Source organism: Coturnix japonica, chromosome 29, assembly GCF_054131305.1.
Source record: "Coturnix japonica strain WE chromosome 29, WE-NBRP24, whole genome shotgun sequence".
NCBI lineage: Eukaryota > Metazoa > Chordata > Aves > Galliformes > Phasianidae > Coturnix > Coturnix japonica.
This window is the reverse complement of record NC_140691.1, coordinates 7700759-7772043: the sequence shown is the minus strand read 5'-3', so window position 1 is coordinate 7772043 and position 71285 is coordinate 7700759. Positions and strand designations below refer to the sequence as shown.

Below are 71285 nucleotides of genomic sequence, written 5' to 3'. Positions count from 1 at the left end.
TTCCATCAGACTTTGGGGAGATGGAACAAATTCCAGTAATCCCCCTGAAAGTCAGAAATCAGACAGATAATTGGGAGATATCTGACTGAACAAAGAGCAAGGGATGGAGAAATCTGGAGGGCAGTGGGAGTAGTGTGTGCCCAAATGGCCTGCTGAAAACATGCCCTTAACCATGGCCATTTATTTAGGAGAGCTGAAAAAACTTGGAGGATGAGGCACATCAAATAGGCAGCAGGGAAGAGTAGTGCTGGGCACCGGGCAATAGTCACAGGGCATTGGCACTGGCACCGCTGTCTGTGTCTCTGAACCTGAAGGCATTTGTGTCCAGCGAACACAGTTCTGGAAAACATTGTAGTTTCAGTAAAAGAAAAAAAAAGTAAGAAAGAAAAAAAAAAGACATCAAATCACCTCAAAGATTCATATATACAACTTAAAATGGAACAAGACTCATGAGAATTTCCCATGTTGAGAAGGGTTAACACATTTTCATTGATTTCCATCTTTGTCTTCAATTATTTGTTTCAGTTTTATTGACATTTATGATCAACTATTAAGCTTACAGCCTCAAAATAAATAAATAAATTAAAAGAGATACATTTGCATCTTGCACATGGCCTGATGCCCCTTTGACCTTCACAGTTCCCACAAGTCCTTCCATGCCGGAGAGTATGAGATCCAGCAGAGCACCTCTCCTCTTTGGTTCCTCCATGGCTTGGTCAAGAAGCTGCCATCTGTGCTCTCCAGGGATCTGCTGGATGCCACATGCCCTGCTGTGCTGTCCCTGCCGCAGATAATGGAGTGACAAAGGCCACCAAATGGGACAAGGGACAGACAACATCAGATTCCCATCTGTCTGCAGAGGGCACCTTCCATTGACTGTCCCTGATCAGGAAGACAGGAAAAGACACTGATGGTCTCCTCTGTTGGCCATTTCCTGAGCTCTGACCTGTCTGCTCTTCCATCCCCAGGCAGAGCTCAGTGCACTCTCACAGAGGGCATTCACCCTTCTTTGTCTCCTTGCCCATCCATCCTAAAGACTCTGTATCCCCCTTGTGCTACAGTGCAGTTGTGGAAGCCATTAAACTGTGTCCCTGCGGTCCAAACAGGAGCTCAGGCCTGCAGCTCTACCAAGATTTCTAGCTTCTTGTGTGTTGGTGTTTGCATTAGTGCAAAAGCACAGAAGTAAACATCCTAATTGAAAAGCATCACTGGACATTGCCTGACTGGATAGCTCATCTATGGTATCAGTGTGCAGAAGGTGGCACACAGGCATTAGAGTGATTGTGGGTCTTGGAGGTGACGTAGCAGCACGGACACACCATGGGCATGGCTTTGCTGAAGGCCCTGTGCTGCACTTGCAGCTGCATGTGAATTCACCAGACAGCCGGTGCTATCCCCTCTCTGGCCCTCAGTTCATGCCCAGGAAGGAGCTGTCTATCTCAGGGATTTCCCACATGGTTTACAAGCTCTGGCACACATCAGGAGCAGCCCAGGCACCTTGGGCATCACCCAGTGTCTGTGTGTGAGCAGCTGCCTCCCTGCTGAAGGGCCGAGGACTCAGAGCAGGAGCTCACATGCAGGCAACTCCTTGTGCACTTCTGAGCTGAACCAGAGGTATCCCAGCTCCTGTGGGTGTGTAGGGAGCTGAATCCCATTTCAGCTCCAGGATTTCTGTCAACGGATGAGATTCCTGCACTGCCTCAGCTGGATCACTGTCCTGCACAGGGAAAGTCCAAACCTCCTGTCCTTGTCTGGGTGCCCTTATTGTTTCATCAAACAATAACTGGGAGCACTCCCCATATGTCTCCAATCAGTCACTGACCACTGGACATGTGGTGGTTAATTGAGCAAATTTCAACGCACAGTTATGATGCTGTTGTCTTTCAGGAGCTGTTGGCCATGAGGACACAGGGACATGTCAGGGGAGATGAGTGGGAAGGATAAAAATGACATCATCTGCTGCTTGCTTGTCAAGGCTCCTGGGACACAGGGAGCTCATACAAGTGGGCAGAGCTGCAGAGAGACAGCTGTGCCCAGGAGCAGCTCTTGTGCACAGCACAGCCTGCAGGTGACAGAAGGAGAGAAACTGGAGAGAGCTTGCAGGATGTGTGTGGTGTGAGCGGGCTGTGAGCTCACTGCAGGAGCATTGCTCACAGACCATGACAGGGTAAGTCTCACTGCAGACCATGAGCTGCTTTTCCTGGAGGGATCACCAAATCTGGGACATCCCATAGCAGATCTGGATGCAGGCACTGCATGTTTCTTTACTGTGGAAAAAGCCTTCTGCTCCAGCTGAGGGCTTCCATACTGCAGTGTCAGAGCACAGCCCTGAGGGCTGCGTGTCCCAGCACGGCTGCAGGCTGTGCAGCCGGGGCTGCAGGCGGGTGCCCAGGGCTGTCCTGCAGAGCAGGGTCCCTGCTGTGCCCCAGGGGCTGTGTGCCGGGTATGGGACTCTGCCGCCTGCCAGGCTCAGCACTCAGCCTGCCCGGGGAGCTGCCCAGGGCGCTGCGGGGAGACGTGTGGGGGAAAGGAGCCCCCCGGCAGGGCTTGTGCTGCCACAGCTGCTGCCTGGGGCAGGGGATCACAGCTCCACTGCACAACTGAATGTTGGTAAGGGTACTTTGCAAGAGGAGAGCGAAGGCAGGGATTTCCATTTCCTGTTCTGAGGCAAAGAGGTTTGGAGTCAGAAATCTAAAAGGGGCAATAAGAGTTCTGAGAATTTTTCGTCAATCAATTGCTTGTTTTGTGAACAGTCACACATGATGTGCTTTCAGTCTTCCCTTTCTCAAAGGATGGAATTATTATCATTTTCTGTAGGCATGAATAATTCACTTATCCTACAAAAAGGCAGCACTTTCTAACTGAAACTGAATGCCACAGAAGCTTTGGTAGGGGGCTCTAAGAGCACTTGGGGTAAAGATATGAGACATGAAACAGATGAAAATATTCAGGGAGAAGGCATAAGAAAAGAAGAGGAAGGTCAGAGCTCCATATGCTGCTTCTACTTTAGGAATGCTAAAATACATGAAATTAAATGCAAGTAATGGTGCTAAATGTACACTGTTGTAGGAGAATTAAAACATTTCATATTATAGCAGGAGGAGTGTCTCTGAGAATGGCCTGGACTTGTCATTATCTTCTGCACTCTGAACAGGACTCCAAGCCCAGGAACAGCAGATGCCCAACAGCAGCTCCATCAGTGAGTTCCTCCTGCTGCCGTTGGCAGACACGCGGCAGCTGCAGCTCCTGCACTTCTGGCTCTTCCTGGGCATCTACCTGGCTGCCCTCCTGGGCAACGGCCTCATCAGCACAGCCGTAGCCTGCGACCGCCGCCTGCACACCCCCATGTACTTCTTCCTCCTCAACCTGGCCCTCCTCGACCTGGGCTGCATCTCCACCACTCTCCCCAAAGCCATGGCCAACGCCCTCTGGGACACCAGGGCCATCTCCTATGCAGGATGTGCTGCACAGCTCTTTTTCTTCTCCTTCTTACTCTCAGCAGAGTATTCCCTTCTCACCATCATGTCCTATGACCGCTATGTTGCCATCTGCAAGCCCCTGCACTACAGGACCTTGATGGACAGCAGAGCTTGTGCCACCATGGCAGCAGCTGCCTGGGGCACTGGGGTTCTCTATTCCCTGCTGCACACTGCCAGTACGTTTTCACTGCCTCTCTGCCAAGGGAATTTTGTCAACCAGTTTTTCTGTGAAATCCCCCAGATCCTCAAGCTCTCCTGCTCAGAATCAAATCTCAGGGAAGTTGTGTTCCTCAATTTTAGTGCCAGTTTAGTTTTTGGATGCTTTGTTTTCATAGTGGTGTCCTATGTGCAAATCTTCATGGCCGTGCTGCGGATGCCCTCTGAGCAGGGAAGGCACAAAGCCTTCTCCACGTGCCTCCCTCACCTGGCTGTGGTCGCCCTACTTACCATCACTGGGTTTTATGCCTACCTGAAGCCACCCTCTGTCTCCTCTCCATCCGTGGACCTGATGGTGGCAGTTCTGTACTCAGCTGTGCCACCAGCAGTAAACCCCCTCATCTACAGCATGAGGAACAGGGAGGTGAAGGATGCTGTGAGGAAAGTGATTACCAGATGTTTTTCAAATGCAGTGAATTGCCTGTCTTTTGGAATTTATGACTTGTAATGCAGCTTTTTACAGAATCACTCTCTCTCTCATTGTTTGTTTGTTTCATGCCACTTAGTATGTGTAATTTATTCTGCTTATTATTATGTTTTAAATACTGTAATGTTTTTCACTAAAACTTCATTATTAAAACCAATTCTTATTCAGCGTTTACCTTTGTATTGTAGCCCAGATACACTGTGCATAATGAACCAGGCTCTCTGTGAACCTTAAAAGAATAAAGGACGTGCAGTGACTCTGTCTGTCCTCCTTCTTGTGAGACATTTCTGGAGCTGTCGGGGTCGGATGTTCTCAGAAACCCACAATCCAGCAGGAAGCGCACAGCTATTCATCAAATTGTGTGGTGACTTCAGCCTGCAACAGTTTCCAGCTGGTCCCTTGCCCAGTGTTCCCCATAACGCTGACAATGGAGTTTCAAAATATTCTTTTCTTATCTGATCTGACATCCTGCTTACCCAAGCCCCTCTGCAATAGTTGAGCCTTAGATTGTCCCCTTGTTCAAACTCTATCCCCCTTTTCTTAGACTTTGCAAATACTTTTGCTAGATTGCTACATTCTGGGAAAGGGAAGATTTCAAATAACTTCCGCTCTCCACTTTCTGTCTTAGCTTGTGCTTTTTCTATTCTTCACAGCTATTCCCACTGGTTTTACACTGCCGTAATGCACACCTCATTTCAACGTACATTAAAACAAGCAAGATGTCTGCAGTAATACAAAGCAACAAAGAGCTGCTTCAGCCATGCAAACTGTGGTAGCCAAGCAGTAAGTTTTTCCCACAATTTGGTAAATCCAAATAAAGTATCATCTATCGATACTTGATGAAATAGTTTAGTATGTTCCCATATTGCCTTTAGACCAGATTCTCTCTTTTGTTGTTTTAAGAGATGTAGTTAATCCAGTCCACATTGTTGTTAATTGTCACCCACCAGAACAGTGATTCAAACCCTGCAGCAATTGGATTTCTTGCCTTAAATTTATCACAGAAACCTCTGAGCATTCCCATCAAATCTATATCTATATACAGCATTATCAAATGAGAACCCTAAGCTCCATTTGTTCCTTCTGGGGGTGTGTGACATCCCCTTCGTGAATGCCAGGGTGAATGGTAGAGCTCGTTGAGCAAGCACACAGGTACCTCCCCAGTAAGATGGGAGAGTGGACTGTAAGATCTTCCCACAGGCCGCAACAGCACCAGAGATCTGCTCTACAGATTCCCATTCTCAAATAGTTTCCTGCTGAATCTTCCATGACATTCAAGGTCTCACTGCATAGGGAGAAATTCCCTGTAGTCCTGGTAGCTCTTTCACCCTGTCTTGAGAGGCAAACTGTATGGTTACCCGTGGCCATGGGGAATGCAGGAGGGGTTTTGGCATCCACCTCAGGCATTGGAGAGAGCAGTAAAGATAGCAATTTACAGGCTCTGTTTCCCTAAGTGGCTTTCTCCTGATACAGGAGACAAATGGTGGCAGATGAGCAGAAGGTGGATTGCCAAATGGTTTAAGACCCCATCACTTGTGCACGGAACCCACTCTATATTGTACTGGTCGGGACAACAGGGGGAGATGTCTGGGGGAGATGAGCTGTGCAAAAGGAGGTGAGCTTGAACATAGAGCTGCATCTCCCATGGGAATGGTTCCATGGCAGGCTGGGAGCAGGGTGCGGTGGGCGGCACATTGCTGAGTGGCTGCTGACAGAGTACTGCACTGAGATGGGGGCACCTGATGTCTCCTTTCTTGTCAGGAAGAACTAAAAACTCATTGGGGAATGCATTCTGTCCATCTGGCGTAATAGGAAAGTGCAGCATTGTCACATCCACAGGCAGCAGGACACCAGCATCCACAGTTTCTTTCTGACTGACAGCTGAGAATTTGACAGCCTCTACGACCTCATCACCCACCACCGGGAGACGCTGCTGTCATACAACAAACTTGAGATGAGGCTGACAGAGCCGGTGCCTCAGTCCAACCCTTGCAGCAACACAGTCTGGGTGCCATGGGATGGCACAAGAGGGACCATGCCAATTCCACTGATAATTTTGTAAGCAGTGTATACGGATATGGTACCAATGGATATAAGTTCTCCACTGTTCTGTTGATAGTCCTTGAATCTTGTAGTATCTAGTAGTTCCTGTACAGTTTTCTAACCAGGAGGATGGCTGCGTTGTATTTTTGATTAAACACTCCATCAAAAACCTGAGTTTCTGAAAATGATCAGTTATTGGCTGGATTGCTTTCCTGTCTTTGAACAGGCTTGTCCCATCTGGATCACCAAGCTGACTTCTGGAATCAAACTCTATAACCCAGGGTTAGGTTATAAAGCAGAGATGTGTTTATTCAGAGCAGGGTGCAAAGGGGAATCACTCTTCCTGTCTTGCACACTAGCATGCAGAATTGTTACATAATTCAAAGTCAATCTCATACATATTCAACAAATCTATATGAACTCATCTACATATTCATAGGAAGGAGCTACAAGTTTCTGCTACATGTCCTGCAGATGCTCCAAGCTCTGAACAGTTCCCACTGTCACTCCACCCCTCATAATGAGCTCTGCAGTCACTCCTGCTACAGGTTTTATAGCTGTTCCAAGTATTGTGATAAGGAAATGAAACAAATTTTTCCCAGGGAAGGTGCACTGTGCCAGGAAGTACAGCCCTGCGGTCGCTCCAACCCCTCCAATGAGTCCAGTGGCTGCTCCAACTTCAGCCACAGGTCCCGTGTTGATTCCAGCTCTGGCAATGAGCTCTGCAGTTGCTCCAACCCCTGTAACAGCCCGACAGCTGCTTCAGTTCCTACAGTAAACCCTGTGGCTTTTAAAACCCCTGCAACAATTCCTGGACTTGCAAGCAGATATGCAACATATTAGTATCTGTGCATATATGTTAGCAACTGCATATGTTGTATATTGTTGCAGAACAATGGGAGAAAAGCAAACGACCACACCTGTCATTGACATATGATCAGCTAATCCCGTTTATTCCTTGGCTGCATGTACCTTTATAATATGGATAATTAGCTCATACATATTGCAAAAGTGGAGCTCATCACTGGTTCCCAATTACATACCATCCCCAAGTATCTTAACAGCTTGTTGTTATCAACTGAAACCTACTCCCTTGCTGAGTTCCCAGAATCATGGCTAGTTTCTCACCATCCCAGGGCATCCTGTTGTTCTTGCTGTCCTTGTAGGTGTTATGGCTGCTTGCTTAGCTGCACCGTGTTTACGACCCTTCTCAGCTAACTAGCTGTAAAAAACACTCTCTACATTTCCCCCGTTTTCTTTTAGGCTGAAAAAGGGTTTGATTTAACGACCGATTAATCATATTTAACAAGCAGTTCAGTTCATTTGTTCAATCAGTGTCATGGTTTAATAATTTTGTAATTTTGCTATCAGTATTCCACATCATAACATCATATAAAGCATGAATAATTTTACTGAATCTGCAACTTACAGAAGAAGACTACATCTCCCAGAGAGCAACACGATAGGTCACGGGACCTGGACTCTATATTAACTGTCGCAGACTAGACTGACGTCTTTCGAGTTCTGGCGTTCAGGGGAGTGTGTGGGAGCCTTCAGTCGTTCGCCTAGATTCACAGTAGGCCTCTCGGTTACGGGACTCATTCTCTCTCCTATTTTGCTTGATTCGTTAGCTCAATTTTCAATTTTCAATTATATTGTATTATATTGTGTTATCCGGTATTTCGATATAGTATTTAGTAAATAAGTGTGCCTCCTTAGATCGTTGCCGCTGTTTTCTTTTCCTAATTAACTCTTTCCTTTCGGCCTGGGGTCCCTCCGGGGCCCACGGCCCCTGTCACAGACGCAGGTGGATTTTTTCGTTCAAACCGTGACAGATTTTGGTGGAGAATGCGGGCATATTGAGTTGCTGTTTTTCTGTGTTTTCTTCGGTTGCTCTTTTAGCTTTTAACAGAGCTACAAGTTTTTTTCACTGTTAAGGAGTTATCTTAGGTTTGCGATTCTGCACCTGCGAGCTTGACCTTGAAAAGTCCAGGCGGACTGCCAATACTCTGGTATATTTTATAAACATTGTTGAGCTTTGTTTTCTTTTACTTTTTTCTCTCTATTGAAGAAAAAAAAGGGAAAAAAAAAATGTTTTCTCTACTAAATTTGTTTTACCAGGAACTGTGTGCCATTGGTTCCTTTTTTGAGATGTTCCGAACATATTGGGTCATGTTTAAGCTAGCCACTTTTTCTTATGGAGCTATACAATTGTATAATGGATTGAAAGCATGGTTAGCAATGCTCACTTCGTATCTGTATACAGCTCCAGAGGGAGCAACTAATGCAACTAATTATACAGAAATGGTGATTTTTAAGCGTGCTCCTCTTTCTTTCTATGAATCCTTTATGCAGTTTTTGAATGATCAGTGGGCCACACTCTTAATCTCCCTGATCTTATTGTTGATTATTGTAATAATCTCACTCAGTATCTGGATTTATAACATCCGGAGGAAGTCTTCCCTAGAACCAGAGAATACTGAGTGGCAGGGAGTGTGGAGAGGCTTTGAAGAGATTCTCAAACGACAGACGTCTTCAGTGTTATGGAGCTTCACTCCTGAACACTTGAAGAATCCTGAGAGTTTGATTGCATATTTGAGGCAGGAATGTCGTGGCTCAGGCAGATCTCAGGAGGCACAAATGATTTTGGGCCTAGCTAATGCTTATTGGGCCTTATTCAATACCATTCCTGAGAGGGAAGTTTTTGAAGCTGAGAGAGAGAGTCTCAGGGCTGAGAAGGAGAGTCTTAGAGCTGAGGCAGAAAAACTTTGGACTGAGAAGGTAGAGAGAGAAAAAGCTTTTGAAGCTGAGAGAAAGATCTCCTGTACCAATGAGACTCAATCTGGTACGAGAAAGAGAATCTTAGAGCTGACGCAGAAAAACTTTGTGATGAGAAGGTAGAGAGAGAAAAAGCTATTGAAGCTGAGAGAAAAGATCTCCTATATCAAAGAGACACCTTGTGGTATGAGGGAGAGGCTCTCCAAAATGAGAAAAGCTCCCTGCAATCCCAACTCAACACTCTCCAGTCCGAGCACAGCGCCCTCCGGTCCTAGCACGACACTCTCCAGTCCGAGCACAGCGCCCTCCGGTCCGAGTACAACACTCTCCAGACTGAGCGCGATGCCCTCTGGACCGAGCACAATGCCCTCCAGACTGAGCACAACACTCTCCAGTCCAAGTATGACGCCCTCCAGTCTGAGAGCGGCACCCTCCAGGCCAAGCACGATGCCTTCCAACCCAACTGCGACACCCTCCAGACCGAGCACAACACTCTTCAGTCCGAGCATAATGCCGTCCAGTCCAAGCACAACACTCTCCAGACTGACCACAATGCCCTCCGGACCGAGCTCAACACTCTCCAGACTGAGCACACTGCCCTCCAGGCCGAGCATAACGTCCTCCGGTTCGGGTACAACACTCTCCAGTCCAACTACAACAGCCTCCAGACTGAGCTTGGTGCCGTCCAGTTTGAGCGGAACGCTCTCCGAGACCAGCTATGTGCCCTCCGGGGTGAGCTGAATGTATGTAACCAACTACCAGGGGCACATGTAGTCCAATTTGACCAGCCATTGGGGGCACATGTAGTCCAATTTGACCAGCCATTGGGGGCACATGTAGTCCAATTTGGCCAGCCACTGGGGGCGCATGTAGTTCAATCTGACCAGCCACCGGGGACACATGTAGTCCAATTGGACCAACTATCAGGGACACCAGGTACAATGTTGGTTGCCCCTGTAAGAGGGCGGAAGACAAAACGAGTTTCAACTCAGTTAGAGAAAATGCAGAAGGAGTTGGAAGAGCGGAGGGAGTTAGGAGAGCAGGACTCAGGAGAGCAGGGGACTCAGGAGAGCAGGGGGACTCAGAAGACCAGAGGAAGTTGGAGGAGCAGAGGATGTTAGAGGGGTACAAGAAGATGTTAGAGGAGCAGAAGAAGTTAGAGGAGCAGAGGAAGTTTGGAGAGAGGAAAAAGAAGGAGGGTTACCTGGAGGAAATAACACAAGCGTCAGGGTCAGGGTCAGAGTCAGAAGAGGAGCCAAAAGCCAGATTTTCTTTACGAGAATTTCTTGAGTCCAAACTTAGAGATGGGGCAGCCTCATCAACACAGTTGCCACCATCAACACCTGGGACTCTTGATAGAGCAAAAGGTGAGCAAAGTATAACGACCATTATTGATCGATCTTTTAAACTGAGTGAAATTCGAGATCTAAGGAAGGATTTTACACGTCAGCCAAAAAAAAATATGGTCACTTGGTTAATTTGCTGCTGGGACAATGGTGCCAATAGTGCGTGGCTCGATGGCAGTGAAGCTCGCCAACTGGGTAGCATTTCCAGGGACTCACGTGTGGACAGAGGTATTGGCACATGCCAAAATCAGTCCTACACCCTCTGGAAGCGGATGTTGATAGCGGTAAGAGATAGATTCCCCTTTAAACGGGACTTGGAGCCTGAGAAAAGGAAATGGACTGATATGGAGAAAGGTATCCAATTTTTGAGAGAAAATGCTCTGGTGGAAATGCTATACAGCCGCGAGTTCAATCGTAATGATCCAGACCAATTACATGATCCCGAAGCAGTCCGCGTTCCACGACAAATGTGGCGTGACTTTACAAAAGCAGCTCCAGAAAAGCATGCCAGTGCACTTGCATTAGTATATGGCAAAGGGGACAGGAAACCCTTTGTGAATGAACTAATTGGCAGACTTCAGGAACTTGAATTATTTATAAGCGCTACAGAAGTTAATCTGTATACTTCAGCCATTGTCAAAATAGTGGAAAGATTAAACAAAATGGAGCTGCTTTTGTCGTGGAACGCGGACTGCTTCAGGATCATGTAATTGGTTTGGAGCTGTGGTATATGGAGCCTGCTTTGGCAGAGGGGTTGGACTCGATGATCTCTAGAGGTCCCTTCTAGCCCCTACAATTCTGTGATTCTGTGATTCCAGGAGGGATGTGAAGCCGACCACTTCATGGCCCTGCAATTGCCAGCCCGAGCCAGGCACTGTATTGAGCAGCTACTGAAAGAGGCAGAAACACTTATCAAATATTTGTTTCACTTTTATTTACAACAAAGAGAAGCTAAATGCATCCAAAATACATTTCAATATGAAATCAAAAAGGCGGGATACTGGTAATGATTAAAGACACAGCTTCCTTAGTTCCCCTCTGGAATCCATGAAAGGGAAAGCATGGCCAGGCCTGAAAAACGCACCACGCAGTGTGTGTCCTTTGGTGCACCTGTGAGGACGCAATCCAGGCGATTCTGCTGTCCTTTGTGCCTTCCTGCTCAAGCCCTTATCGCTTCTTTTTGCTTTCCTTCTTGGCTTTCTTGCTCAGCTGAGCAGCACTTGCCTTGGGTTTCTTCATTGTCTCCCAAGTCTGATACTCAAAACCCTCCGAGTCCTGCAAGAATCAATTGGGAAACAGTCAGGGAGCTTTCAAACAACTGAAAGGGAAGAGAAACAAGAGAGGATGGGTGGGTGTCAATAAGGGAAAAGCTTAACAGGCAAGAATAAACCTATCCATGAGCTCCAGCACACACGCGTGACCACTGCCTTGATACTAACAGGAACGTTATTCTAGCCATTAAAGTTACCCATGTTCACGTACCTGGTTGTAGACGTGTTCGTGGCCTTGCTGCTGCTGTGCTCTACAACGCCAGCCACAGAAATAAAGAGTGCAGAAAGCTGATCTGTTGAAGACAGAGGAGTGAGCTGTGCTTAACCAACACTGCTTCAGTGCACGCTTACAGTAAGGCACACCTACCTTACAACGGCCATGCAGGAAGCTCCAGACACAGGTCCAGACTGTTTCCATGAAGCATTTCCCAATTGCATTTCACAGCCACTCACGCTCTGCTCCTCGACAATCTGCAACAGAAAAGTCAAAAGATGCAAATCCCATCCCTTGGAGATGTCAGCAGACCATTGCACTCATGGAGCAGCACTCATGGCATTGGGTGAGAAAGCAGACGTGTGCTTACCGAGTGAGTGCTGTTTGCTGCCAGCAGCTGGTAGGACCCCACCTAACTCTAAGTACGAACAGAAACCTATACCTAACTCTAAAACAGGAACAATCATCTACTCAGAACACTAACACGAACAATAACCTACTCCTAACTAGAAAACACTAACAATAACCTAATCCTAACACTACAACTAAACTTAACATGAAAAACACCAATAAAAACAGGGTTTAGATGGAACCGGGGGCCTGCAGAGGTCTCAGAGGAGGAGATGATGTTAAATGAAGCCGCCCGGCTAATGCCGGGGGTGGGGGCCGCTCAGACAGTACGGAGCCCAGCGCCTGGACCAGCGATGCTGCAGCTGAGGTGGTACTGCTGCAGGGCCTGGCACGGTGGTGTGGTGCCAGGCCAGCTGTGCATTGGGCGGATCCACCTCCATGGGCTCATCCTCAGGTGGATCCACCTCCATGGGTTCATCTGGAGGTGGATCCACCTCCATGGGTTCATCTGGAGGTGGATCCACCTCCATGGGCTCCACGGAGGTGATCACGCGCCTGGTCCAGGCGCGATGGCAATGGGCTCGCTTGCCTTTCTGCCGCCTGATGGTCCTGGCGGGCCCCCTCCTCCTCCTCCTCGACCCTGCAGTCCCCGGAACCATCTTCCCAGCTAAATGTTGGGTTTCCTCCAGCCTCGCTCTCTTAGGTCCCCACATGGCTGTTAATGGCCGGAGCACTAAGAGGCGAGTGCGTTGCGTGGGGCAGCAGTGACCAAGGTAACAGCTGTGGCCAGGGTTCTAACATGGCCCAGCAGGGTTCTAACTGCTGGCACTGCTGGCACTGGCGTTCCACATGGCATGAGGAGGGGGCTGGAGGACAGGGCACGGCACGGGAGCCAGAAGGCACTGCCCGTGCCCAGCGGGCAGCCCTTCTCTCCGGCAGCAAGAGGCTACAGACGAGCTGGCCCTGAGCAAAGGGCCCTCGGCCTCCTTCATCCTCCCCCTTCTTCCACAAGGGAATCTCTTGGCGCTGCCATACGCAGCACGCAGCACCACGTTGATCTGATGGGGCTCCTGAGCTCAGCGCCAACAACAGCAGGCTCCAAAGGGCACCTGACTACGCCTGCCTGCTGGGACACACCAGCTCTGCTCTCCGTGTTCCAATCCAGAGCCTCTCCTTGTAACACCTCCGACTCCATTTGCACCCACTCTCTCTGATTACGTTCCACATCCGCACACCGTGCTGGAACACACACGGGGCCACGCTGCCTCACCGACCCTCAGTGGGGACCCACAGCCGTACAGCACCATCAGCACAGCAGAACCGGGCCGTGCTCCTGATGCTGCCGCTTGTCCAACCTCCCTCTCGCTGCCCCCATTCTGCTCAGGCAGCCGGTCCCAGCAACAAACACCAGCACAGAACTGCAGCCCCGACTCGTCCCGCTCACTGACAGCCAGAGCAAGGACATGTTACACACCTTCCTTCAGCTCCACGCACTCGCTGGCACCGCACGCATCACCTCTGCATGCCGCAGCACCGCCAGCTCCTCCCCCGACATCCCTCCATGCCCCGCACCGCGGCCCGACCCCGTTGGCAGCGCACAGCCCGCTCCTCCCGGCCCCGATCACCTTCCCATGCCGCCATGGACCGGAACTGCTCCCGCCGGCACCAAGCGCTTCCTGCCCCTCCATCCCCCGCTCCTCCTTTCCCTTCACTTTCCATCTGCACTCAGGACGCAGATCTCAATGGAGGTGGCTGCAGAACATAATCAGTGCAGGCAATCAATGGCTCGTGCTGCGCTTCACTGCCTTGTGCTCCTCACTGACTGCTCTGCTGTGCCCTTTCCTAACCCCGCAGGATCATTTGCTTCTATCTTTAGTGAAAGGGCTCTCCCTCAGGAATCCCAGACCCTGGAGGTTAATGAGAGAGTCCGGGGAATGGGAGATTTCTCTTTAGTCGGGGAGGAGGTGGTCCGTGAGTGCCTAGGAAACATTAAGGTCGATAAATCCATGGGACCTGATGGGGTGCATCCGCGGGTGCTGAGAGAGCTGGCAGAGATCTTTGCTGAGCTGCTCTCTGTAATCTATCAGAGATCTTGGAGAACTGGGGAGGTGCCTGAAGACTGGAGGATGGCCAATATCACTTCAGTCTTTAAAAAGGGCAAGAAGGAAGACCCGGGTAATTATAGGCCGGTCAGCCTCACCTCTGTCCCAGGGAAGGTGATGGAACAGCTTGTTCTAGATGCCATCTCCAGACAACTGGGTGATATGGAGGCTATCAGGAGTACTCAGCATGGGTTCACCAAGGGGAGGTCGTGCTCGACCAACCTGGTCGCCTTTTATGAAGATGTCACTAGCTGGGTTGACAGGGGGAGAGCGGTAGATGTAGTCTACCTTGATTTCAGTAAGGCTTTTGATACTGTCCCCCATGACATCCTTATAAAGCTGAGGAAGTATGGGATAGATGAGTGGACGGTGAAGTGGGTTGAGAATTGGCTGACTGGCAGAGTGCAGAGGGTTGTCATTGCCGGTGCGGTGTCTGGCTGGAGGCGTGTAACTAGCAGCGTCCCCCTGGGGTCTGTACTGGGTCTGGTCTTGTTAAACATCATCAGCGACCTTGATGAGGGGATAGTGACCACCCTCAGCAAGTTTGCTGATGACACGAAGTTGGGAGGATTGGCTGACACGCCTGAAGGCTGTGCTGCCATTCAGCGAGACCTGGACAGGCTGGAGAGCTGGGCAGTAAGAAACCAGATGAGGTTTAGCAAAAGCAAGTGTAGAGTCTTGCACCTGGGTAGAAATAATTGCATGCACCAGTACAGGCTGGGGGAAGAGCTGCTGGAGAGGAGCTATGCATAGAGGGACATGGGCGTCCTGGTGGACGACAGATTGGCCATGAGCCAGCAGTGTGCCCTTGTAGCCAAGAAGGCCAATGGCATCCTGGGGTGTATTAAAAAGAGCGTGTCCAGCAGGTCGAAGGAGGTGATCCTCCCCCTCTACTATGCCCTGGTGAGGCCTCATCTGGAATATTGTGTCCAGTTCTGGGCTCCCCAGTACAAAAAAGACAGGGATCTCTTGGAAAGAGCCCAGTGGAGGGCCACAAAGATGGTGAAGGGCCTGGAGCATCTCCCCTATTAAGAAAGGAAATGCCTTGTCCAGAAGCAAGCAGTGGGCTGGAGAGGGCACCAAAACGAAACCCTGCTTGCACCTTTCCCTCTCCTCATTCCACATGCTGACATTTATTTTAAGAGCAAAAACAAGACTACAGTGAAGAAAGCTCCAGAACAACTCAGCTACTTTATTCACCCCCTTCTCTTTCCACTACAGAAGATTCTCAGAAAACCTCCAAGAGCCACGTTACTGCTCTCCTGACTCTTCTCTGGGATGCATGAGTGTGCTCAGAAATGACTGAGAGCAACACATGCACACAGACACACAGCAGATCCCTACACAACCACTTCTCCACTAGGAAACCGCATCAAAAAGCAGCTGGTGGGAAGAGTAGAAGTGGAAAGCGGGCATGGTGAGAGAAGTGCTTTGGGCAGCAAGGAAAGGCCATCTGAAGCTCCTGGGTTAAGTCCCTTCTGCAGAGGGTGTCGGTGATGCCGTCTCCTTTGCAAACTGTTCCTGCATGGGGAGAAGCATTGGTCTCCCTCATCCCTGGGCTATCCAGCATCCTGAAAGTCTCTCCTGCTGGGGGTTTTCCCATGAGAAATGAGGCACCAGCCCTGAGAGAAACTCTTCCTGCAGGAGATGCACTCCTAGTAGCTACCTGTCCTGTTGACTGCAATGTTTAATGACGACTGAGCTTTGCATGAAGTTCTTCTGGGAGTGTGAGGAGCTCTCTGCTCGGCACAAAGCCCTTCTCACACTCAAGGCTTCCTGCCATTTCAGCTCACTGGTGCAGACATTCTGGTAACACAGCAGATGGGATTCTCTGAAGGAGAGAAAAGACAAGTTCCCAGGCATCTCCCTGCATGCAGGCCTGGCCAAAATGTTCTAAAATGTCCAACAGAAGCTATGGTCTCTCTCCTGTGTGCATATGCTGGTGCAGCTTCAATTCAGAACTCCCTTTGAAGCTCTTACCACACTCAGGACACTCACAGGGTCTCTTTTTCCTGTGGATGCTCTGATGCAGTGTCAGCTCAGAACGCCTTTTAAAGCTCTTCCCACACTCAGGACACTTATAGGGTCGCTCTCCTGTGTGCATGCACTGGTGCATCTTCAATTCAGAACGCCTTTTGAAGCTCTTCCCACACTCAGGACACTTATAGGGTTTCTCTCCTGTGTGGACACGCTGGTGCATCTTCAGTTCAGAGCTGCTTCTGAAGCTCTTCCCACACTCAGAGCACTTGCAGGGTTTCTCTCCTGTGTGGATGTGCTGGTGGAGCTTCAAATCAGAACTGCTTATGAAGCTCTTCCCACACTCAGAGCACTTATATGGTCTCTCTCCTGTGTGGACACGCTGGTGCACCTTCAGTTCAGAGCTGCTTCTGAAGCTCTTCCCACACTCAGGACACTTATAGGGTTTCTCTCCTGTATGGATGCGCTGGTGGAGCTTCAAATTAGAACTGCTTATGAAGCTCTTTCCACACTCAGAGCACTTATATGGTCTCACTCCTGTGTGGACACGCTGGTGCACCTTCAGTTTAGAGCTGCTTCTGAAGCTCTTCCCACACTAAGAGCACTTGCAGGGTTTCTCTCCTGTGTGAATGTGATGGTGGAGCTTCAAATTAGAACTGCTTATGAAGCTCTTCTCACACTCAGAGCACTTATATGGTCTCTCTCCTGTGTGGACACGCTGGTGCACCTTCAGTTCAGAGCTGCTTTTGAAGTTCTTCCCACACTCCTTGCACTTGCAGGGTCTCTCTCCTGTGTGAATGTGATGGTGGACGGTGAGGCTGGAACTCTTTTTGAAGCTCTTCCCACAATCAGTGCACTTAAATGGTCTCTCTCCTGTGTGGATGCGATGGTGGATGGTGAGGTTGGAACTGTTTTTGAAGCTCTTCCCACACTCAAGGCACTTATATGGTCGCTCTCCTGTGTGGACACGTTGGTGTATTTTGAGTTTAGAACTATCCTTAAAGCTCTTCCCACACTCAGGGCACTTACATGGTTGCTCTCCTGTGTGGACACGTTGGTGTATTTTGAGTTTAGAAATACCTTTCAAGCTCTTCCCACACTCAAGGCACTTGTACAGTCTCTCTCTTCTGTGGATACACTGGTGGGAAGTGAGGCTCCCACTGTCCGTAAAAGTCTTTCCACAGTCAGAGCACTCAGAGGCTCTCTCTCCTGTGTACATGCACTGCTGGCCAGTGGGGTGGAGTCTCCATTTCATGCTCTCTGCAGAATCACAGAACTCGTAATGCCTCTTTGCTGAGTGCGTGCACTGGTGGCTAGTGATGCTGGAATCCAGTTTAAAGCTTTTCTCACACTCAGTGCGTGGATTCTGCTTTTTCATCTGGCACACATCCTTGCTCCTGGTTTCCTCAGGCTGCTTTGGACCTATGCTGAAGTCCACTGGGTTCCTCAGTGTCATTCCCAGATGCTTTCCCAGGGGCTTCTTGATGTGCTCACCCTGACCTTGCTGCAGGACTTCCTGGACATCCCTTCTGATTTCTTCCTCAGAGATGCAATTCCGCTGCATTTCCGCTACACAATTTCTCTGTGGAACCTCCTTTGTATTTCTGATCCCATCAGCTGCTGGATGACAGAGGAAATGCAGCAATAGCACACGGTGCCCAAAATAAAACACAGGCAGAGAAGGCTCTTACAGCCCCAACATTCCCCTTCCCTCCACCACCTCACCTGGGCTGAGGTCTCCTGGCATGGCCTCAGGGCTATGCACATCTGGGATCCAGGGGTCTCCCCCTCTTTCAAGCAGGGAGATCACCACGGGCTTGGGGGCTGGAAGTGGAGCTTCAGGGAGAGAAACAGGGAACAAGAGAGCATTTCCCTCATGCTGGCACAGTGCCTGTTCAGCAGTTCCACTCTGTGCCCCTCCCCAAGGAGAAACCACCATTTAGGTCTAAATGACACTGTGCCTACAGCTTCCCTTGGAGCAAAGAATGTTTTGACATCTCTGAACATTGTGAAGGGATATTTTTTCTTTCAAATTAACTTTACAACAGCTTATTTGTTTTCTTACAGTCTACCAGTGGTCAAGGCATCAAAATGCTGATGGCAATTGCATGGAAAATCCTCAATTCCATAGCAGTAACCAGGAAGTAATCTGTGAGCTGGAGCTGGTGGCACCAAGCAACACACAACACAAGGGCTGGTTTTCTCCCTCCTGGCTGATGCCTGCTTGCCAGCACTGACTCTGTGGCTTTGATCAGAGTGCCGTGCATACTAATCCCTTCTGAAACTCATGCTTTTCAGTATCTCCTTTCTTGCTGGCACTGTGGTGTAAGTCAATATGTAGCTGCATGCTGTTTATTCAAGGCCCGGCTTGCAGAGGCTCATTCTGCACAGCCAAAGGTGCCCTAACGAGGAGGAAAGGCAGACAAGCTCTCACCCAGCGAGGCCACACACTGGTATGTCTCCAACATCACGTCCCGGTAGAGCTCTCGTTGCACAGGGTCCAGCAGCTCCCACTCCTCCCTGCTGAAATACACGGCCACCTCCTCAAAGCTCACGGGCTCCTGCAAGCAAAGAGGCTCCTTGCTGGGAACAGCCAAGGCCCAGGCAAGCAGCTCGCACAGGACAGAACCTCACACCCCAGCTGCTTTTCTGTCCCCAGCACACACACGCTGGCTGAGGGCACCTCCCTCTACCCCTGCATTCACATCCCTGGCCCCTTGGCCTCTCCTGCCTGCTTCCCCAACCCCTACCTCAACTGGATGTGCTGCAGCCATTTGCTGCTCTCCTGCAGGCTGGGATGGTCATGGCTGGAAGGCAGAAGTTGAACTGGAGCCTGCAGAGAGAAGAGAAATGGCAGGGGAGCTGTGAGGGAATGCAGCAGTCCCAGTCCCAGCTCAGCCCTTCTGCAGGGCACTGCCTGGCCTTGCAGAGGAAGACAATGAGCTGCAGCACAGGAAACAATCTGTCTCAAAGAGATGAACCGTCACAAAGCTGTCTCATACTGGGAGGCTGAAACAACTGGTAGCTGACACTTAGTTCAACAGCTGAGACTGAGAGGGGACTTAAGACAAAGCACGGCAAGGAGGCAGTCATCTTACCCCAAAAGAGGGAGCAGCCCAAGTGCCCCTCCAGCTCTGCTGCACAGCAGCAGGCTGCACCACAGGACCTGCCCTCGAGCAGGGCTGTTTCTGCAGCTCACACCTGCACAGAGATCCCTTGCAGTTTGACATCAAGACTCCTTCTCAATACAGATCTTCTGTAAGACACCCGTGGTTACTTTGGACCTTTCATGTATTCTCTAAGGTTCTGTCTTAGAGGGACTGTGCACGTATGATTCCTTCCACACAAAGCCTTGACCAAGCTTGGGACTAGGAGAGGATCCAGCCACATCCTAGCTCCTTACCTCTGTGGTCTGAAGACATGAGAAAAAAAGGGGAACTACTCTGAGCCTCGTGACTCAATGGGAGGGCCTCCTGTAGGTGTGTGCGTAACCCTACCCTCCATGCAGTAAATAACCAAGTGTATCCAGCCACCTCCGATCCTGTTGTGTCACTGTTAAATCACTACAGCATATCCCTATTATATCAACCAATATAGTCCTGCTTCTCCCTTAGGAGTGTATGCTGTGTTTGGATCCACTTGTGACCAATGGGCAAAGTCTGCAGGATGGCAAGAAGGGAAACAAACCGATGACAAGAGACATGAAGCACATCCCAAATTCTTCTGTGAATGTTCTCGTGGCAACTGCTGTAGTTGAGCGGCAAGCAGAGGTCACTGGGGCAGTAATAGGATGCAAAATGGGAAAGGTGTTATCAGCATCGTGTCGGGTTTGGAAGTGACATATGAAGCAAAGGAGAACTGCACCGGTCCTCCCAGAATCAAAAGCGACTGATATACCACAATATTTCTGCTGCACTACGCAGTGCAAGTTGTGCAGGTAATGCTTATTCACACAATAAACGAAGACCTCCCCGAGTCGCCTACAATCCTTTACGCCACACATCCTCCACCTGTAGGGTTTGGCTCCAAACAGATGCAAAACTGCACCCATAGCACTAATTAAAGGCACTGCCTCTACACAGTTAAGGCAAACAGAGGCAGCAGAATGACGGCTTATTGCCTGCCCTAGCTGCAGTTAAGGAAACTGAAGAGTGATACAGGAGGAATGGGAAAGGGGAGTTTTATTGGAGGTCTGAGTGGTGAAGGAAGTTGAGGACATACAACAAGGACAGCCTGTGCCAACTGGGGGATCTTTTGATTGACTGCAAGCACGCCTAAAGGGGACGGCTACCCAGGAAAGAAATGCAGAAATACTGTTAGAAAATGGTATGGCCATCCAACCATCCAGCAGGAGGTGCAGAAAAGCACCTGGTTCATGGAAGAACACCGTGAATGCAGCCCCCAACACACAATCACAGCAAGCCTCAGCACAGATGGCAGCTGCCAGCAGAGCAGCCTGCTGGAGCACCACCTCCACAGATCCATGAGGGAACACCTGGTGGCAAATGGATTAAATCCTCTGGCAGATGTCCGTACATCCTCTCAGGAGTGGAAGTAGCCCTGGGCTTGCTGAAATCAAGCAAGCCCTCAGAAAAGGGTTGGGAAAAGTACTCTGTAAAGGTGACTGATGTAGTTCTCAAAACCACCTACTGCTGATGTTACCTAAAAGTGGTGATGGCTCACATTCCTCGGGTAAGGAAGTGCAAAATGGCGAGGAGTCAACTGGATGGTTCACACTTCTCAAATAAATAGGATGGCTTACTTAAACACAACAATAAATCAACAAAACATCCAACCACATGGAGATTATTTTTCCATCTCCTGAGAAGAGAGAGTATCTGACAGCACTGCAGCCAAACCAGCCTGTGACGGTCACAGCCACCACCAGCCGATGCAGTCAGCCCACAGGCTGCCAGCTTCTCATCGTCTGTTCCAGAGCCCAGTGCCGGAGCTGCTGCAGATGCTGAACGTGCTCAGGGCCCGCAGCTGTGTGCTCAAGGCATCTGCAGCTGCCGGGACAGCCTGAACAAAAGCCTTGCCAGGGGTTTGCACAACCCCAGCTGAGCCATCAGGCAAGCGCTCAGCAAACAAAAGGTAACGCCATTTCAAGGGTCGCCAGAGGCACATGTTGCCCGCAGGGTCCCCGAAGGGAAGCTGGGGGCTGCCGGGGACGAGGAGCAGGGCGAGTGCAAATTTCCACTTGGAGGCTTCACATTAAGACACTCCAAAGGAGGCATCGGGGGGGTTAAAGCTTCCATCAATCCACGCATGCACAGCTGCAGAGCGAGGCCGTCTCGTGTCTCCCGTGGCCCAGAGGAAGAACTGCAGCCCCAGCTGCGCTGTGTTACAGAGATCCAACCGGGCAGCAGAGCACGCTGACCTCCTCTGCTCCCTTCCTCACTGTCCCAGCTCCCAGCCCGTTCCCGTGCCCCTCGGAGCCCAGCCCGGGCTGCATGAACTGCTGCCCTGGTTGCAGCCCGTCTGGGCCAGCAAACCTGCTGCGCTGAGCGGGAGCTGGAGCCGGGACCAGGGTCCCGCCTGGGGTACGGCAGTGCGGGTTCCGCCCCGTCCGGGGCCGCTCCCCGCTCCTCTCCCGGTGCTGCTGGCAGGGGGCAGGAAGCGTGCGCTCCTCTGCACGAGCCACGAAGGGCACCTACCTTGGGTGCGGAGCAGGCTGCTCCCAGCTCTGGTGCAGGTAGCCGGGCTCCTCGGAGTCGCGTAGAGCAGAGGACGCCGAGTGCCCTCAGCCCGGAGCTGGCCGCAGGACGGCCTTGGTGCACCTCCTGCCACCGCGGTGCTGCCCGGATGGCTTCCAGCCAGGCTCTCGCCTCTTCCGCACAGGCTCAGGAAGGCAGGAATTCCCGCAGTGAGCACGCCCCGAGCCGGCTGCCAGGCGCTCGGCAGTTTCACAGCTCGTTCTCATGGCACATCTGCACCCGGGGGAGGGGGGGAGGGGGGAAGGGATGGGTGTTTGTGTTACGCTAATGAAGCATCGCTTTCTGCCGGCTCTCTTTGCTTCCTTCGCTGGGGACATTCGCACACCCCTGTGCTCAGGCATCCCTCCCTTGCTGTCCTGGCGTTCCTTTCACTCCTCTCCCCCACGAGTATGTCCCAGCAAGAGGCAATCTCCGGTACAGCACCAGAGGACATTGTGTGTTGAACAGAACTCTTGCAATGGAACCGAGCTGTGGGTAGGAGCTTTACCCAGAAGCTGCTGTAAGAATACGACTTTCCCCAGATCCTTGTCTAAGGGTCCTAATAAGTCTTCTGTGCAGTGATACCTTGTGGTTCTGTGTGGGTTTGTGGTCCGTATGGCTGGCCATACCTACCCTTGAGTTGCACCGGGCAATGTACTTGGGGGTGACCTCACTGGAAGGAAACCAGTGTGCAAACTGCAGTGGGAAATTGCATTTAGGAAAGCAGGATATTGAGGTTCGTTTTCTGGTGGATATGGGTGCTTCTTACTACCCATAGATGGTTTTGTAACAGTAGTAGGTGCTACTGCGCAACGAGAAATGTTTCCTTTTTTGGATTAATTAAACATAAGCTAAGAAAACAAGCAGGAATACAGAAATTCTTGTACCTGCCAGGTTACTCTGGCAAGAAATTGAATAAAACTGGAGCTAAGAGTGCAACGATATTGACTGATTAAAAACTGTAACTCTGGCTTTAACACAAACTGGGCAAAACAATGTTGTACCCCCAGGAGTTACAGCAATCTCAAATATGACACACTTGGTGGTGTGGGCATCAGGGCCAAAAATGAAGCCCTAAATAGAAGTTAAAAGCAAGAGTTTGCCTAGTCAGGGTAAAGCGGTGCCCTTTGAGGGTATGGGACTGTAGAAGGATAAAAGAAATAATAGGTAACTTTTTGGAGTTTGGATTCCAATTTTGATAGCAAGTGCTGTAGTTTGGTACAAGACTTGAGGGCAAGTACTAGAATAGTTGAATGGATACACTCAGTGGTGGCAAATCCATGCACTTTATTAACCAAGTTAAGGAACGAAAAGATGGAGTTTACCTTCTGGATTTGAGGGATGTCTCTTCTGCCTGGTTTGGCCAAAGGAAGCCCAAGGTTATTAGCCTTTGAATAGGAAAGCCCTGATATGGGGAGAAGAGTCTCAGTTAACCTGGACAGTGTTACCCAGGGTTGTGAGAACAGCTTAATGATGGTCAACTCATGAGCCTGAGATCTGGGATCCTCCATCCTAGGGTGGAACTTTACTGCAGCACGTGGCTGCCACAGCAACAAAAGGACTGTGTACAATAGACTGAGAGTTTGCTGAGTTTCTTGGTTTACAGAAAGCACAAATAACTCAACAGCAAGTGACATATTTGGGAAATGAGATTACAGCTGGACTTTGAACCTTAAGGACTGCCAGGAAAGAAGTCGTCTGCCAAACCCCTGAGCTGCAAATTGCCAAGGAAGTGAGTAAGGGATGGCCAGGGTGCCTGAGGGCGGTGGCTGCACTGGTGCTTGTGGGAATACAAGAAAAGCTGTTCAGAGCAGCAGCTGTGGAGCAAGATAAACGGCATGAGAACCAAGGACACCTCTGCAAGGAGAATGTCATGGTTTTGTAATTTTGTAATTTTGCTATCAGTATTCCACATCATAACATCATGTAAAGTATGGATACTTCTATTGAATGTGCAGTCCACAGAAGAAGACTACATATCCCAGAGAACAACAGGGGTAATAATAAGTCACGGGACCAGGACGTTGTATAATCTCGTTCCCAGGCTGGAGTGCCCTCCTTCTTCTCTCGAACTTCTCGGAGAGTGGGAAGCGTTCCAGCCGTGTCGCCTAGAGTTCACAGTAGGCCTCTCGGTTTTCAGGGACTCTCTCTCTCTCTCTGTTTGTTCGATTTGTTAGCCTTAATTATATTACATTGTGTTATCTTGTATTTCGATATCATATTTAGTAAAATAAGTTTTTCCTCCTTAGATTGCCGCTGTTTTTATCCCATTCCCCTTTTCCCCCTCCTTTCCGGGCCCCGAGGGGGGGGCCCACAGGGTGGCTTCCCCTGTCACGGGCATAGGTAAATCTAAGTAACCCGTGACAGGCAGCTATGGGGCACTTATGGGGCTGCTATGGGGCACTTATGGGGTAGCTATGGGACACTTATGGGGCACTTATGGGGCTGCTATGGGGCACTTATGGGGCAGCTATGGGGCACTTATGGGGCAGCTATGGAGCACTTATGGGGCAGCTATGGGGGAGCTATGGGGCACTTATGGGGCAGCTATGGGGCACTTATGAGGCAACTATGGGGCAATTATGGGGCAGCTATGAAGCATTTATAGGGCAGCTATGGGGCAGTAATGGGGCACTTATGAGGCTGCTATGGGGCACTTATGAGGCTGCTATGGGGCACTTATGGGGCAGCTATGGGACAGTAATGGGGCTGCTATGGGGCAGTAATGGGGCAGTAATGGGGCTGCTATGGGGCAGTAATGGGGCACCTATAGGGCACATATGGGGCACTTATGGGGCTGGTATGGGGCAGCTATGTGGCACTTATGAGGTTGCTATAGGGCAGCCATGGGGCACTTATGGGGCAGCTATGGGGCATCTATGGGGCACTTATGGGGCAGCTATGGGGCATTCATGTGGCAGCTATGAGGCATTTATGGGGCACTTAATGGGCTGCTATGGGGCACTTATTGGGCAGCTATGGGGCACTTATGTGGCTGCTATGTGGCAGCTTAGGGACAGCAATGGGGCAGTTATTGGGCTGCTATGGGGCACTTATTGGGCTGCTATGGGGCACTTATGGGGCATTTATGGGGCACTTATGGGGCATTTATGGGGCTGCTATGTGGCAGCTATGGGGCAGTTATTGGGCTGCTATGGGGTACTTATTGGGCTGCTATGGGGCACTTATGGGGCAGCTATGGGGCACTTATGAGGCACATATGGGGCACTTATGAGGCACATATGGGGCAGATATGGGTCTGCTATGGGGCAGCTATGGGGCCGGTATGGGGCACTTATAGGGCACTTATGGGGCTGCTATGGGGCACTTATGGGGCAGCTATGGAGCTTTTATGGGGTACTTATGGGGAAGCTGTGGGACTCTTTTGGTTCCGTTATGAGGCAGCTATGGGGCATCTATGGGGCAGCTATGAGGCACTTATAGGGCACTTATGGGCACATATGGGGAACTTATGGAGCAGCTATGGGGCACTTATGGGGCTGCTATTGGGCAGCAATGGGGCACTTATGGGTCACATATTGGGCAAGTATGGGGCAGCTATGGGGCACTTACAGGTCACATATTGGGCAAGTATGGGGCAGCTATGGGGCACTTATGGGGCACTTATTGGGCTGCTATGGGGCAGATATGGGGCACTTATGGGGCACTTATTGGGCTGCTATGGGGCAGCTATGGGGCACTTATGGGCCAGCTATGGGGCGGGTATGAAGCACTTATGGGGCAATTATCACTGAATCACAGAATTATCAAGGTTGGAAAAGACCTAGAAGATTATCTAGTCCAACAATTACCAATACTTCCTGGCTAAATCATATTCCTCAGCACCACATCCAAGCATTTCTTGAACACTCCCATGGTCGGTGACTCCACCACCTCCCTGGGCAGTGCATTCCAATGCCTGAGTACCCTTTCCAAAAAGTAATACTTCCTAATGTCCAGCCTGAATCTCCCCTGACGCAGCTTAAAACCATTCCCTCTAGTTCTATCACTGATTACACGAGAGAAGAGGCCAACCCCCAGCTCACTACAACCCCCCTTCAGGAAGTTATAGAGAGCTATAAGGTCTCCCCTGAGCCTCCTCTTCTCCAGGCTGAGCAATCCCAGCTCCCTCAGCTGCTCCTCATAAGGCCTGTGCTCCAGATCCCTCACCAGCTTCGTAGCCCTCCTCTGAACACGTTCCAGGGCCGCAGTGTCTTTCTTGCAGTGAGGGGCCCAAAACTGAACAGAGTACTCAAGGTACGGCCGCACCAATGCCGAGTACAGGGGGGCAATTACCTCCCTGTTTCTGCTAGTAACACTGTTTTTGATGCAAGCCAGTATGCCGTTGGCCTTCTTGGCCACCCGGGCACACTGACGGCTCATGTTCAGCCGAGCATCAATCAATACCCCCAGGTCTGTTTCCTCAACACAATCCTCTAGCCATTCTGCCCCAAGCCTGTAGCACTGCCCAGGGTTGTTGTGGCCAAAATGCAGAACCCGGCATTTGGTCTTGTTGAACCTCATCCTGTTGGCTTTGGCCCAGCTCTCCAGCCTATCCAGATCCCTCTGCAGGGCCTCTCTACCCTCAGGCAGATCGACACTCCCTGCCAATTTGGTGTCATCTGTGAACTTACTGAGGGTGCACTCAATGCCCCCATCCAAGTCATCAATAAAGATGTTGAAGAGGACAGGTCCCAGCACCAACCCCTAGGGAACACCACTCATGACTGGTCTCCAACTGGATTTAACTCCATTCACCACCACTCTCTGGGCCCGGCCCTCCAGCCAGCTCCTTACCCAGCCGAGAGTGTACTCATCCAAGCCACGGGCTGCCAGCTTTTGTAGGAGAACAGCATGGGAGACAGTGTCAAAGGCTTTGCTGAGGTCTAAGTAGAGCACATTGACAGCCTTTCCTTCATCTATTAGACGGGTCACGGGATCGTAGAAGGAGATCAGATTGGTCAAGCAGGACCTGCCCTTCACAATCCCATGCTGGCTAGGTCGGATCTCCTGGTCTTCCCACACCTGCCACATGATCTCCCTCAAGACTATCCGTTCCATTACCTTCCCTGGCACCGAGGTCAGGCTCACAGGCCTGTAGTTCCCTGGATCCTCCTTACAAACTTTCTTGTAAATGGGAGTCACGTTGGCAAGCCTCCAGTCTTCCGGGACCTCACCCGTTAACAGGGAGCACTGAAAGATAATGGAAAGCGGCTCAGCGATCACCTCCGTCAGCTCCTTTAGCACTCTTGGGTGAATCTCATCCGGACCCATGGACTTGTGGCAGTCCAGTTGGAGTAGTAATTCCCTGACCACTTCTTCAAGAATCACAGGGGGTTCATTCTGCTCCCCAGCCGAGACTACCAGGTCAGAGCGTGGGGAGCCCTGGGAATAACCGAGATGACTTTTAAAGACAGACATAAAGAAGGCATTCAGAACATCTGCCTTTTCCTTATCCTCTATGATCACATTCCCAGCCTCGTCCAGTAAAGAATGGAGATTCCCCTTTGTCCTCCTCTTACAGCTGATGTACTTGTAAAAGAGTTTCCTGTTTGTTTTTACCCCAGCAGCCAGCTTAGATTCAAGCTGGGCTTTTGCCTCTCTGATTTTCCCTCTACACAACTTAACAGCTTCTTTGTAGTCATTCTGAGTTGCTCTTCCCTCCTTCCACAGGTGGTAGATTCTCTTCTTCTTCTGCAACCTTAAGAACAGTTTCCTATTCATCCACGCCGGTCTTCTTCCCCGCCGGCTCATTTTGCGGCTCAGGGGGACTGCCTGCTCCTGCGCCCTTAAGACTTCCTTCTTGAATAGCAACCAGCTCTCTTGGACCCCTTTGTTTGCTAAGACTGAATGCCAGGGGACTGCCCCTACTAGTCTCTTGAACAATTCAAAGTCCGCCCTCCGGAAGTCCAAGGTAGCAGTTTTACTATTCCCCCTCCAAGTTTCACCATGAATTGAGAAATTTATCATTTCATGGTCACTCTGTCCAAGGCAGCCCCCAGCCTCCACATCTCCCACCAGACATTCCCTGTTTGCAAACAGCAGGTCTAGCAGGGCATTTCCTCTTGTGGGTTCTCTGACCAGCTGCATCAGGAAGGCATCCTCTATGCACTCCAGAAACCTCCTAGAGTGCTTCTTCTGTGCCGTGCTATACTCCCAGCATATGACAGGGAAGATGAAGTCCCCAATAAGGACAAGGGCTGACAACCGTGCAGCTCGTGCCAGCTGCTTGAAGAATACCCCATCTGTCTCTTCATCCTGGTTTGGCGGTCTATAAAAGACGCCCACCAGGATGTCTGCCTTGTCAGCCCTTCCTCTGATCTTTACCCATAGCGATTCAATGTTATCATCCCCAGTAACAATCTCGATAGCATAAAATAATTCCCTAACGTAGAGAGCCACACCATCACCCCTCCTTCCTTGCCTATCCTTCCTGAAGAGTTTGTAGCCATCCATTGCAGTGCTCCAGTCATGGGAGCAATCCCACCATGTTTCTGTTATGAAGTTCAGAGTTTCATTGGAACTGACTGCTTGTTCAGACTGGGCCCTTCTCTCAACCCACATCCTGCGATGATACACAGGGCCCATATGGGATATGAACTTCACACCGTCCTTGCACCCCATGCACAGCCTGGGATCTTCTGTCCCCATGTCTTTCATTAAACATCATACAGAACTCCATCCCACTGCCCCAGGAAGGGCCCTGAGCCAACATGAGAGACAGGATCTCCCTTCCAAGGGTCTGGGAATCAGGGCTTGTCCTGTTTGCTTCTTAAGACAAAGAAGGATTTTCTTAGCATCAGAGCCACCATGCCAGTGCCTTTGCCTGACTGGAGTCATGGCTTCCAATTATCTGCTCTAATTAGTGCCTTGGGAAGCTTACTTGGTAATGGCCCTCAGTGGGCCCATTAGTACTCCAAGAATCTTCACTGTTACTTTTGACTTTGTCTTGCTGAGTTCTTTGTGCAAACTTCTCTCTGCACTGGAGGTTGATGGACTCAGCACCAAATGTGCCCTGTGGCCCATTATTAACTAAAGAGCCTCTTGTGCCTTGTGCCTTCCTGTTATCTTCTTCAGGTTTTCAGAACTTGTTCAGCAAAATGGAGACAGCTTAAAGAGCAAGAATCCAAAATGCAGTTATTGTCTATTTGTTTATAGTTTGTTTTATACAGGAAGTAAAAGAAGCACTTTGCAACTGATGTCAATCCAGGATGTCCCCAGTGAGTTCTATTCTGTTTCTGTGTGGGCAAAGTTCCTCCTCAATCTCCCCACCTCGCTTCTACTCTCATTGGCCCCATGGGACTTGCATCACTTTTCCTCACATCACTCTTCTCTTCTGCCATCACCCGCTCAGTGTTAAACCTACTTTGTACCAACTCCCAATGGCTTTCCACAGAGAACCAGCTGCACATGGAAAAAGAAAGAATTATCTTTATTTATGGCCAACAAACAGAAGGAAAGGTGATGTAATTGAATGAACAGTAAAACACAGTGATCAACTGTATGCCATGTCCAAGCTGCTTCTATTGAGGTTTATCTTTCATAGGGAATATTTGCACAAGAAATGAGTTAGACACAGATAGGATGGGATAGACAGAATCACGGTAAAGGAGCTGACAACAGAATTTTGAGGAATGGAGCAAATTCCAGTAATCTCCCTGGGATAGATCAGCCAGGGAGTTGGGAGGTATCAACACTGAACAGGACTCATGAGTATTTCTCACTTTGAGATGGGTTAACACATTCTTCTTGATTTCTCTTTGTCTTCAACTATTTTTTTTTCTCTTTTACTGACATTAATGAACAACTTACAGAATTCATGCTTTCTTTGAAGCATGAAATATTAAAAGAGAGAAAGTGAAAGAAAAAAAGAAATAGAAATAGAAAAAGAAAAAGGAAAATGAAAAGGAAAAAAAAGGATATGGAAAGGGAAAGGGAAAAGGTAAAGGAAAGAAAAAGGAGAAGAAAACGACATAGAAAAAGAAAAAGTAAGAGAAAAAGAAAAGATAAGAAGGGATAGATAGAATCACAGTGAAGGAGTTGACAACACAGTCCATCAGACTTTGGCAAGATGGAGCAAATTTGAGTCATCCCCCTAAAAGTCACAAATCAGGCAGATAATTGGGAGGTATCTGGCTGAACAAAGAGCAAGGGGTGAGGAAATCTGGCAGGCTGTGGTAGGAGCATGTGTCTAAATGGCCTGCTGAAAACATGCCCTTAATGACAGCCATTTATTTAGGAGAGCTGGAGACACCTGGAGCATGAGGGACATCAAATAGACAGCAGGGAAGAGCAGCAGCGGGCGCCGGGCTATAGTCTCAGGGCATTGGCACTGGCACCGCTGTCTGTGTCCCTGAACCTGAAGGCATTTGTGTCCAGCAAACACAGTTCTGGAAAGCATCGTAGTTTCAGAAAAAGAAAAAAAAAAAAAAAAAAGAAAAAAAAAAGACATCAAATCACCTCAAAGATAAATATTTACAAGTTAAAATGGAACAAGACTCATGAGGTTTTCTCATGTTGAGAATGGTTAACAAATTTTCATTGATTTCAATTTTTGTCTTTAATTCTTTCTCTCAATTTTATTGACATTAATGAATATCTTTTAAGCTTACGGACTCAAATAAATAAATAAATAAATAAATAAATAAATAAATAAATAAATAAATAAATAAATAAATAAAACGAGATCCATTTGCTTCTTGTACATGGCCTGATGCCCCTTCGACCTTCAGAGATCCCACCAGACTTTTGTTGACGGAGAGTATGAGATCCAGCAGAGAGAAGCTCTCCACTTTGGTTCCTCCATGGCTTGGTCAAGAATCTCCCATCTGTGCTCTGCACGAATCTTCTGGATGGCACATGCCCTGCTGTGCTGTCCCTGCAGCAGATACTGGAGTGAAAAAGGCTCCCAAAAGGGCCAATGGCCTGACAACATGAGACTCCCATATGTCTGCAGAGGGCACCTTCCACTTGCTCTCCATGAAAAGAAGACAGGAACAGACACTGATGGTCTCCTCTGTTGGCCATTTCCATTAGATCTGACCTGTCTGCTCTTCCATCCTCAGGCAGATCTCAGTGCACTCTCACAGAGGGCAGTTGCCCTTCCTTGACTCCTCACCCAACCCTTGTTAAGACTCTGTACTCCCCTTGTGCTACAGTGAAGTTGTGGAAGCCATGTAACTGTGTCCCTGTGGTCCAAACAGGAGCTCAGGCCTGCAGATCATCTGTGGTATCAGTGTGCAGAACGTGAAACACAGACATTAGACAGATCGTGGGTCTTGGATTCGACGTAGCAACACAGACACTCCATGGGCATGGCTTTCCTGAAGGCCCTGTGCTGCTCTTGCAGATGAGTGTGAATACACCAGACAGCCGGTGCTATCCCCTCTCTGGCTCTCAGCTGATGCCCAGGAAGGAGGTGTCTATCTCAGGGATTTCCCACATGGTTTACAAGCATTTGCAAACATCAGGAGCAGCCCAGGCACCTTGGGCATCACCCAGTGTCTGTGTGTGAGCAGCTGCCTCCCAGCTGAAGGACCGAGGACTCAGAGCAGGAGCTCACATGCAGGCAACTCCTTGTGCTCTTCTGAACTGAATCAGAGGAATCCCAGCTCCTGTGGTTCTGTGGGGAGCTGAATCTCGTTTCAGCTCCAGGATTTCTGTCAATGGATGAGATTTCTGCACTGCCTCAGCTGGATCACTGTCCTGCACAGGGAAAGTCCAAACCTCCCTGTCCTTGCCTGGGTGCCCTTTGTGCTTCATCAAACGAACTCTAGTAGCAATCGCTATATGTCTCCATCAGTCACTGACCACTGGACATGTGGTGGTTAATTGAGCGGATTTCAAAACACAGTCATGATGCTGTTGTCTTTCAGGAGATGTTGACCTTGAGGACCCAGGGAAATGTCAGGGGAGATGAGTGGGAAGGATAAAAATGAGATCATCTGCTATTGAGCTGGGCCACGCTCCTGGGACACAGGGAGCTCATAAAAGTGGATGGTGCTGTAGAGAGACAGCTATGCCCAGGAGCGTCTCTTGTGCACAGAGAGACACCCATTTGCTGTGTGGATAAAGAGAGGCCAGAGTGGGTGGGGAACTAGTTCCCGCCCACACAACACAGAAGGTGTGAAAAGCTGTTCTGAGCACCTAGTTTGGAGGTAGTCAGTGTTTGAGGGCTGCCTGGACTACCCACTCAATAAGGCAGCAGTGGGAGTGGAGGCTGCATCATGTGTGAGCACGGGTCAGTGTTCTTGTCTTTTCTCAGGTAACTTGCTCTTCTGTTGACAGGACCTGATGCTAACACTTCAAACATGGTCCTCACCAGGAAACGGGCTTCCCGTGCAAAGACTGTGTCAACCCAAACAGAGGGTCTGCTCCAAGATGCGGCAGTTCAGGTCTCTGGCTGCCAGGAGTGCCTCAACCTGCTGCTGCCAGGAGAGGATGGGAAGGATGCAACTTGTGTGCGGTGTGAGCAGCTAGATGAGCTGCTCAGCCTTGTGGTGGAGCTTAGGGAGGAGGTAGTTAGACTGCGGACAATCAGAGAATCTGAACAGGAGAGGCTGGGGTCCATTAAGGACTGTGAAATTGAAATTGATGGGTGGTGCCAGGCCCTATCGGCCCTGGGATCCAGGCACACAGCTGAGGCTCCCCAAGAAGCATGTTGCCCCCGGTCACCTTGCGAATAGGCGATAGAAAGGAGTGTGCAGATGGACTGTGCTCCTGCTGCACTGAGCCCTCAGTCCTCGTTACCCCTACCAATACAAATGTAGAGGTAGGGGGTGTGGGACTGTCGGCAGAGCCTCTATCCTGCAGTTGCCAGTCAGACCAAAGTAGTCTGAGAGAAAAGGATGGGTGGAAACAGGTACCGGCAGCTCGGCGAAGTGGGAGTCCCCCCCCACGACCATGCTTGGCTCCCCAGGTGCCTCTGCAAAATAGGTTTGGGGCCCTGGAACCCGAGGGAGAGGTGAATGCCGATGTGGAAGCAGCCCCACCTGTGAGGGTGCCTCGGGGGAAGCGGACACACCCACGCCTCAAAACTTCTTCCACACGGAAGGATAGAAGGGTAGTCATCATAGGCGACTCCCTTCTGCGAGGAATGGAAGGCCCTATATGCCAGCCTGACCCTACCCACAGGGAGGTGTGCTCCCTCCCCGGGGACATTGCTGGGAGACTTCCCAGTCTGATCTGCCCTTCTGACTACTATCCCCTGCTGATAGTTCAGGCTGGCAGTGAAGAAGTTAGTTAAAAAAGCCTGAAGGCTATCAAAGATGATTTCAGGGGACTGGGGCGGGTAATCGAAGGAACAGGTGTGCAAGTGGTTATTGCATCTGTACCTTCAGTGGCAGGGAGGGATACTGAGTTGGGCCTAAAAACCCACCTCTTAAACAAATGGTTAAAGAGTTGGTGCAGACATAGGAGTCTTGGTTTTTTTGATCATGGGGCAATTTATTCGGCTCCTGGCATGACAGCTGCAGACGGAAGCGGCCTGTCTCAAAGGGGTAAGAGGGTTCCAGGTGAGGAACTGTCAGGACTTATTGACAGGTGTTTAAACTAGGTAGGATGGGGGAAGGGGACAAAACAAGGGTCACTGGGTCTGAGGCAGCAGTTCAGGTCTTAAAGCAGAACTCGCTGGGTGCAGACAATGGAGTTAAAAGGCATGGAGAGGGGTGGAGAGATGCTGCCTCTCTCAAGTGCATCTATACCAACACGCAAAGCATGGGGAATAAACAGGAAGAATTGAAGTTCTGAGTACAGTCACGTGGCCATGATCTCATTGCGATCATGGAAACGTGGTGGGACAGCTCGCATGACTGGAATGTTGTCATGGAGGGCTATGTGCTTTTTAGGAAAGATCGGCTGGCAAGGTGGGGTGGTGGAGTTGCTCTTTACGTGAGAGAGCAGCTAGAATGTATTGAACTCCACCTGGGGGAGAGTAATGTAGAAGTCGAGAGCTTGTGGGTGAGAATCAAGGGCCAGGCTGGCAAAGGGGACACTGTTGTGGGTGTGTACTACAGGCCTCCTGATCAGGAGGAGGAGGTCAATGAGGCCTTCCATAAGCAACTGGAAGTAGCGGCACACTCCCAGGCACTGGTGCTTATGGGGGATTTCAATTATCCAGATATTTTCTGGACAACCAACATGGCCAGGCATGCGCGGTCCAGACAATTCTTGCAGTGCATTGAAGACAACTTCCTGATGCAGGTGGTAGAGGAACCAACGTGGGGTGGGGCATTGCTGGACCTTATTCTCACCAATAAGGAAGGACTTGTTAAGGAAGTAAAAGTTGGGGGCAGCTTGGGATGTAGTGACCATGAGATGGTGGAGTTTGAGATCCTGAGTGGAGGAAGCAAAGCAAAAAGTAGGACTGCTACCCTGGACTTTAGGATAGCCAACTTTGATCTCCTTCGGGACCGACTTGGGGCTATCCCATGGGCCAGGGTGCTAGAAGGCAAGGGGGCCTGTGAGAGCTGGTTAGTGTTTAAACGGCTCTTCTTCCAAGCTCAGGATTGGTGAGTCCCTGTGACTAAGAAATCGGGAAAAGGTGCAAGGAGACCTGTGTGGATGAGTAAGGAGCTCATGTGCCAGCTCCGTGGAAAGAAGAAAGTACATGATATGTGGAAAAAGGGTCTGACCACTTGGGAACAATACAAGAATGTAGTCAGGGACTGCAGAGATGCGACCAGGAAGGCCAAAACCCACCTAGAGTTGAATCTAGCTCAAGAGATAAAGGATAATAAAAAAGGCTTTTTAAAATACGTTAACAGCAAAAGGAAGGCTAGGGAGAATGTGGGCCCCATACTAGGTGAGGGGGGCGCTCTTGTAACAGGGGATGCTGAGAAGGCGAAAATACTGAACGCCATCTTCGCTTTTGTCTTTAGTGAAAGGGCTCTACCTCAGGAATCCCGAACCCTGGAGGTTGATGAGAGAGTCTGGGGAATGGGAGATTTCCCTTTAGTCAGGGAAGAGGTGGTCCGTGAGTGCCTAGGAAACATTAAGGTCCATAAATCCATGGGACCTGATGGGGTGCATCCGCGGTTGCTGAGAGAGCTGGCGGAGGTCATTGCTGAGCCGCTCTCTGTAATCTATCAGAGGTCTTGGAGAACTGGGGAGGTGCCTGAAGACTGGAGGACGGCCAGTGTCAGTCCAGTCTTCAAAAAGGGCAAGAAGGAAGACCCGGGTAATTATAGGCCAGTCAGCCTCACTTCTGTCCCAGGGAAGGTGATGGAACAGCTTGTGCTGGATGCCATCTCCAGACAACTGGGTGATAAGGAGGTTATCAGGAGAACCCAGCATGGGTTCACCAAGGGGAGGTCGTGCTCGACCAACCTGGTGGCCTTTTATGAAGATGTCACTAGCTGGGTGGACAGGGGGAGGGTGGTAGATGTAGTCTACCTTGATTTCAGTAAGGCTTTTGATACTGTCCCCCATGACATCCTTATAACAAAGCTGAGGAAGTATGGGATAGATGAGTGGACGGTGAAGTGGGTCGAGAATTGGCTGACTGGCAGAGTGCAGAGGGTTGTCGTTGGCGGTGCGGTGTCTGGCTGGAGGCCTGTAACTAGCGGCGTCCCCCAGGGGTCCGTACGGGGTCCGGTCTTGTTCAACATCTTCATCAGCGACCTTGATGAGGGGATAGTGACCACCCTCAGCAAGTTTGCTGATGACACGAAGTTGGGAGGATTGGCTGACACACCTGAAGGCTGTGCTGCCATTCAGCGAGACCTGGACAGGCTGGAGAGCTGGGCAGTAAGAAACTGGATGAGGTTTAACAAAAGCAAGTGTAGAGTCTTGCATGAGGGTAGAAATAATTGCATGCACCAGCACAAGCTGGGGGTAGACCTGTTGGAGAGGAGCTCTGCTGAGAGGGACCTGGGCGTCCTGGTGGACAACAGATTGACCATGAGCCAGCAGTGTGCCCTTGTAGCCAAAAGAGCCAATGGCATCCTGGGGTGCATTAAAAAGAGCGTGTCCAGCAGGCTGAAGGAGGTGATCCTCCCCCTCTACTCTGCCCTGGTGAGGCCTCATCTGGAATACTGTGTCCAGTTCTGAGCTGCCAGTACAAAAAAGACAGGGATCTCTTGGAAAGTGTCCAGCGGAAGGCCACAGAGAAGGTGAAGGGCCTGGAGCATCTCCCCTATGAGGAGAGACTTAGGGAACTGGGTCTGATTAGCCTAGAAAAAAAAGAAGGCTGAGAGGGGACTTGATCCAGGTTTATAAATACCTGAGGTTTTGGCTGGGGGGTTGGACTCGATGATCTCTAGAGGTCCCTTCCAATCCTTACAATTCTGTGATTCTGTGATTTCCCACACGGTTTACAAGCACTGGCAAACATCAGGAGCAGCCCAGGCACCTTGGGCATCACCCAGTGTCTGTGTGTGAGCAGCTGCCTCCCAGCTGAAGGACCGAGGACTCAGAGCAGGAGCTCACATGCAGGCAACTCCTTGTGCTCTTCTGAACACAACCAAAGGAATCCCAATGATACTGTGGTTCTGTGGGGAGCTGAATCCCATTTCAGCTTCAGGATTTCTGTCAAGGGATGAGACTCCTGCTCTGCCTCAGCTGGATCAGTGTCCTGCACAGGGAAAGTCCAAACCTCCCTGTTCTTGTCTGGGTGCCCTTTGTGCTTCATCAAATGAACTCTGATAGTACTCCCCATATGTCTCCAATCAGTCACTGGCCACTGGACATGTGGTGGTTAATTGAGCAGATTTCAAAACACAGTCATGATGCTGTTGTATTTCAGGAGCTGTTGGCCATGAGGACCCAGGGATGTGTCAGGGGACACGAGTGGGAAGGATAAAAATGAGATCATCTGCTGTTGAGCTGGGCCACGCTCCTGGGACACAGGGAGCTCATAAAAGTGGATGGTGCTCTAGAGAGACAGCTGTGCCCAGGAGCAGCACACAGCACAGCCTGCAAATGACAGAAAGAGAAGAGAGAAACTGGAGAGAGCTTACAAGATATGTACTGTGTAAGCGGGCTGCGAGCTCTATGAAAGAGCATTACTCAAAGACCATGATACAGTAAGTCCCTTGCAGTAGACAATGCAGATGCTTTTAATAGAGGGTTATCTAAATGTGGGACAAACCATAGCAGATCTGGCCGCAGGCACTGCATGTTTCTTTACTGTGTTAAAAGCCTTCTGCTCCAGCTGGGGGCTTCTGTGCTGGATTGTAAGAGCACAGCCCTGAGGGCTGCGTGTCCCAGCACGGCTGCAGGCTGTGCAGTGGGGGCTGCAGGTGGGTAACCAGGGCTGTCCTGCAGAGCAGGGTCCCTGCTGTGCCCCAGGGGCTGTGTGCCGGGTATGGGACTCTGCCACCTGCCAGGCTCAGCACTCAGCCTGCCCGGGGAGCTGCCCAGGGCGCTGCGGGGAGACGGGTGGGGGGAAGAAGACCCCGGCAGGGCTTGTGCTGCCACAGCTGCTGCCTGGGGCAGGGGATCACAGCTCCACTGCTCAACAGAATGTTTGTGAACGGTCTTGGCAAGAGGAGAGCGAAGGCAGGTTTCCATTTTCTTTTCTGGGGCAAAAAGAATTGAAGTCAGAAACCTTAAAGGGGCTGTCAGAGATCTGAGAATTTTTCGTCAGTCATTTGCTTGTTTTGTGAACAGTCACACATGATGTGCTCTCAGTCTACCCCTTCTCTAAGAATGGAACCAATTGTAATTATCTTCATTTTCTGCAGGCATGAATAATTCACTTATCATAAAAACAGGAAGCATTATCTAACTGAAACTGAATGCCACTGAAGCTGGGGTAGGGGGCTCTAAGAGCACCTGGGGTAAAGATAAGACAAGAAACAGTAGGAAATATCCAGGGAGAAGGGATAAGAAAAGAAGAGGAAGGTCAGAGTTCCATATGCTGCTTCTGCTTTAGGAATGCTAAAATACATGAAATTAAATGCAAGTAATGGTGCTAAATGTACACTGTTGTAAGAGAATAAAAACATTTCATAGTATAGCAGGAGGAGTGTCTCTGAGAATGGTCTGGACTTGTCATTATCTTCTGCACTCTGAGCAGGACTCCAAGCCCAGGAACAGCAGATGCCCAACAGCAGCTCCATCAGCGAGTTCCTCCTGCTGCCGTTGGCAGACACGCAGCAGCTGCAGCTCCTGCACTTCTGGCTCTTCCTGGGCATCTACCTGGCTGCCCTCCTGGGCAACGGCCTCATCAGCACAGCCGTAGCCTGCGACCGCCGCCTGCACACCCCCATGTACTTCTTCCTCCTCAACCTGGCCCTCCTCGACCTGGGCTGCATCTCCACCACTCTCCCCAAAGCCATGGCCAACACCCTCTGGGACACCAGGGCCATCTCCTACACAGGATGTGCTGCACAGCTCTTTTTCTTTACCTTCTTCATCTCAGCAGAGTTGTCCCTTCTCACCATCATGTCCTATGACCGCTACGTTGCCATCTGCAAGCCCCTGCACTACGGGACCTTGATGGACAGCAGAGCTTGTGCCACCATGGCAGCAGCTGCCTGGGGCACTGTGCTCCTCTATTCCCTGCTGCACACTGCCAGTACGTTTTCACTGCCTCTCTGACAAGGCAATGTTGTGAACCAGTTTTTCTGTGAAATCCCACAGATCCTCAAGCTCTCCTGCTCAGAATCAAATCTCAGGGAAGTTGTGTTCCTCAATTTTAGTGCCAGTTTAGTTTTTGGATGCTTTGTTTTCATAGTGGTGTCCTATGTGCAAATCTTCATGGCCGTGCTGCGGATGCCCTCTGAGCAGGGAAGGCACAAAGCCTTCTCCACGTGCCTCCCTCACCTGGCTGTGGTCTCCCTGTTTCTCAGCACTGCCTTTTTTGCCTACCTGAAGCCCCCATCCATTTCCTCCCCATCCATGGACCTGATGGTGGCAGTTCTGTACTCAGTGGTGCCTCCAGCAGTAAACCCCCTCATCTACAGCATGAGGAACCATGAAGTCAAGAATGCTGTGAGGGAAGTTATGACCAGATGTGTTTTAAATGCAGTGAATTGCCTGTCTATTGGAATTCATGACATGTAATGCGGCTTTTTACTGTTGCAAACTCTTTGTTTTGTTTCAATCGATTTTTATAAGTGTAATGTATTAAATCTTATTCTTTTTTTTAAAAATACCGTAATGCTCTTTACTAAAATGTCATTATTCAAATCAATTCCTCTTCAGCTTGTAACTTCTTAGTGTAGCCCAGACGCACTGTACATAATGAATTAGGCTCTCCGTGAACCTTAAAAGAATTGAGGACATGCAGTTACTCTGTCTGTCCTCCTTCTTGTAAGACATTTCTGGAGCTGTCGGGGTCGGATGTTCTCAGAAGCCCACAATCCAGCAGGAAGCACACGGCTGTTCATCAAACTGTGCGTTGACTTCAGCCTGCAACCGTTTCCAGCTGGTCCCTTGCCCAGTGTTCCCCGTAACGCTGACAATGGAGTTTCAAAATATTCTTTTCTCATCTGACCTGACATCCTGCTTACCCAAGCCCCTCTGCAATAGTTAAGCCTTAGATTGTCCCCTCGTTCGAACTCAATCCCCCTTTTCTTGGACTTTGTAAATACTTTTGCTTGATTACTACATTCTGGGAAAGGGAAGATTTCAAATAACTTCCGCTCTCCACTTTCTGTCTTAGCTTGTTCATTTTGTATTCTTCACAGCTATTCCCACTGGTTTTACACTGCTGTAATGCACACCTCATTTCAACGTACATTAAAACAAGCAAGATGATTGCAGTAATACAAAGCAATAAAGAGTTGCTTCAGCCATGCAAAATCACCCAAATGTCTCCACAGAGCATTTAAAGGCAGTGGAGCTCAGGTAGGCTCTCTTGGTTTCCCTTCTGAATTCTGCTAGGTTGCATCGCTTGGTAGCTCTCAGAAGCTGTCAGTGGCCACAGACTGGAAAATTGCAATTGGTCTCAGTTCACACAGCTGGCTGGTTTGTCTCAGGCTAATCCTGAACTGTCTCAAGCGACTGCTTTGGGGCTCTACAGAACAGCAACTTCAGAGATCTCTTTCTATTACTAAGTTTTTGAAAGAGCAATTTGCTCTGTTAATTATCCATCATTTCTGTGCAGTCTGTTTTGTCAGACTTGTCTTTAGCTTCCAAGTTGTATGTGAAGAATTGTTTCCGTTGTAATGCACAATGTACTAAAAACTGAGAGATGAAAATGTGAAGAGTTTTTCCAGCTTTGATTTCATGTCTGGAATTTTGGAACCCACTACTTGCAGTTGTTAATCTGTCCAAACTGGTCTGGTTTGGGATGCCCTCGTACTTCTTGAATCGCTCTGCTGTTAAAGGCGGAGCAATTCCTACAAGTGCCATGGCCCCACTGTTGTTCTAATTCTTGTTTCTTTGTTTTCCACACACTGCTTTTCAAGCCTCCTTTTTCTTTACAGTCAAAGTGAGAATTGCACTGTGAGGTGTCTGAACCTTGTTGTGCCTATACATAAATAGAACAGCAGCAAAGCCAGACAGGTGACTGTGCTGACAGCTCTCGTAGCCAGTAACACGTAACTGTGCTAAATCCCTTGTGACGGCTTTGATTTCATTTTTGCCAGTGAAATCCTTGTAAAAGGAACTGCAGCAGTGTGATGAGCTAAGGTGAAGATGCTGGTTTTAGTAGTGCTCTAAGCTGAGTGGAAGGGCAATTGAATGAGGGTTATATGCTTTCTCTGGGACGATAAGGTTTTATTTCCTGAGGGAAAGAGCCAGCTTTTCATGGGCTATATGTGGGCTTTGGCAAGGGCAGACAATCCAGTCTGTCAGGAAGCCATTTGAGGTGCTTCAGGTTTGTAAGCTTGTCTTTTTGTTTTTCAGGCGGATATTTGGAGCATGGGTGTAGTGCTGTATGCTCTGCTGTGTGGGTTTTTCCTTTGGATGATGACAATATGATGGCACTCTACAAGAGGCCTTGCTTTTCGGATGGCAGAACATGCTGAGCTGTGGGTAGAAAGGCCTGTCTGCTGAATATTGTCCCTGTTTTTGCTGCTTTGTCTACCAGTATTTTGTGGATTTGGTTCTACGCTTGGTTGGCCTATGTGGCACTGTAGCTTGATTCTATACCATGATAGCATACAGAATTTAAGGAGAAGTATTTTCTTGCCAGTGGGCTGGATTTTTTGTATCTGGTTCTTCAACTGGCTGCTCCCTATACTATCTATAGTAAAAATATAGACACATCATTTGATTTCCCTGAAATGAATGTTCCTAAATGCCAGCTCTTCTCATGTCTACAAAGATCAAAGTTCTGCATTTGCTATTAGAATTTCCACTTCCAGAATCAGGAGGTAATGTAGGACCCCACAGATTGCCTTCAGAATCCAACAGTTAGTTCTGTTTCCTTTCGGAGTGCATAACAACCTGAGCACATGAATTGAATGACGTGGCTTTTTAGTCTGGTACAAACTCTGCTGTACACTGAAACTTGGTCCATTTGTAAGCAGGACTTTGTCCATCTCTGCAGGACAGCAGAAAACCCTTTGTGCTAATCATGATGCCAAGAAGCAGAATGCAGCAAATGGCAGATGATCCAACTGCTTCAGGTGTTCATTTCCTTAAAACTGTGAATAGTTTTGGACTGAGAGTTTGTAAGCAGAACGGAGCTCTTAAAGCTGTCAGAGATTATTTCTGCACTGTTCAATTCTATCTGCATAACATACATAGGACCTCAGAACTGCGTTGCTTGAACTGGTGGAACTTGTTGAAGTGAACTGGGATGAGCAAGTTTTAGAACTTAGTCAGAGTGCTGTAAAAAATGGATAATCTCATGAGTATTAAGGTACAGGATTACTATTTCTGCACTGAATTTGTTTTTATTTTACATGGCTGTGATCTGAAAGTTGCTTGTAACGCAGGCACCTAGGCACTGTTGTGTAACTGAATTTCACACATGATAGGTCCTGAAATATCCTGGAATCTGAAACTCTGACTTGTTTTAAGTCTGCTGCTTGAGTATAATCAGGGTCATAGTGTCTGTGTGCAGTTTTTCTTTCCCTGTAATGCTCCACATCATTTCATTTTGGGAATATTGAAGGAAATGGACTATGTGCCATAACTGTTGTTAGAACAAAGTATGTCTGGTGTGATCTTATGCATAGGTTCTGTAACTGCTCTTCACAGCTCAGGTGTTTGACCTTCCTTTAGGTGAAGTGATGAAATACTGCTGGTTTCTATTTGTGCTTCTAGGCACCTTGAAGCTCTTAGGAATAGAAAAATTGTCTCCAGTTCTTTTCAATGATATCAGTAACAGCTCGAGTGTTGCTGCCCGCTAGGTAGACCCAAAGAAGCGGATTACAGTGAAACAACACACGAGCTGGACCTGCATGAGGATATCTTTCAAGACAGTGGCTCTGTTGCTTGAAGCCTATTTGCTTCTTCCTGACGCCACTCTATTACCAAATATCAACAACCTTTCATGATTCAACTTGCAAATGTTTGACACTAACCCTTGTGTTTCTATGCCTTCCTAGGTGATTCGAGCCCTTGTCAACCCCAAAGATCCAAACCAAGTAGTGATGTTGTCACGGTTTGAACGAAAAATCCACTTGCGCCCGTGACAGGGGGCCGTGGGCCCCGCGGGGGCCCTAGGCCGAAAGGAAAAAGTTAATTAGGAAAAGAAAACAGCGGCAACGATCTAAGGAGGCACACTTATTTACTAAATACTATATCAAAATACAGGATAATAAAATATAATATATAATATAATATAATTGAAAATTGAGCTAACGAATCAGACAAAATAGGAGAGAGAATGAGTCCCGTAACCGAGAGGCCTACTGTGAAATTTAGGCGAGACGGTGAAGGCTCCCACACACTCCCCTGAACGCCAGAACTCGAAAGAAGAGATCAGTCTAGTCTGCAACCGAGTTAATATAGAGTCCAGGTCCCGTGACCTATCGTGTTGTTCTCTGGGAGATGTAGTTTTCTTCTGTAAGTAGCAGATTCAGTAAAATTCATGCTTTATATGATGTTATGATGTGGAATACTGATAGCAAAATTACAAAATTATTAAACCATGACATTCCACCCCTTATTCTACATCATTACATTATGTTTATACATACATACACACTCATACATATAGTTGTGAATAATCAGCAACCTTATTGTCTCAACAATTTATATTTATTCCATACAAATCCCTAAGTTGGGAACAAAACTCTGTAACCTAACCTACTATTTATTAATTTTGAGAACAAAATGGCAAAACTGCCAGAAAAAAGAAAACATGTCAGCGGTGGAGGAGAAAGGCCGTGCTAGTAGGGCGTCCCCCACATCAAGGTGCACTCATCCTTTCCCAGCCACCACAGCAGATTTCCTTTTGACTTATACTTCTTTCCATGTGTACTCTACACATGCATGGCCAGTGCACGATATAGAGTTCAGATGGAAAACTTGCTTACAGAATGCCTAATTAAGGTATATAGAAAAAAAAAGTGTTTCCTTAACATTAATCCACTCTATCTTAAGCCCTGTACCTAATTGGACATTTGTCAAATATTTTCTGAGACTCTACCTATATATCTACAAGAAATCATTGGCTGCACTCCCCCAACATCAAATTCCCTTGTGGTACACATTGGACATTCCCATTTTTGTCCATCACCCACCACGTGCACCCAGGTCCCTGGGCAAAGACAGTACCCCGGAGAGGTTTGCCCTTTCCAGACGCTGGAAGGACCCAAACTGTTTTTCCCAACACACTTTTTATGTGTACTACAGGAACCTTATCTCCCTCCACGGTACGTAGGGAGCTGGATTGGTTAGGACCATTATGATTACTAGATCCTCGAGTGTTGACCAACCAGGTGGCTTCTGCTAAATGGTTCTCCCAGTTTTTGTACGTTCCACCACCCATTGCTTTCAACATAGTTTTCAACAACCCATTGAATCGTTCAATCTTACCAGAAGCTGGTGCATGATAGGGAATATGGTAAATCCACTCAATGCCATGATTTTTGGCCCAAGTGGTTACAAGAGAATTTTTAAAATGGGTCCCATTATCTGATTCAATTCTTTCCGGAGTGCCATGCCGCCACAGGATTTGCTTTTCCAACCCTAATATGGTGTTTCGGGCGGTAGCATGGGGTACTGCGTATGTTTCGAGCCACCCAGTGGTTGCCTCCACCATGGTGAGTACATAACGCTTACCATTGCGAGATCGTGGCAAGGTGATATAATCAACCTGCCATGCTTCTCCATATTTATACTTTTGCCATCGCCCTTCCCCCCAAAAAGGTTTCATCCTCTTGGCTTGTTTAATTATGACGCATGTTTCACAGTCATGAATAACTTGAGCAGTAGCGTCCATAGTTAAGTCCACCTCTCGGTCTCTGGCCCACTTGTATGTCGCATCCCTTCCTTGATGACCTGAAGTCTCGTGGGCCCACCGAGCTAGGAATAATTCACCCTTGTTCTGCCAGTCCAAGTCTATTTGAGCCACCTCAATTTTGGCAGCTCGATCAACCTGATGGTTATTTTTATGTTCTTCAGTAGCCTTACTTTTAGGCACATGAGCATCTACATGGCGCACCTTTACAACAATGTTCCTTATTCGGGCAGCAATGTCTTTCCACAGTTCAGCAGCCCAAACAGGTTTACCCTTTCATTGCCAATTATCATCTTCCCACTGTTGCAACCACCCCCATAAGGCATTTTCCACCATCCATGAATCAGTATAAAGATGAAGCATTGGCCACCTCTCCCGTTCAGCCACATCTAAAGCCAGCTGAACAGCCTTTACCTCTGCGAATTGACTTGATTCTCCTTTACCTTCAGTGGCCTCTGCAACTTGTCGTGTGGGGCTCCATACAGCAGCTTTCCATCTGCGATGCTTCCCTACAATGCAACATGATCCATCTGTGAATAGGGCAAATTTCTTTTCGTTTTCTGGTAGCTCATTGTATGGTGGTGCCTCTTTAGCACGTGATACCTCTTCTGTAGGTGGTTTTTCAATTTTTTTACTCTCAGGCCAGTCCATGATCACTTCTAGAATTCCAGGACTGCTGAGTTTTCCCATTCGAGCTCGTTGAGTAATTAATGAAATCCACTTACTCCAAGTGGCATCAGTAGCATGATGGGTGGAGGGAACCTGTCCTTTAAACATCCAGTTTATTACTGGCAAGCGAGGTGCTAGAAGAAGCTGAACCTCTGTCCCAACTACTTCAGAAGCAGCCCGAACCCCCTCATACACGGCTAAGATCTCCTTCTCAGTCGGAGTGTAGCACTCCTCAGACCCTTTATATGCTCGACTCCAGAATCCCAGGGGTCGGCCTCGGGTCTCTCCTGAGGCTCTTTGCCACAAACTCCAGGTGGGACCTTTCTCTCCAGCAGCAGTGTAGAGGATGTTCTTCACATCCTGTCCTGTCCGTACTGGCCCCAAGGCCACGGCACGGGCTATCTCTTGTTTTACCTGCTCAAAAGCCTGCTGCTGCTCAGGACCCCATGAGAAATTATTCTTCTTCCATGTTACCTGATAGAGGGGGCTCACTATGTGGCTGTAGTTTGGGACATGCATTCTCCAAAAGCCCACTACTCCCAGAAAAGATTAGGTCTCTGTTTTGTTGGTGGGCGGAGACATAGCAGTGATTTTGTCAATCACATCTGCTGGGATGTGACGACGTCCATCTTGCCATTTTATACCTAAGAACTGGATTTCCTGGGCAGGCCCCTTCACCTTGCTGCTCTTAATGGCAAAACCAGCTTTCAAAAGAATTTGGATTATCTGTTTTCCTTTCTGGAAAACCTCTGCTGCTGTATGGCCCCACACTACAATGTCATCAATATACTGCAAGTGTTCAGGAGCATTACCCTGTTCCAAGACAGCTTGGATCAATCAATGGCAAATTGTTGGGCTGTGCTTCCACCCTTGAGGTAAACGGTTCCAGGTATACTGAATACCTCTCCAGGTAAAAGCAAACTGTGGCCTACATTTTGCAGCCAATGGGATGGAAAAGAAGGCATTACCAATGTCAATGGTGGCATACCACCTAGCTTCTTTTGACTCCAGTTCATACTGGAGTTCTAGCATGTCTGGTACAGCAGCACTTAATGGAGGTGTGACTTCATTCAGGCCACAGTAATCTACCGTCAGCCTCCATTCCCCACTGGTTTTACGCACTGGCCATATGGGGCTGTTAAAAGGTGAGTGAGTTTTGCTAATCACTCCCTGATTTTCTAATTGGCGAATTAGCTTGTGAATGGGGAGGAATGAGTCCCTATTGGTGCTGTACTGCCGTCTGTGAACCACTTTGGTGGCAATTGGTACCTCTTGGTCTTTTACCTGGAGCAACCCCACAGCAGAAGGATCATCTGACAGACCAGGTAAAGCTGACAACTGCTTAACGCTGTTTGTGTTAACAGCAGCTATCCCAAAGGCCCATCGATACCCCTTGGGATCCTTAAAATGTCCCATCCTAAGGTAATCGATTCCCAGTATACATGGAGCCTCTGGACCAGTCACAATAGGGTGTTTTTGCCAGTTTCTACCAGTGAGGCTTATTTCGGCCTCCAACATAGTCAATTCTTGAGAACCCCCAGTCACTCCATGGATATATATTGGTTGTGTCCCTTGGTGACTTGAGGGCATTAGGGTGCATTGTGCACCAGTGTCCACCAAGGCTTTATATTTATGTGGTTGAGATGTGCCAGGCCACTTAATCCACACAGTCAAGTTTACTCTGTTGTCCCTTTCCCCCCCCTGGCTGGGGGCAGGGCCCCTCTATTGTTTACCTCGGTGGCTTGCAGCAACTGGAACTTTCCCCCTTTTGGAAGAGTTCGCCTTGGTGGTTGTTTTGTACTGTAATTCTTTCACTCGTGCCTGAAGTGCAGAAGTGGATGAATTATAACACCTCTTTATATCCTCCCCATGATTACTCAAGAAATACAACAAAGCAAAACGTATGGTCTTATCGTTGTCATTTGCTTGAATATGAGGACCTCTCTTTTTTATGGTTGAGATTTTCGATGATACGGGTCGAGAGGAACTCATGTTGTTTAGCTTTTTCAATAGGCGATCGTGGGAATCCTGGTCCCCATCATCTGGTACCACCATGGATCCATCTACATCAGGCATGTTAGTCAACATGTCAATAATATCATTTTGTGTTCCCTCCATTCTGTTTAACCTTTCAGCTATTTTGACAATGGCTGAAGTATAACGATTAACTTCTGTAGTGCTTATAAATAATTCAATCTCCTGAAGTTTAGCAATTAGTTCATTAACAAGGGGTTTCCTTTCCCCTTGGCCATATACTAATGCAAGTGCACTGGCATGCTTTTCTGGAGCAGCCCTTGTAAAGTCACGCCACATTTGTCGTGGTACACGGACTATCTCAGGATCATGTAATTGGTTCGGGTCATTGCGGTTGAAGTGGGAGCTGTATAGCATTTCCACCAGAGCATTTTCTCTCAAAGTTTGGATGCCTTTCTCTATATCAGTCCATTTCCTTTTCTCAGGCTCCAAGTCCCGTTTAAAGGGGAATCTATCTCTTACCGCTATCAACATCCGCTTCCAGAGGGTGTAGGACTGATCTTGGCATGTGCCAATACCTCTGTCCACACGTGCATCTCTGGAAATGCTACCCAGTTGGCGAGCTTCATTGCCATCAAGCCACACACTGCTGGCACCATTGTCCCAGCATCGAAGTAACCAAGTGACCATATGTTCTTTTGGTTGACGTGTGTAATCCTTTCTTAGATCCCGAATTTCACTCAGTTTTAAAGATCTATCATTAATGGTCGTAATACTTTGCTCACCTTTTGCTCTATCAAGAGTCCCGGGTGTTGATGGTGGCAACTGTGTTGATGAGGCTGCCCCATCTCTAAGTTTGGACTCGAGAAATTCTCGTAAAGAAAATCTAACTTTTGGCTCCTCTTCTTCATCTGACTCTGCCTCTTGTATTATTTCCTCCAGGTAACCCTCCTTCTTTTTCCTCTCTCCTAACTTCCTCTGCTCCTCATACTTCTTCTGCTCCTCTATCATCTTCTTATACCCCTCTAACATCCTCTGCTCCTCCAACTTCTTCTGGTCTTCTGACTCCCCCTGCTCTCCTGAGTCCCCCTGCTCTCCTGAGTCCCCCTGCTCTCCTGAGTCCTGCTCTCCTAACTCCCTCCGCTCTTCTAACTCCTTCTGCATTTTCTCTAGCTGAGTTGAAAATTGTTTTATTTTTCGCCCTCTTACAGGGGCAACTAACATTGTATCTGGTGCCCCTGGTAGTTGGTCAAGGTGTGGTACATACGGTTCAGATTTGGGGATGTTCCCCTTGGACTGGAGGGTGCATAGCTTGGATCGGAGGAGATCGCGCTCGAACTCCAGGGTGTCGAACTCAGCCCTGAGGGCGTTGTACTTGGACTGAATTGTGTCGAACCCGGACTGGAGCGCGTCGTGTTTGAACTGGAGAGTGTTGCACTCAGATTGGACGGCATCGTAAGTGGTCTGGAGGTTGTTACGATCGATCTTGATAGCATCGAACTGAACCTTGAGGTCGCTGTACATGGACCGGAGGACGTCTCGCTCAGATCGGAGGGTGTTACACTCGGACTGGAGGATGTTGTGCTCAGACTGGAGGGCGTTGTAATCAGTCTGGAGGGTGTCACGCTCCGACGGGAGAATGTCGCGCTCAGACTGGGGGCAGCTATTCTCAGTCTGGAGGGCGTTGTGCTCGGACCGGAGAGTGTTGTGCTCGGACTGGAGAGCGTTGTGCTCGGACCGGAGAGCGTTGTGCTCAGAATGGAGAGCGTCGTGCTTGGACCGGAGAGCGTTGTGCTCGGACTGGAGAGTGTCGTGCTTGGACCGGAGAGCATTGTGCTCGGTCTGGAGAGTGTTGTGCTCGGACTGGAGAGCGTTGTGCTTGGACCGGAGAGCGTTGTTCTCGGACTGGAGAGCGTTGTGCTCGGACCGGAGAGCGTTGTGCTCAGACTGGAGAGCGTTGTGCTCGGACTGGAGAGTGTCGTGCTTGGACCGGAGAGTGTTGTGCTCGGACTGGAGAGTGCTGTGCTCGGACTGAAGAGTGTTGAGTTTGGATTGCAGGGATTCTTTCTCATACCAATATGTGTCTCGTTGATATAGGAGGTCTTCTCTCTCAGCTCTGAGACTCTCTTTCTCATACCAGAATGAGTCTCGTTGTTGTAGGAGGTTATTTCTCTCATCAAGGAGACTCTCATTCTCAGCCCTGAGACTCCCTCTCTCAGCATCAAAAACTTCCCTCTCAGAAATGGTATTAAATAAGGCCCGATAAGCATTAGCTAGGCCCCAAGTCTTTTGTGCCTCCTGAGATCTGCCTGAGCCACAACATTCCTGTCTCAAATATGCGGTCAAACTCTTGGGATTCTTTAAGTGTTCAGGAGTAAAGCTCCATGACACTAAAGATGTCTGTCTTCTAAAAGTCTCTCCAAAGTCTCTCCACACTCCCTGCCACTCAGTATTCTCTGATTCTAGGGAAGACTTCCTCCTGATGTAACAAATGTAATAAATCCAAGAACCAATAAGTAAAAAAACCAACATTAAGTTCAGGGAGATTGACACAATTGACAGTGTGGTCCACTGGGACAATTGTTCATTAGAAGACTGCTTAAAGGATGCAAAGAAAAAAGGAGGAGTACGCTCAAAAACCACAATTCCTGAACTATTAGTTGCATTAGTTGCATTAGTTGCTCCCTCTGGAGCTGCATGCAGATACCAAGTAAGTGTTGATAACCATGCTTTCAATCTATAATACATTCCTATAACTTCATAGGTAAAATGGGCTAGCTTAAACATGGTCCAATATGTTTGGAGCATCATAAAAGAGGAACTAATGAAATGCAGTACCTTATAAAGCCAACTTAGTAGAGAGAACTTTTTTTTTTATTTTTCCAATAGACAGAAAAAAAAGTTAAAAACGCAAAGCTCAGTAGCGTTTATAAAATAAACCGGAGTATTATTTTCGGACTTTCAAGGTCAAGCTCGCAGGCGCAGAATCGCAAACCTAAGATAGCTCCTTAACAAAGAAAAACAACTTGTAGCCCTGTTAAAAGCTAAAAGAGCAACAGAAGAAAACACAGAAAAACAGTGACTCAAACTGCCTGCATTCTCCACCAAAATCTGTCACGGTTTGAACGAAAAATCCACTTGCGCCCGTGACAGGGGGCCGTGGGCCCCGCGGGGGCCCTAGGCCGAAAGGAAAAAGTTAATTAGGAAAAGAAAACAGCGGCAACGATCTAAGGAGGCACACTTATTTACTAAATACTATATCAAAATACAGGATAATAAAATATAATATATAATATAATATAATTGAAAATTGAGCTAACGAATCAGACAAAATAGGAGAGAGAATGAGTCCCGTAACCGAGAGGCCTACTGTGAAATTTAGGCGAGACGGTGAAGGCTCCCACACACTCCCCTGAACGCCAGAACTCGAAAGAAGAGATCAGTCTAGTCTGCAACCGAGTTAATATAGAGTCCAGGTCCCGTGACCTATCGTGTTGTTCTCTGGGAGATGTAGTTTTCTTCTGTAAGTAGCAGATTCAGTAAAATTCATGCTTTATATGATGTTATGATGTGGAATACTGATAGCAAAATTACAAAATTATTAAACCATGACAGATGTGCAGTGTGTTTCCATCAATGGAGAGTTCTTATTAAGCACGAATCGCTGCAATTCGGATGACAGCCTTCCACATGGTAACAGTGATGGACACAAGGGGCTCATCCACGTTCATGCTCTCATATCTCCTGGCTCTGCTGAAGATGCTGACCTGAGCCTGCCAGACACAGCAGTCACCTGCCTGGATTGTGACCCAGCGCCTTTGCAGTGCTGCCCATCCCAAGCACAGCCCGAGTGCCCCAGCAGCAGCACCACCATGCAGGAGCAGGTCAGCATCAGTGAGGTGAAGCTGAGCATCTTAGATGGGGACTTAGAGTCAGGCTGCCAGTCCCAGGCACCAGGCAGCAGCACAAGCTCTGAGCCACTCTCATCTTGACAAGAGGAGTCCCATCTTCACCCTTGACCTCTCAAGCCCTCCTGTCTTTTATTGAATAAAGTCACTCTCATGCTCAGTCATCGCCTTCATTTCTGAAAATGAAATGAAGGTGAGTTAGCAGAAAGCACAAGGCCATATTATATTAGGCTCTAGCAAATTTACAGGCAGTCACTGCACGAAGAGGTAGATCTGAGTTGCACATTATATGAATCCCACAAAGATTAAGGAAATCTGAAGCTTTCAATATATTTTTTTTTATTCTTTTTTCATTTCATTTTTAAACAACTGAACCAGACCCCCACCCTCACAGGAGCTGTAAAGATAACAGCAATAACCTGCAATGTAACTCTAATCCTAACCCTTACCCTGATTCTGAAATCATCTCTAACTCCAAATGTAACAACAAAAATGATGCTAGAAGTTTGTAGCAAAAGAAACCTTAACCCTGATCATAATCCAAAAAAAAAATCATTATGGTAACAATAATCTTTACCTTAAGAGTAATATTAATCAGAGCCCAGATGATGCCTGCATCCAATCAGAAGCATGCTTTGTATTATTTAAGAGTTGTATTTTTTCCAATGAACTCTCTCTATTATCACGTTTATAAAGTAACAGAGTCTGTTCTTTTTCTCCTGGCACTGTGCCTTATTCCTGACATCCCCTGGAAATGACCCAGATAGGGCACCATCAAAGTAATGCTAATAGTAATGTCAATCCTAAGGGTATCTCTAGCCTCAGTGTTAATGGGACGCTAACAACAGTCCCAACAGCCTTAAACATTCTGGTGGTGTGAAAGAGGTGCTGCCTTGCACATGCTGGGCAGTCCCATTGCCTGTTAAATGCAGGCGGCAGCGTAGAAACATGATGCCCGTGGTCAGAATGCCCTGTGGCAGATCCTGGCACTGGAGAACTGACCGGAGAACCATGAGAGAACTGACAACAAATCACTCGACATCAGAACCGACCCAGTGGTTATTTACAAGCCTTGGGTGACCCAGACAGGATCTCAGAGTGGTGAATGTAGGTACAGAAGTTGTTACTACTCTGTTTTCTTCTAAAAGCTGCTCAGCTGCTTTGCATTTCAGACCATCCCTGGCTTCACTGTGTGCATCTGTCCAATTGATACCAGGTGTTTTTTTTCATCTCAGAAGTTGGGGGTGGGGGGGTGGGGGGTGGGAAAGGGACATCAATTCAATTACTCGTTTATTTATTGACATAGATTCACATTTGCTACGTTTGGAGAAGTTTTTATTTGTTTGCTGTGGTTTGGTTTTTTCTTTTTTTTTTTTTTTTCCCCCCTTCCCTCCTCTTCCATCTTTGTGTTCTTCCCCTATAATCAAAAGAGAACGGATCCCCAGGGTCTGTCCCGCAGACGTTCTTTCCGTGGTCTCTGCTGCCACCTGCTGGCCAATACACGGAACTGCCACTGTTGGGCGTTTGGTGCCGCAGGAAGCACAACGCAGATCTGAGTTCTGACCGGTCTACGCAGCAAATCCGCCAATCTTTATTGTGATAAGCCCTCCACATGGCATTGCGCATGCACTCGAACACGCAGCAGGCATAGATTTCTCCTAACTCCTTGAGGAGCAGGCAAGCAGAACAACTGAGCACACCACTGCTTGTGATTGGGCCACCCCCATCATAGAGATGTGTCTTAGATCTTTTACCCACCCCTGGACTGGCCTTGTTGTTTTAACGATAACCTCTGAAATATGAGTTACTGGTTCTACCACCTGTAGTGTAGAATAGGTAGCCAATAAATGCTCTTCAACTGTGATGTATCTTTATTCTGCTCCATGCCAAACCTGTGACCAAAACCTCATAGGGGTTCACAAAGAACTCTGGCTCTGCCAGAGCCCCCATCCAGACCCTTCTTGAGTTACATTCACATCTAGTTTGGCTGAAAAGGTTGGACTATAAATACTCAGTGCTTGGGCCTGTTTAACAGATATTTTTTCCTGATTATGCTGTCCATCGATCTTTTTAAACTGAACTCCTGCTCTAATCTGGTCTTTAAACATTTGCTGTCTCAAGACCCTAATGGGTCCAGACTGGATTACCTTAGGGGCTGGACGCCTACATCATGGCAGCAGATGGTTCTCTGACCTTTCCACCACCATTCAGAGCCTGCATCTGGCCGTAGGCACAAATCTTGTCTCCCCATCAATTGGGCAGCCTGTTGTATTACAGCACCTGAGGGCCACTGGGGGGTTCAGTATGGATAACATAGACCCATCCTGATGTAAAGGTGATGGCTGTAGGATGAGATCCCTCGTTCCTGATGAAAAATTTATTGACTGGGCTCTCAAAATCATCTTCATAGATTGCCTCTTTCATGCCTAATTCTCTAATATAATTTTGTTAGTCCTCCATAGAGGACCACAGGCCGATATTTAATGGTATGTCATTCTTATTTGGCCATGTTATATGACACACAGCCATAAATCATTCACTGATCAAATGGCTATCCTCATTATGTTGGACAGAGCATAGAGTCTTTGCCTGAGGGCAGGGTGAGTAGTAATGGATGTCAGTTTTGAAATTTCCAGTCCGTTCACCACAGCGCTTTCTGCCTCCATGTCCCATAACCAGAGCAGCTATGCTGGCATGCTCTCTTGGTTTCTGTCTAAACCACTGTACTATATCCACCAGTTCAGCTGCTGTATTATGGGCAGCAGGGTTTGGGGGGTTGGACACTGGTCAGGGCACTCCCACCAGCCTATCCTGCATTTTATTTATTTATTTATTTATTTCATTTTTGGGTTACAATCAGTCAGATCTCAAATAGATCTAGTCCAAATGGAACCTCAAAATCTGACCTTTTAGTGCCTTCACTTACAGAGTCCATTTTATACAGATTCCCTTGTACAGGGTCATCATGGTCTTCCAGAGAGATGTCCCTGATCTTACATAGGAGAATGATTGAATTAGGTTTTTCCCCATCAAAACTGCCACCTGTCTTTCCAGTTTTTCAACACTGTCATTCAATAGCTGATTTGCATCAGCCTGAGCCTCTTCAGTTATGTTCAGACGGTTCAAGGCCATCAGCAGTGGCCATGCCACCATGAACACAGCTTACTGTCATTCTCAGGTTGTAAGTATGTCTTTGCTAAGACCATGGAAATACTCAGTCAGGTGGGCCAGGGACTCATGGACCCTCCCTCCGTCCCACACAGGGCCCCATTTTTCAGTGACAGAAGCAGTGCTGCATTTTGAGGATCCTAGGAATCCCAGGACATGCCCTGACAAAAGGTCATTCAAAGGGGTAGTCTTTCCCCATCCAAACCACCCCATGATATTCACAGAATCACAGAATTGTAGGGGTTGGAAGGGACCTCCAGAGACCATTGAGTCCAGCCCCCCTGCCAAAGCAGGTTCCCTACACCACATCGCACAGCTCGGCATCCAGGCAGGTCTTGAATATCTCCAGAGAAGGAGACTCCACAACCACCCAGGGCAGCCTGTTCCAGTGCTCTGTCACCCTCACCATAAAGAAGTTATTGCACACATTAGTGCAGAACTTCTTATGCTGTACTTTCATCCCATTACCCCTAATCCTGTCCCCACGCATTACTGGAAAGAGACCAGCCTCACCACTATGACCCCCACACCTCAGGTATTTATTAACCTGGATCCTGTCCCCTCTCAGCCTTCTTTTCTCAAGGCTAAACAGACCCAGTTCCCTAAGTCTCTCCTCATAGCGGAGATGCTCCAGGCCCTTCACCATCTTTGTGACCCTCCGCTCCTGAAGAAAGACAAAGTAGAAGGAATGACTCTGTAAATGAAAAGGTATGATTATATTTATAGAAAGTCAGTACGTAACATCTTGTTAACCTCTTTTTGTTCTTCTGTTTTCCTAGGAGATACTGGAGCTGGAATCATTTTTCTTAGCATATAGTCCTTTAACTACATATTCAGTGATGAGTACTTGTTGGTTCTTTTTGTCTTCCACTCAAACATGAGCTCTCATCTTCTCAAAAATATTTTATTTACTAGAACACCATCTCTCTGTGTACATTATGGAACTTTTCCATGCAGTTTTCCATGCATTCGTATGTGGATGCTGAAGATTAGGCAGAGGTTTAGCCTTTGGTGTTCTAACATAGCAGCTGTGAGCGTGCAGAGTATGGGAGGAATGGATGACAAAACGACCAGCGTTACAGATTTTGTCTCTAAATAATGTCTCGCTTTCTCTCTTTTGGAGGCAGAATACTGCCTGAGACTGTTAGTGAGACCCAGTAGGGTGTATCTGAAGATCACACAATGAATAGATGTTACTACCTTCCCACACTTGTGCTGTGTTTCAGCTTACGTGTTCATGTGGCGTCTGAGCTTGAGGTTTTACACTGTAACTTTAGAAAACTCGGGATATTTTGGAGGTCTAATGCATAGCCTAATCTTTATTCCTTTTAAATATTTACAGCCTAGGAAACAACAAAGCAAAACTAAAACTGGAGAAAGTATTCCATTAAGATGCAAAGCTGAAGACAATTATTTGTCACGTTGATGTACTAGGAGCCTCACTTCATTAAATGAATCTGAGGTTAGTATGAAACTTCAGATCTGACAATGTTGTGATTGTATTGCTTTTGATAAGGAATGAGTAGGAAAAGATCTCATGTTCTCTAAACAATTCCCAAGTTTTAATTTATTTATCCCTTTCAAGGTGATCAGATCACCTGTTTTTATAGCCTTTGATAGGAATAAAAGCTGTTGAAACAATTGTGTGATGAATTTTTGTCAGGTGCTGTTGAAAACTCTCCTCATGTTAACGCTTATGAAGTGGCTCATGATTAGATAAGTTACTTGGAAAAAATTCATGGAGCCACTGAAACGGGCACAGCAAATTGAACTTATTTTCTTCCTCTGCAGGATTTCTGGATATTGTTTTGTTTGCAGATGATGTTAATCATTCCTATATAAGTTTTTAATTGCTAACTTTCATAAAATAGCAGTTACATATATTTTAAAACCAAGTATTTATTAACCAACTTAATTCTTGGAAATACAGTGGGTGGTGATACTCCATTCAGATTCTTAGCAGAGCCTGATAAAGTGGCTCTGACTACTTTTTGTCTTTCTACAATCTTTGGTAACTTTTTGAGAGGAAGAAGACTCCCCTCAGGGGGTCGGAACAGTGTAAGTAGTAAAAGCTGCTAGTCTGTGTTTGGGACACTGGAGTTTGCTAGTTACTAGCAGCAGTAGAAGCAGCCATCTCCCATTTTCTGATGTCCCCAGCAGCCTGTCTTCCATGTGTTCAACCAGCATCTGAACTCATTTTTGATATGCTTGCTGAATTCCTGCCATAGAGAAGGAGGAGTCCAGGTGATCTCAGTTCTGACTTTGTTGTTCCTGTTGAGAAAAACAGGATTGGGTGGATTGTGGACAGTAAGTGCTGCTGGGGAAATGCATACTGACATTTCCCTGTCACTTAGCTGTGCATTTGCTGCCATTTGACCGTGAGCAGGTACATGATAGCCTTCAGCTTAAGTACAGTGTCATTGCTTGAATGTCTGTATTCTCTCCAGGGAAAAGATAGCAATGGAGTTCTTTAATGACTTGTACTGGGCTTGCACCTTGCCAGCTGGACCTTACTTATGTAAATAACATCTCTAGTGTAGAAGAGGAAGGGCAAATTCCCTAAGATTAAGCTGGAAGTTAATCGAACACTTGAATCAAATGCTCCTGTTCCTGCCCAGTTCTGACACAGCAGAGTTGAGATGAAGAAAATCGTGTCAGTTCTACCACCATTCTCTATTAAAAAAAAAGTGTAGTTGTCTGTGCCCTTGAGAAAAAATGACTTGTAAAGTATCAGGCTCAGTTTAACATGGAGAACTTTTTTTGTGATCATAGATTGGAAATAATTTTAAATGTAACAAGTTCTAGGAAAGAATGGTAAAACTCTGCTGTAACTGAAATAGACTCCTTCTGTTACAAGTGTTCTTACAGCAGGAAAATCGAATGCTTACATATCCTTTTCCAGATGCTTTATAGCTTTTTAATCTCATGGCTACCTTAACATTTGCACTTAAAGTTATTCTGTGCTATCAGGAGCATTTGGAAACTGTCCTCGACTCTTCTGGAGTGTCCACAGAAAATGGCAAAACTAGTCGGTTCCCAAAACCGGAGCTGGAAATCCCACTGACACCTCTGCAACCTGATAAGATGGAGATAAAGCAGCACGGCAGCATGATACCTTTAGGAGTGAAAATGCCTAAGGCAAAAAAGAAAAAAAGTGATGACATGGATGAGGTATGACCTAGACCCAACAGAAAACAAAATATCTGATGCCTTTTTACCATTCTCATTCAAGCATTAAAAAAAATGCTATTTCTACCTCAGTAAAGTAGTTGAAGAATTTAATCAATGAACTGCTTTAATGAACAAAACTAATAGCCAAGCTCAGTGATAATGGTTTAAGAGAAGGGAATTTCTCTTAACTCCATTGTGTATTTTCTTTGAAACCTGTAGACATAAATCAGCTTTTTAGACATCATGAGATGTCTAATACTGATATCTTAATGTCCTGTTTTTATAATTGAATGCTCATTTATTATTTGATTTACAGTGGAATAGTTACCACTAGCAGATACTTCCCTACTATTAGCAAAAGTGTTTAAAGTGTTCACTTTTGTGACATCAGTTGTTCTTTCCAAAAGAATCATGGCTGAAACGTGTCTTATTTTCCCAGGATTTTGTGAAAAGTGAGAACACGAAAAATACAAAATCTGTCATGGCTTTTAATTCACCCTCTGCAAGTAACGAGAAAATGGTTGGTTTTTGTTCTAGTTTTGAAGCTAGCTTGGGACTTCCTGTAATTGTGTGGTCACACGAAAGAAGCAGTGTCTTATCCTTATGTGTATACCTGAATGGGAATCTTACATGCTTATGAGCTCTTCCTATTAAATTCCATAAGCTAACCAAAGGGCAAGTCAGTCTGTCCCCAGAGCGTGTAATGGCTGTACTGTGTAATGATTTGGAGGGAAGGATATTGCACACTGAATAGTTGGGAAGAGAAGCTTTAGTGTATTATCGTGTGCTTTTGTAAGTGAAGCCCTTGTATTAAACTAAGGTTCATATCATTAATATGCATGGCAATTATTAAAAACAGATGTTCACATGTGATAGCAGTATCTTTGGCATGGTCAGAGTATGAGTAGTAGATTTTTCCCATCTGTTGTCTTCTGTTTTGTATGTTTGTTTATTTATTTTATTTATTATACCCCCTAAAGGGTATAAAATTGTCTACATTACTTGCCGTTGTGGTATCATCAGCATAATGAACAGAGGTGTCAGTAGTAAAGCTCAAAATGTCAACTTAAAATAACGTTGAACTAAAATGAAGTTTAAACAATGCTCTTGTTTCACATGTTCACATCTCTGTTGAACAGAAATCCGGAAAAGACTACTTCCTGAGAAAGCGAGTACATGCTTCAAGACTGACTAAAAAGAAGGATGAAACACTGCAAAAAGTTGGAGATTTTATTCAAAGCTCTCCTTCTATTATACACTCTAAAGGTTGGTGTAGAATAAGTTTTATTCCATGTTTTCTAGACATTGTAGAATGGCTTGTTTCTGCTGTAGGCTATTAATGTATGTGTTCTTAGAGAACTTGTCTGCCATGTTAAGTTGTCTTGTCCTTTGATTTATGAAGTAAATGCATTTATTCGTCTCTTCAGAGATTCATTATTACATTTGTGAATATCTACAAGTATACAGAGAAAGTTGGTTCTGTCTTGTGCTTCTGTCAGCACGAAAGTTAGGCCTGTTGTTTAACTCCTGCTGAAGTTTCTGACTTCCAGCGACTTCTGAGCCATGATTGTCTTTCATACTCCATTTTAATGCGTGCTTTAAGCTGCCGTACCTGAAGCTATAAACTGTTTCAGCTATAGAAGCAATAAAGAACCTCGATGAACAAATACAATTTCTGAGTATTTTCACTTAAATTTTACGTGTCATTTATAAACCAAGTTTGTTACGAAGCTTTTTTTGCATTCAGTGATTTAAAGACTCACAAAACCAGTAAGTTTATTGGTTTATGTATCAAAACAAATTTCTTCTAGCCAAGAAGCTGATGTCAGCAGTAAGTTCTCCTAAATCAAACGAATCTGAAAGTCTTGAAGAAGGAGAGACCAAGCCTAAACGATGCAAAAGGAAGCTGTATTCCACTGTCGTTTCTGGCCCTCTAGATATACCTGCTTCTTCGGTAAGCGATTATACTGTAGTCTTGGCTTAAAATAAACTACTAAGGAGTCCAAACAGACTGGAGGTTTCATCTATTTGCAAGAGGAGGTTGAAAGTACTGAGGTATTTCTTTATTCTACCAAGTCATTCTTGTTGGTCTTCCTGCTGTTCTGTTTTATTTTGTCCTCAAAGATCTCTGTGTTTGGCTGGCTTACAGTTTACTAAGTAGGTGATGTAGCAATCACGGAGATGTCTTCTAATTTGGAATCATAGATAATTTCAGTGTGTCGGAGTGGGATTATTCTACTACACGCTTTTCTAGAGCACAACTTAGACAGCTTTTTAGGTATGCTTAAACTATGATCTCCTGTCTAAGCCAACTTGCAAAGGATCTGATGTGCCAGTTTCATGACTCTGTCGGCAGCTATTGTGCTAAGAACATTCTTGCTCTGTTGGAACTGCATCTTTTAATTATATTAGAGTCCTTTTTCTGTTCAGCATAGTGATCATTTGCCCATACTGTAATATCCCTCTGAATTTTTTGATGATTTGACGAATGATAGGGGCACAAACCAAAATGTTATTTTTTTTTGTTAGAGGATGAAGAAGATGAGAATTTCTTTTCTCACTGTAGTTCTGAGAACATGGAACTGAACCGAGAACTGAAATTCTGGGCAAGTCATAGCTACAGGGATTGAGGCTAAAAATGTTTTCTGAACGCTTCATGTTTCACAAAACAAGTATTATAATACTCTTTTGAAAACAAGTATTTCAAAATGAAAGCTGCCTTCAGGCTTTCCTCAGATGTATGTGCTTTTTTAAGATAAACAGGATTTTGTACATTCTCCATATTTGTTCCTTGTGATTAAGCTGCATTAAAATGATCTCGGTATCCCATATTTTTCTGAATAAAATATAATAAGCAAATTCCATTCTGAAATCCATTTAGGGGATGAAATATGTTTGCGTGGGTCAAGAAGAGCTTGTCAGTCTTGTGCGAAAAGATGAGTAACTTTTGAAATGTTTTCTTCAGGAATCTGAGGAACATAAGAAGGAAAGTGATCATCTGATCATCAAGCGACGGCTGAGATCCAGAACAGCTAAAAAACCTTGAAGAAGCGTGTTTGTTCCCCTTTCTCAGGACATACTTTTATTGTATTATTAAAACTGGTTGTTAATAAACAGTAACAGTTACTCCGTTGTGTTCTTAAATTTGTATATAGGTATTTGTTGCAGAACGGCGGGAGAAAAGCAGACGACCACACCTGTCATTGACATATGATCAGCGAATCTCATTTATTCCTTGGCTGCGTGTACCTTAATAATACGGATAATTAGCTCATACATATTGTAAAAGTGGAGCTCATCATTGGTTCCCAATTACATACCATCCCCAAGTATCTTAACAGCTTGTTGTTATCAACTGAAAGCTACTCCCTTGCTGAGTTCCCAGAACCATGGCTAGTTTCTCACCATCCCAGGGCATCCTGTTGTTCTTGCTGTCCTTGCAGGTGTTATGGCTGCTTGCTTAGCTGCACCATGTTTACGACCCTTCTCAGCTAACTAGCTGTAAAAAACACTCTCTACATTTCCCCCGTTTTCTTTTAGGCTGAAAAAGGGGTTGATTTAACGACCGATTAATCATATTTAACAAGCAGTTCAGTTCATTTGTTCAATCAGTTCTCATGTAGTTTTATCCTGCTTCGTAGCTGCTGTTCTGTGAACTTCTCATCTGGATCCATGACGGACGCTCCGTAGAATTCTTCTTACAATACTGCCTATAGAATAGCAACACTACTTAAATTAATAACATAACTATTATAACTCAATCAAGGCCTCGATTGACAATACTCTAAAAGTGAAAAAAGAGACAAGTCAAATACAACATAACAACATTACTGTTAAACCCACTAAAAAGAACAAACATGTTTGTACTGCAACCTAAGTTTCTGCAACCTGAAAATAAATCCATGAGGGTCCCATTGTGTTAATGTGTAACTGATCAGGAAAAGTCTTCAATTTTCATATACTCTGATATATTGATTTTAATGACCACTAAAATTTGTGAAATAAATGCTTTTAAGATGCTCATAACCATGCTCTACCGACTGAGTTATCCGGGCTAATAATTGATTAATGATCGTGCAATTTTATGAAGTAACATGTCAAATAGAACCAATTTTAGAGGACATTTTAGAGGAGTGTTATCACTAGGGGCTAATTAATAGGCTAATAACATCATAACCAAACAGTACTAAAACATTAAAAGAGCTATTCCTGTAGATTCTAGTATTGATTAGATCAAATCCTGTTTAATACACATCTGATCTATTACTAAAATAGAAGAAGCACACAACATCCTAGCTAATGCCTTAAATTCTAAATCTTGAGACTGCATTGGTAAAACAGAAAATCACACACTATGTCAAACTATTACTAATATTATCTATAACACAGCAAGTTACAAAGCAATATCACTAAGTAAGGCTGGATGCTATTTTCTGCCTTCAGATGAGACCGAAGATATCATGCTGGAACCCACATAGGGCCAGTCCCTGTGGAAATACGAGCATATTCACGACCCCAAGTTGTCAGTGGTAGGGAACAGTCCCAAAGTCCTGTGGCCATATTCCAAACATTAACCATAGGCTGTTCCTTTAGCACTGGGGAAGCCTCAAAATGACAATCCACATAAGCTGTATCTCTATGATTACGATTCAAAAAATTCAGCACAAGCAAAACAAGCAAAACCTTGCATAATATTTCTTGTAGCGTGTCTCCCATATTCCCCCTTTTTTGTTTAATAATAATAAGAATGGATTTCAATGTTTGATAAATGTGATCAGTGATAGCTTGTCCAGTGGGAGAATGAGCAATGGCTGTAGTATGTTTAACACACCCTTCTTGGAGGAAAGTTTGAGTGGCCTTAGAGGTATACGCAGGCCCATTATCTGTTTTTGTAGTATGTGGGATTCCCATAGCAGCATAAGCAGATAACCAGTGTTTACGGGTGTCATGACTGTGTTCACCTGTATGTGCTGTGGTAAATACGTAAGAAAAATTAGTATCTATTGTTACATGTGCATATTTTAGACAGCCAAATTCAGGAACGTGAGTGACATCTGTCTGACACAGTTGAAGAGGTGCTGTGCCACATGGATTTGTCCCAGTTTGAGGCAAAGAGGTATCAGTCAAATTATGTAGCTGGTATTCAGAGACAAACACGGTGTATTGCGTAGGAGAGAGGATCATCCTTAACACAGTTTTCTAATCGTGAGGGGTCATAGAGTAACTGTCACTGTTTGCAACCAAAAGATTGTATGTAAAGGCTGACTGAAGTCCATATGTTCTCACTGACTCCCTTAGCTCCTTCACTGCCTCACAAGGCAGGGATTCCAAATGGGGGACCTGATTAGGAAAGGTTTGCAACGTGTCAGCATCACCCCTTAATATTGTTTCTTTTCTGCCTTGCTCTAAGACATCACAGTACGCTGTAGGGAAATTTGTCATTCCTGCTCCCTTCAAAGTATCATCAGGAGGAAATGCGTCCGATTCGCTTTCTGGATCTACAGGACCGGGGTCACAACGATCCCCTGGTTTCAGTCCGTCCGTGTCTTTAACCACATTATACGCGGGCTGCACAGACGCAGCCGCGCACGACGAGGGGTGGGCGGCATGGCGAGGTGCAGAGAACAACGTGGGCAGAGCAGAGGGTGGGGGTGCGACGAGCGACGTAGGCGGACTGAAGGGCGGGGGGGCCGTAGAGGCCGACAACGCGGCGAGCGACGTGAGGGGGGCGGCAGGCGGCCGCTGGCTGGGAACGGCTGGTTGTGTCGGAGCGCGGCCGCTGTTCTTTCGTGCGCTGGGCTGGAGGTTTCTTGACCGGCGACGGCAGGTGACGGTGTTGTGGTTGTCCGAGCGGCAGTTCTGGCACCACACACCGACAGCTTGGCAATTCCATCGCAAATGTCTCTTAACGCCGCACCGGAAACATTTAACAGAGGTGCTTGGGCCTGCACTGGTTACCGCAGACGCTTGTAAGGGTGCAAGAGCTGCTGAAACTTGATTCTGAGAAGCCTCAGCCTGTGCTTTTAATCCTGCCCCTAGCTCTTTAATGGCCTCAACTATGAAAGCCTGAGCCCCTGTGGGAACGCTTGATAATCTGTGTAACGCCTCCTCTATTGTCCAGTTACTCCTCAAAGTACTTAGAATGCCACGAACTGTAGCATTACAATTCTGAAGTGCACAATGTTTTAGCATTATTTCCCTCATGTACTCTGGTACTCCAGCCTTCTCTATGGCTCCGGCTACCTTATCTAGAGGCGCTCCAAAATCCTCATTTCTTCCCTGCTGGGAAGAAACTTGTTTAGCAGTATCTTCACCCTGTTCATCAATATACCATGAGAAAAGACCTTTCATCTCATCTCATTTGATGTATGTATGTTGCAGAACAGCGGGAGAAAAGCAGACGACCACACCTGTCATTGACATATGATCAGCTAATCTCATTTATTCCTTGGCTGTGTGTACATTTATAATACGGACAATTAGCTCATACATATTGCAAAAGTGGAGCTCATCATTGGTTCCCAATTACATACCATCCCCAAGTATCTTAACAGCTTGTTGTTATCAACTGAAAGCTACTCCCTTGCTGAGTTCCCAGAACCATGGCTAGTTTCTCACCATCACAGGGCATCCTGATGTTCTTGCTGTCCTTGCAGGTGTTATGGCTGCTTGATTAACCGCACCGTGTTTATGACCCTTCTCAGCTAACTAGCTGTAAAAAACACTCTCTACAGGACCCCACAGATTACCTTCAGAATTCAACAGTTAGTTCTGTTTCCTTTCTGAGTGCATAACAACCTGAGCAAATGAATTGAATGACGTGGCTTGTTAGTCTGGTAAAAACTCTGCTGTACACTCGAACTTGGTCCATTTGTAAGCAGGACTTCGTCCATCTCTGCAGGACAGCAGAAAACCCTTTGTGCTAATCATGATGCCAAGAAGCAGAATGCAGCAAATGGCAGATGATCCAACTGCTTCAGGTGTTCATTTCCTTAAAACTGTGAATAGTTTTGGACTGAGAGTTTGTAAGCAGAACGGAGCTCTTAAAGCTGTCAGAGATTATTTCTGCACTGTTCAATTCTATCTGCATAACATACATAGGACCTCAGAACTGCGTTGCTTGAACTGGTGGAACTTGTTGAAGTGAACTGGGATGAGCAAGTTTTAGAACTTAGTCAGAGTGCTGTAAAAAATGGATAATCTCATGAGTATTAAGGTACAGGATTACTATTTCTGCACTGAATTTGTTTTTATTTTACATGGCTGTGATCTGAAAGTTGCTTGTAACGCAGGCACCTAGGCACTGTTGTGTAACTGAATTTCACACATGATAGGTCCTGAAATATCCTGGAATCTGAAACTCTGACTTGTTTTAAGTCTGCTGCTTGAGTCTAATCAGGGTCATAGTGTCTATGTGCAGTGTTTCTTTCCCTGTAATGCTCCACATCATTTCATTTTGGGAATATTGAAGGAAATGGACTATGTGCCATAACTGTTGTTAGAACAAACTATGCCTGGTGTGATCTTATGCATAGGTTCTGTAACTGCTCTTCACAGCTCAGGTGTTTGACCTTCCTTTTGGTGAAGTGATGAAATACTGCTGGTTTCTATTTGTGCTTCTAGGCACCTTGAAGCTCTTAGGAATAGAACAATTGTCTCCTGTTCTTTTCAGTGATATCAGTAACAGCTCGAGTGCTGCTGCCCACTAGGTAGACCCAAAGAAGCGGATTACAGTGAAACAACACACGAGCTGGACCTGCACGAGGATCACTTTCAAGACAGTGGCTCTGTTGCTTGAAGCCTATTTGCTTCTTCCTGACGCCACTCTATTACCAAGTATCAACAACCTCTTTTATGATTCAACTTGCAGACGTTTGACACTAACCCTTGTGTTTCTATGCCTTCCTAGGTGATTCGAGCCCTTGTCAACCCCAAAGATCCAAACCAAGTAGTGATGTGCAGTGTGTTTCCATCAATGGAGAGTTCTTATTAAGCACGAATCGCTGCAATTCGGATGACAGCCTTCCACATGGTAACAGTGATGGACACAAGGGGCTCATCCACGTTCATGCTCTCATATCTCCTGGCTCTGCTGAAGATGCTGACCTGAGCCTGCCAGACACAGCAGTCACCTGCCTGGATTGTGACCCAGCGCCTTTGCAGCGCTGCCCATCCCAAGCACAGCCCGAGTGCCCCAGCAGCAGCACCACCATGCAGGAGCAGGTCAGCATCAGTGAGGTGAAGCTGAGCATCTTAGATGGGGACTTAGAGTCAGGCTGCCAGTCCCAGGCACCAGGCAGCAGCACAAGCTCTGAGCCACTCTCATCTTGACAAGAGGAGTCCCATCTTCACCCTTGACCTCTCAAGCCCTCCTGACTTTTATTGAATAAAGTCACTCATGCTCAATCATCGCCTTGACTGCATTCCGAGTCTTCATTCACAGGGATTGCGATGAATGCAACAAACAGCAAGGCAGCTCAGCTTGCAATGCTATGGCTGTGGGGTTCGTGCAGGCAGAGCTCTGGGTTCCCATTTTGCCTGGCTGTCACGGGTTACTTAGATTTACCTATGCCCGTGACAGGGGAAGCCACCCCACGCCCCCCCCCCGGGGCCCGGAAAGGAGGGGGAAGAGGGGAGTGGGATAAAACAGCGACAATCTAAGGAGGAAAAACTTATTTTACTAAATATGATATCGAAATACAAGATAACACAATATAATATAATAAAGGCTAACAAATCGAACGAAACAGAGAGAGAGAGTCCCCGAAAACCGAGAGGCCTACTGTGAACTCTAGGCGACACGGCTGGAACGCTTCCCACTCTCCGAGAAGTTCGGGAGAAGAAGGAGGGCACTCCAGCCTGGGAACGAGATTATATAGAGTCCTGGTCCCGTGACTTATTGTTACTCCTGTTGTTCTCTGGGATATGTAGTCTTCTTCTGTGGACTGCACATTCAACAGAAGTATCCATACTTGACATGATGTTATGATGTGGAATACTGATAGCAAAATTACAAAATTACAAAACCATGACACTGGCTTTGGGATGTCTGCAGCAAGATCTCTACCATTTTGTATGGGAGCAAATAATCTCTAGCATCCAGGTTGCTGCTCATGATAATCCCAGTCTTCCTGGCTGTTGCTTTGTGATACCTTTCAAAGCCTTTTGATACTCTTTGATGCCTTGGCTGCTCCCTAACACCTCTGCCCTCCTGCCATGTTGACTCACGTCTCCCACTTTTAAGCTGGCTTTGCAGATCATCTCCAGCCCTGTCATCATCACGCTGCAGCAGGAGGTGCTCACCTGGCCCAATGTCTGGCAGTACTGCTTGTTCTGCAGATGAGCAGCTGCCTCCTCATCTCTTCAGCTACAGTAGTTTTTCTCAGGGAAGTTAGATGCAGTCATGCTCCTCTGGATTTGGTGTGTTAAATCCATGCTGCATGGCAGCAGTCAGTGCAATACAAAGGTGTTCTGTGTGCCACAGCATTTCTGCAGGGGCTGCCAAAGGTAGAAGCACAACACAGCACCATCCTTCTGACAGTAATGTCTGTGAGTTTTAGACATGTGAGCACTGCATCATCCCCAGCGTGTCAGTGCTTTTCCACACCAACCTGACTCTCACACTCTCTGCACTGAATGTAACTCTGCTCTTGTGGAGACAAATGCTTTCTGTCACATCCTCCATCCCTGCAACCATTTGCCAGTAGGCAGCTCTTGCAGAAGAATCAAGCAGCAGAACCTTTTGCTCACCCCACAGCATGCAAATGCTATGAAAGCAGAAATAACCTGGCATGCTCTGGGTCTGCAAGGCTGCACAGATGGGGGAGGTAGATTGTGTTTTTGCAGTGGAGGTTTCCAGTATTTTCAGTACATAGTGTAGGCCCTAACTGAATGTATAACCCTCTTGTAAAACAGCTGTATAAGTAGTTTTTCCACCAAGAAAGTTGCTGAACAGAGTTAAGTTCAGACTGGGGGCATTCTGACATGGGTAGAATTGAGACAATCACAAGATAAATACACAGGGTGGGTAGAGCCCAGCACAGGACAGAATGAATGTACTGACTTTTGGAAACATTGCCCTTCTCTCTCCACAGAAAAGTACAAGGCAGACCTAAAAACAAGAGTTTGGTAATTGACCTTCTATGGAAATGAATCCTAGCAACAGTCTCGAGGAGTCTGTGAGCCTGTGATGCTCAACCAATGAGAGCCATGAGAGCATCACCTGCATTGGGTTTAGGGCACAGAACTGAATTGATTTCACTGACTGGTGTGCAATTTCTCCCTTGCCAATAGGGGATGTGCGCGCAGTATTGCAATAATGAATAAGCACTGCTGCTATCGCTGCCATCTTTGCCTAACTAGAAATCTTTGACTTTGAGAGTTTCTCACACAAGGGGAGAGGGTAAAAATATAAAGAGGCACAGAAAACAAAGGAAAACTGCTCTTCTTATCTATAAAAATTGATACAATTGATGCTGTCGTGCATTTTTTAATTTATTTTTAATTTTTTGCCAATGTCAGTTAGATTGTTTTAAAATATCCACACACCAAAATCTGACTACCAAGCAAATGTAATGAAAATGAAATGAAGGTGAGTTAGCGGAAAGCACAAGGCCATATTATATTAGGCTCTAGGAAATTTACAGGCAGACACTGCACGAAGAGATAGATCTGAGTTGCACATTATATGATTTCCACAAAGATTAAGGAAATCTGAAGCTTTCAATATATTTTTTAATGCTTTTTTCATTTCATTTTTTAAACACCTGACCCAGACCCCAACCCTCACAAGAGCTGTAAAATAACAGCATTAACCGGCAGTGTAACTCTAATCCTAACCCTTACCCTGATTCTAAAATCGTCTCTAACTCCAAATGTAACAACAAAAATGATGCTAGAAGTTTGTAGCAAAAGGAACCTTAACCCTGATCATAATCCAAAAAAAAAATCATTATGGTAACAATAATCTTTACCTTAAGAGTAATACTAATCAGAGCCCAGATGATGCCTGCATCCAATCAGAAGCATGCTTTGTATTATTTAAGAGTTGTATTTTTTCCAATGAACTCTCTCTATTATCACGTTTATAAAGTAACAGAGTCTGTTCTTTTTCTCCTGACACTATGCCTTACTCCTGACATCCCCTGGAAATGACCCAGATAGGGCACCATCAAAGTAATGCTAATAGTAATGTCAATCCTAAGGGTATCTCTAGCCTCAGTGTTAATGGGACGCTCACAGCAATCCCAACAGCCTTAAACATTCTGGTGGTGTGAAAGAGGTGCTGCCTTGCACATGCTGGGCAGTCCCATTGCCTGTTAAATGCAGGCGGCAGCGTAGAAACATGATGCCCGTGGTCAGAATGCCCTGTGGCAGATCCTGGCACTGGAGAACTGACCGGAGAACCATGAGAGAACTGACAACAAATCACTCGACATCAGAACCGACCCAGTGGTTATTTACAAGCCTTGGGTGACCCAGACAGGATCTCAGAGTGGTGAATGTAGGTACAGAAGTTGTTACTACTCTGTTTTCTTCTAAAAGCTGCTCAGCTGCTTTGCGTTTCAGACCATCCCTGGCTTCACTGTGTGCATCTGTCCAATTGATACCAGGTGGTTTTTTTTCATCTCAGAAGTTGGGGGGGGGGGGGGGGGGGGGGAGGAAAGGGACATCAATTCAATTACTCATTTATTTATTGACAGAGATTCACGTTTGCTACGTTTGGAGAAGTTTTATTTGTTTGCTGTGGTTTGGTTTTTTCTTTTTTTTTTTTTTTTCCCCCCTTCCCTCCTCTTCCATCTTTGTGTTCTTCCCCTATAATCAAAAGAGAACGGATCCCCAGGGTCTGTCCCGCAGACGTTCTTTCCGTGGTCTCTGCTGCCACCTGCTGGCCAATACACGGAACTGCCACTGTTGGGCGTTTGGTGCCGCAGGAAGCACAACGCAGATCTGAGTTCTGACCGGTCTACGCAGCAAATCCGCCAGTCTTTATTGCGATAAGCCCTCCAGACAAGAGCATAAAGTCTTTGCCTGAGGGCAGGGTGAGTAGTAATGGATGTCAGTTTTGAAATTTCCAGTCCATTCACCACAGCGCTTTCTGTCTCCATGTCCCATAACCAGAGCAGCTATGCTGGCATGCTCTCTTGGTTTCTGTCTAAACCACTGTACTATATCCATCAGTTCAGCTGCTGTATTATGGGCAGCAGGGTTTGGGGGGTTGGACACTGGTCAGGGCACTCCCACCAGCCTATCCTGCATTTTTTTTTTTTTCATTTTTGGGTTACAATCAGTCAGATCTCAAATAGATCTAGTCCAAATGGAACCTCAAAATCTGACCTTTTAGTGCCTTCATTTACAGAGTCCATTTTATACAGATTCCCTTGTACAGGGCCCCCATGGTCCTCCAGAGAGTTGTTACTGATCTTCCATAGGAGAATGATTGAATTAGGTTTTTTCCCATCAAAACTGCCACCTGTCTTTCCAGTTTTTCAACACTATCATTCAATAGCTGATTTGCATCAGCCTGAGCCTCTTCAGTTATGTTCAGACAGTTCAAGGCCATTAAAAGTGGCCATGCCACCATGAACGCAGCTAACTGTCATTCTCAAGTTGTAAGTATGTCTTTGCTAAGACCATGGAAATACTCAGTCAGGTGGGCCAGGGACTCATGGACCCTCTCTCCGTCCCACAAAGGTCCCCATTTTTCAGTGACAGAAGCAATGCTGCATTTTGAGGATCCTAGGAATCCCAGGACATGCCCTGACAAAAGGTCATTCAAAGGGGTAGTCTTTCCCCATCCAAACCACCCCATGATATTCACAGAATCACAGAATTGTAGGGGTTGGAAGGGACCTCCAGAGACCATTGAGTCCAGCCCCCCTGCCAAAGCAGGTTCCCTACACCACGTTGCACAGCTCAGCATCCAGGCAGGTCTTGAATATCTCCAGAGAAGGAGATTCCACAACCACCCTGGGCAGCCTGTTCCAGTGCTCTGTCACTCTCACCATAAAGAAGTTATTGCACACATTAGTGCAGAACTTCCTATGGTCCAGTTTCTATCTGTTTCCCCTTGTCCCTCCTCCACAAACTGCTGAAAAGAGTCTGGCCTCACCACTTTGCCCCCCCACCTCAAATATTTATAGACCTGGATCAGGTCCCCTCTCAGCCTTCTTTTTTCAAGGCTAAACAGACCCAGTTCCCTAAGTCTCTCCTCATAGGGGAGATGCTCCAGGCCCTTCACAAACTTTGTGGCCCTCCACTGGACTCTTTCTAAGAGATCCCTGTCTTTTTTGTACTGGGGTGCCCAGAACTGGACACAGTATTACAGATGAGGCCTCACCAGGGCAGAGTAGAGGGGGAGGATCACCTCCTTCGACCTGCTGGACACACTCTTTTTAATGCACCCCAGGATGCCATTGGCTTTTTTGGCTACAAGGGCACACTGCTGGCTCATGGTTTATCTGTCGTCCACCAGGACACCCAGGTCCCTCTCAGCAGAGCTCCTCTCCAGCAGCTCTTCCCCCAGCCTGTACTGGTGCATGCAATTATTTCTACCCAGGTGCAAGACTCTACACTTGCTTTTGTTAAACCTCATCCGGTTTCTTACTGCCCAGCTGTCCAGCCTGTCCAGGTCTCGCTGAATGGCATCACAGCCTTCAGGTGTGTCAGCCAATCCTCCCAACTTCGTGTCATCAGCAAACTTGCTGCGGGTGGTCATTGATGAAGATGTTGAACAAGACCGGACCCAGCACAGACCACTGGGGGACGCCGCTAGTTACAGCCCTGCAGCCAGACACTGCACCGCCAACGACAACCCTCTGCACTCTGCCAGTCAGCCAATTCTCAACCCACTTCACTGTCCACTCACCTATCCCATACTTCCTCAACTTTGGTATAAGTATGTCATGGGAGACTGTATCAGTTATAGAGGTTATAGAGTTCAATTCCTGTAGTCAATTTGGCGGCCCAGGTGGGACCAGCTCTGTTCGCTGCAGGACCAGCTGAGAGGGAGACACTTTTGGCGCACCCTGAGATTTCTCTGAAGGACTCCCTTCCTCACCTGATCACTGCAGGGACAGACAAGGACCACCCATAGGTGGACCAGGTATGTGTATGGTAAGTGGAGCCCATATGTCTTGAGGAGACATCCTACACAGTTTACAGCCATACGTGCTGCTCCCAGGGAGGTG

General features: G+C 47.1%; 2 protein-coding genes and 1 pseudogene across 3 annotated transcripts; 2 read left to right on the top strand and 1 right to left on the bottom strand.

Moving 5' to 3' along the window:
* Positions 1–16138: 16138 nt before the first annotated feature.
* On the bottom strand, positions 16139–17582 carry LOC146755936 (uncharacterized). The gene is made up of 2 exons (XM_085525108.1): positions 16932–17582; positions 16139–16679 (listed from the first exon to the last, which is right to left on the bottom strand). Exons 1-2 carry the CDS (start codon positions 17580–17582, stop codon positions 16140–16142), a joined length of 1191 nt encoding a protein of 396 aa, XP_085381234.1. The 3' UTR covers position 16139.
* Positions 17583–32210: 14628 nt separating this feature from the next.
* LOC146755935 (uncharacterized) lies at positions 32211–33454 on the top strand (annotated as a pseudogene).
* Positions 33455–54588: 21134 nt separating this feature from the next.
* On the top strand, positions 54589–60222 carry LOC146755934 (kinesin-like protein KIF20B). Of its 2 annotated transcripts, none has more exons than XM_085525053.1 (6): positions 54589–54633; positions 55268–55387; positions 57536–57616; positions 58236–58362; positions 58908–59050; positions 60062–60222. In XM_085525053.1, the coding sequence occupies exons 3-6, from the start codon at positions 57578–57580 to the stop codon at positions 60140–60142; spliced, it is 390 nt and encodes a 129-aa protein (XP_085381179.1). In that variant the 5' UTR covers positions 54589–54633; positions 55268–55387; positions 57536–57577; the 3' UTR covers positions 60143–60222. The 2 variants fall into 2 exon arrangements, with proteins under 2 accessions (XP_085381179.1, XP_085381178.1); XM_085525052.1 differs by lacking the exon at positions 57536–57616 and adding an exon at positions 56896–57096.
* Positions 60223–71285: the final 11063 nt, after the last annotated feature.

Coding starts and splice junctions, on each gene's coding strand:
- LOC146755936 (XM_085525108.1), bottom strand. CDS start 17,582: ATGAAAAAGCAGAATCCACGCACTGAGTGTGAGAAAAGCTTTAAACTG. Junction 16,680..16,931: donor AAAGCAGCTCTGAACTGAAG/GTGCACCAGCGT, acceptor TCTAATTTGAAG/CTCCACCAGCGCATCCATAC.
- LOC146755934 (XM_085525052.1), top strand. CDS start 57,010: ATGGAGATAAAGCAGCACGGCAGCATGATACCTTTAGGAGTGAAAATG. Junction 58,363..58,907: donor TTCTATTATACACTCTAAAG/GTTGGTGTAGAA, acceptor AATTTCTTCTAG/CCAAGAAGCTGATGTCAGCA. Junction 59,051..60,061: donor TAGATATACCTGCTTCTTCG/GTAAGCGATTAT, acceptor TGTTTTCTTCAG/GAATCTGAGGAACATAAGAA.